Raw genomic sequence first — 72,089 nt, 5'->3', positions numbered from 1 at the left:
AGGCAGGTAAGTATGCCCTCTCCTCTCTACCTATTCTTATACTTGAAGTAAGCCAATAAAGTCTCTTGTCCTCAGGGATGCCTGAACCCTGCCCAGTGGTTACTTTCATTTATTTTATAATCCCTTCCAATTCCTTCCAAATGTATTTCAAGTATAAAAGTATTTCCATTTATAGACTTTTCCAATGTGCATGTCTTAAAGATGGATTTTCATAATGCAGTCATTCAATTATATTCACCTTAAGCTTCATGTCATTGCTCAGGCCATTACTGGGTAGTGATTGTTAATATAAATCCACTTTGGAAGTAGATACAAATACAAATTATAGAATGTCCAAGTGCAATTTGATTTTGAAGGTGATTTTTTTTTTACTTTTATAAATAATGAAGGATGCTGAAGATGGCTCAGCATATTCAATTAGATATGTAAATTCCCAAAGGTTATAGTTTTCAAAGGCTGATTCTGTCTGTTGTCTGCTGGCAGTTGAAGGTAACTGGAATATTTCAAAATGTTTTATTCTATTTTTTTCTTTCCTGTTTCTGCCCTCTTTCCCACCCTCCTTTATTGTACCCACCTTGCAATCAATTCCACAACCCATGAAATTCCATGTTAAACAGAGTGCCAGGTTCTAGGATTATTTTCTGTTCCTAAGGAGCTTAGTTCAGGGAGAAGGAACATAAGAGAGTATCCATAGAATAAGATATGATAAATGACAGATAACAGTGCAGGATGCCACAATACAGAAGAGGGTACTAAAACACATGAAAAATCAGGTAGGATTCCTGTAGGGACTCATGTGAGCCAAGAGGAGCATCAAATCTGCCCTGCATAAAGTCTACATATTTTGATGGGGGCATTTTCCCACACATTCCATCTTGCTATGACCTCAGATGTTTGTAGCTTCACAATATGTATCCTGAAGCTCGTATGATTTAAATAAAACCAAGTATAAGGGAAACCAACTATCATTCTCCCATTTTCTCCCTCTCCCCACCTCCTTCTCTTTCTCTCCTCTCTTCAAAATTATAAAATTTGTCCTGAGAATCCCTTAAGTGTCACCCTGCATTTCTCTTTCCACACCTCAAATATCTACTTAACATGCTCCATGGCCCCCTAACCAGAACAAATTAGGAATAGTGCAGGTCAAATAATTCTTATTTGTGTGTAAATAACTGATTAAAAATATATCAGTCATTAATCTTTGTTCTAAATTTTTGAAGAATGCCATTGAGAGTTTTATTGGGATTGCATTAAATCTATAAGTTATTTTGGGTAGGATGGCCATTTTGACAATGTTGATTCTTCTAATCCATGAGCAGGATCTGTCTTCCCATTTATTTTTCTTTTCCTTTTTTTTGGATTCTTTTTTAAATATTTTATTTTATGTAATTCTTACATCATTTTTCATTTTTGCACAATGTATGCATTTTCATTTTGGTTATTTTCATTTTGGAGGACTGTGGGTATTTGGGTGGTGGAAAAACTATGATGACTGCACCTGAGGGGAGAAATCCTATATTGTGAAAATATAAATAGGATCTTATTAAAAATATATAAATATTTATAAAAGAAAAAATAGAGTTAAAAAATACAGTCATATGGGTTATTTTCATGGGTGCATAGAATCCTTGGACAGGAAAAAAAACTTGTTTATGTATATGATTGGTATACCAAAGATTTGGAGAATTCAAGAGAATGATACCATGCTGAGGCCCCAAATCCTCTACATAGGTATCAGTAGACCTCCCCAAAGATCTTAAAGTATTAAAGTTGATTTGATGAAAGCCCAAGTCTAGAACAATTGGCAGCAAAAGCAATTTTTAGTGTATTGGGGTGGGTAAAGTTTATGACCCAAAGTTGGGGTTTATTTGAATTGTAAGGAGAGGCTATTGTGTGGGGTGGTAAGGAATACTTCACCCCTAGAAGAGAAAGTACAGTTAAATAATGTCTGAAAGAGTCTCAGCAACTAAACCTTACTTTCTAACAGTATTTATTCTGTGTATTCATCACTTTTATTTACAACTTTTCTGCTTCTTTTCAACACAGTGTAAGCTATTATTTGATTATAGACAGTAACAATAGTTTTGCTTACTTCCTTTTCTTCTTCATTATTAGGATAATTTGAATTAAAAACAAAAAGCAAAACATGAATGTAGGAATGAGTACTCCGAAGCAAAGTTTTATTCTCAGTTTTGGAATTGAATTGAGATTAACTTTCAAAGTCCTCTTCCCATGATTTTTTTTCTTCTCATTTTAATAGAAATAATTAGCCATCCCATTTCAGAAAGTGAAAAAATAAATATTTCCTCAGTTATTAAAAGAAAAAAGTGAGTTTGAAAACTGAAAGTAATGGAGCTAGTGTTCCCAGAAATGATGCCTGTCCCTGGGAATTAAAAGAAAGTAAAGATTACTTTGTATTATGTGTTTTAGAAATAAAAGACAAAATGGTGGTTTTAGGAGATAAGATAAGCTTTTAACTTTAAAAAAAGCAGACGCATTTTTGCTGCCATACAACCCAGCAATTCCACTCCTAATTATCTACCCCAAAATTAAAAAACAAGGGTCTCCCTGGTGGCGCACCAGTTGAGCGCTGGGTTGTGAAGCTGCCCGCAGCCTCTGCAGCGCCAGTTTGATCCCCTACTGCTCCCCGGCCACCGGAGGAGGGTACCACATGGCACGCAGACCTCTCCTGCCACCCACTGCTCCCCTCAGAAGTGTACTTCGGTCCTCTGCCTGCTCTGCTCCCTGCTCTGGCTCTGGTGAATTCGCTCACCCTCCCGCGCTTCTGACTGTACCCAGTGCTTGTATAAATAAATAAAATAAGTAAATAAATAAATACATAAATCTTTAAGAAAAAAATTAAAAAACAAAACAAAACACTAATTTGAAATGAATCCTGCACTCCTATGGTCATAGAAGCACTATTACAATAGCCATTATATATAAACAACCTAAGTGGCCACAAACAGATGAATGGATGAAGAAGATGTAGTATATATTCACAACGGAATACTAATCAACAATTGAAAAATATAAACAAGCCATTTGTGGCAATATGGATTGACCTGGAAGGGATTATACTAATTAAGTCAGAAGAAGAAAGATAAATACTGGATGGTGTCACTTATATGCAGAATATAGAAAAACCAAATAAAGGATTAGACAAATACAATTTTTAAAATCAACCCTTGAAAGCTAACCATAGATGTTTAGCTCTCAGAGATGTTAGAATGGGGCAATGGAAGGGAGAGAACATTGGGCTATAACGAGTGCTTTGTTGGTGGGAGTGGCACAGTGATTATACCTGAGGAGGAACATCCTATACTGACAAACCACTAGCAGGAATGAAACAATAACACTTAAATAACAACAAATACATTTAAAAATAAAAAATAATAATATTCCAGTTTTTAAAAAAACACTCATTAAAGCTTCAATTTTTATTTAAAAAATGAGCCCCATTATACCAATGGCCTTATGATTTGAAGTTTCACCCTGGTTGCCCCTGGGTTAGGTCATTGATTGGTCCAGTCCTGGAATAGGTGGGGTTAAATCCTACTATTGGGATAGCTCATTCTTTCATGTCATATGAATTAGGTGTTTTCATTACATATGTGTAATTGAAAATTGTTTCCACAGCTTCCGCCTCTGAATCCTGCATACCAGCTGTTCTCTAAGACCATGGAAATGAAATATGACTCTGTGGAGTACTTATCAGCCATTTCTAGCAGCTGCAAATCATCATGAGTGAATCTTGACCCTGGGTGTGGTCAAGGCCAAGGGAGGCCTTGTTTAGGAGTCTTGGAACAAGACAGTCTGTTTCAGGAAGCATGCATGGAAGTGGGGTACTGAATACATCCAGTTTTAGTCATCTCTTTGATGGAAATCCTTAGAGAGTGAAGTCCAATAGAAGATAAGAAGTTTCTCAGAGACTTGCCATTTAAAAAATGTCATAGGTGAGCACATTTTTCCAAAGATGTGCATAAAAATTCCTACGTTCATTATAGAGGAAAGAAGTCTAATAATTCTTCATAACACTGCAATTAAAAAATAATATTTCAGCAATATTTCTTTGTAGACTGCAGTTGACATTTTCCTTGGGATTTCACTGAAGATGTAATTTGCTTTCGGTAGAATGACCATTTTGACAATGTTGATTCTTTTAATATGTGGGCAGTGGATCTTTCCATTTCTTTGTGTCTTCTTCCTTTAACAATGTCTTATCGTTTTCCTTGTGTTGATCCTTCACCTGTTTGATTTATTCCAAGCTACTTTTTTTTTTTTTTTTTGGTGAGACTGTGAGTGGAGTGAATTTTCTAATTTTCTTCTAGCTCATTGTTAGGCTATAGGAAGACAACTAATTTTTGCGTGTTGATTTTGTATCCTGCCACTTTACTGAACTTGTTTATTGTTTTAAGTAGTTTATCTGTGGATTTCTTAGAATTCTCTCTATATAATATCATATCATCTTCATATAATGGTAGTTTTACTTCTTTCTCTGTTTGGATTATTTTCATTTCTGTCTCTTGCCTAATTTCCCTGGTAAGTATTTCCAAATGCCTCAAAATAGATGAATTGATCAAAATGTTGTGATATATTTATACAATGGAATATTACTCAGTGATCAAAAAGGAAGACAAACTCATGCCATTTATGGCAAAATGGATGGAACTTGAAGGATTTATGCTAGCCAAATAAGTCAGAAGGAAAAAGATAAATATTGGATAATCTCACTTCTATATGAAACATAGAAAAACAAAACAAAAGGTTAAGAAAAAGTCAAAACTAGCAAGCTGACCATAGATCTCAGGCATACAGCAAAGATTGGTGAGGAAGAGGGATCAAAATTGGAAGAAAGAACACAAAGGAATATGGTGTTGGTTCACAGGTGACATGGTGGCGAGAGACTACAATGATGTAAAAAAAAAAATTTAATAAAAAAGTTTAAAAAATAAATAACATTTTGCAAAATCACCCTGAATTTTTCCTCTGTCAATTTGAATATTGTAAAACTCAGCCACCAGTACCTCCCAGCAAAGCAGTGCCCCAGGCCTTCAGGGCTGTTCTTCATATCAGTGACTCTCAGCAACCTCCTGGTAAGCACCCATGATTTCAGGCCCAGTCACCAGTTCCTCAGGAGTAGACAGAAGTCCAAGGTGGGGACTTTCAGGAACTACCTATTCAATGTGGCCCCAAGTCACAGCAGGAAGTGCATCTCAATCAGCACTCAGTCACAAGAAACTTCACAAAAGACTGGTATCCTGGCTTGGGCCTCACAGCGCCCTGCTCTGTATCAGGAACCCCCAGTAAGCACCCCTGACTCCAGGACCAACCACCAGTTACTCAGGAGCAGAGAAAAGCCTGAGTCAAAGCTTTGTAAGACCTAGCGTGGTAGCATTGGGTCCCAGCTGCTGAAATATATCCTATTCAGTGCTCAGATGCATAGGATCCCTACCATATCGGGGTAGTCAGTAATCCTCTGCCCTCCTGGTCACCATAAATAGGCTCTGAGACACCTCTTTGGGGTGAGGCAAGGTTCCAGCAACTCAGTGTCTTGACCCAATATCTGCCCAGCATCCCAGCCACCAGAATACAACCCAGAAATGTTTAGGGAAAGTTCTAGCAGGACCCCAGACCCTACAAGATGCCAGTAACTATGTTCCTTATCAAGTAAACACCCAAAACAATGGAGGAGAAGGACATATATACAACAAAAGCCTCAACTACAGCAGAACAAGCCCAAAGCAAACATTAGAGAGAAGGAAAATAAAAATGGGCAGCAAGAACATGGGGGAACCATATACTACAGAAAGAAAATCAAACTACAGAACCCAACAACACTGACAATGCAAGAATTCTTCCTGTCAGATGAAGAATTAAAAATTGCCATGATTAAGAAATTCAAACAAATCTTGAACAACACAAAAAAAATAAAAAATTAAGAAATACATGAGCAAATGCATAAAAGGAAAAGGAAGCTTTAAGAATCATAATCAATGAACAGAAGATCAAGATCGAAACTTTAAATAAGAAAATAAAGGAACTGCAAGACATAAAAAGATCAATGGATTATGTAAAATATCTGGAAAAAGCCCTTTGAAATAGAATAAATAATATGGAAAAATGAATCAGTATTCTCAAAAATACAGATACAAAAAGAACCAAAAAAGAAAAGGGAAGAGGGCCTCCACGGTGGCGCAGCGTTTGAGCGCTGGGCTGCAAAGCAGCCCACAGCCTCTACAGCACTGGATCAATCCCTGGCCTCTGGGCGAGGGTCCCACATGGCATGCAGACCTCTCCTGCCGCCCGCCGCCCGCCGCCCGCTGCTCCCCTCAGCAGTGTATTTCGTCAGTCTGCCTGCTTTACTCTCTGCTCTGGCTCTGGTGAATTCTCTCACCCTCCCACGCTTCTGACTGTACCTAGTGCTTGTATAAATAAATAAATAGATTTAAAAAAAAAAGAAAGAAAAGGGAAGAGATAAAAAGGAAAAACAAACACTTCAAGAATTATCTGATACCATGAAGAAAGGAAATGAAAGAGTCGTAGGAATCCCAGATGAAGAGGGGAAGAAGGGAACACAAAAGCTATTCAAGAAAATAATTGTAGAAAACTCCCCAAACTTGAAAAAGGAAATGAAAATATACATACAAGAAGCTAAAATGATGCCAAATTTTCCTAATGAAAGGAAAGATACAGCAAAATATGTAGTGGTAAGTTTACCAAGAGTCCAAGACAAAAAATAATGAAGTTGATGAGGGGGGAAAAAACAGATAACTTATGAAGGAAAACCAATTAGGCTAACTTGAGACTTCTTTGAAGAAACTCTAAGGACAAGAAGAGAATGAAATAGCATATTTAAAAACCTCTAAGACATAAAAAAAAAAATACCAACCAAGAATACTCTATCCTCCTTCAGCAAGAAGGGAGAGAAAAGGAACTTTTCAGACAAACAAAATTTGGGGGAATTTGCTAGTATGAAATCCCACTGCAAAAAAATATTACAAGAAGTCTTAGGATCTAAATCAATAGAGGAATGAACATGAGAACTAAGCAAGGAATAAATAAAACCCCAAAATGATGAACAATGTGTCAGTAACATTATCAAAAATCCACATATCAATAATCACCCTAAATGTTAATGTACTAAACTCACGAATAAAAAGACATGGAGTAACATGTTGCATTTGTAAACAGAATCCAGCTTTCTGCTGCCTCCAGGAAATACACCCAAGTTCCAAAGTTAAACATAGATTACAGGTAAAGGGCTGGAAAACAATTCTACAAGCAAATGACACCCAAAAGAAGGAAGGAAGTAATAACATACTTATATCAGATAAAATTGACTTCCAGCTAAAAGAGATAACAAGAGATATAGATGTATACTATATAATATTCAAGGGGACAATACAACAGAAAAACGTAACACTCTTCAACATATACTCACCAAATGAGGGAGAACCAAAATATATCAGACAATTACTATCATCTCTGAAAACTGACATTGGAAAAAATACATATATACCAAGAGATTTCAACACCCCACTCACCAATGGACAGATCAATGAGACAGAAAATAAACAAGAATTCAACAGCCCTAAGAAAGATCTAAACCACATGGGCTTAACAGACGTCTATAGAACATTGCAAACACAAAAACTGAATAAACAGTTCTCAAGTACACACAGATCATTTTACAGTATCAAACACTTAGTGGGTCATAAGACAATGATCAACAAATACATGAAGACTGAAATCATGCCAAGTATAGTAAAGGCATCAAACTAGAAATCTAGCTTGCGAGAAGAAATCAAAGAGCTCCCCCAATGCATGGAGACTCGGCAACATGCTACTGAAAGACTATTGGGTTAATGAGGAAATCAAAGAAAAACTTTAAAATTACCTCAACTATTATTAGGACACAACTTCCAGAATGTATGGGACACAGCAAAAGTACTACTGACCTCTCAATAGTATATAGCAATGTAGGCACACATCAAGAAACAAGAACAAACCAAAAGTAACAACCTAATTTTCTTTGTGTTGATATGGTGAATTATGTTACCTGATTTTTAGATGTTGAAACCATTCTTATATTCCTGAATAATCCCACTTGGGGAAAGAATAAAAATTATACCAGAAATAGAAATAAAATAGAGTCCAAAAGATCAATGAAACCAAAAGCTGGTTCTTTGAAAACATAAACAAAATGGAAAACCATGTAGCCAAGTTCACAAAGAAAAAAGAGGGAGAGAACTCAAATAAATAGAATCATAAACGAGAGAGGAGAAATTATAACAGATATAGCAGAAATCCAGGGGATAATTAGATATTACTATGAACATTTATATGCAAAAAGTTCAACAGTCTAGATGAGGTGGACAGATTCTTACAAGTATGCAATCACCCATGCTGAACAAAGAAATGGAAAACTCAAACCAATTGCAAGCACTAAAATGTAAACAGTAATCAAAATCCTCCACAAAACAAAAGCACAGGTTCAGATTGTTTCACCAACAAGTTCTACCAAATGTTCAAAGATGAACTAATGCCTATCCTATAAAAACTCTTTCAAAAAATCCAGAAAGAAGGAATATTTCCAAATATTGGTAATATTCGTGTTAGAAAAATCATGATATATTTTCTATGTAAAAATGTATCATGACTTTTTTGACAACCTAATATATTACACAATTACACTAATACCAAAAACAAAGACAACACAAAGAAAAAAAAAACTATAAAACAATCTTACTAGTGAACACAGATGCAAAAATCCTCAATAAAATCTTAGCAAACTGAATCCAACAATGTATCAAAAGTATTATACACCACAACCAAGAGGGATTATTCAGGGACATAAGAATGGTTTCAACATCCAAAAATCAAGTAACATAATTCACCACATCAACACAAAGCAAAATAAAAACCATATGGTTATATCAATACATGCTTAGAAAGTATTTGATTAAGTTCAACATCCATTTAAGATGAAGGCCCTCAGAAAACTTAGGATAAAAGGTACATATCTTAACATAATAAAAGCCATGACAAACTCACAGCAAACATCTTTTTTTTTTTTTTTAAAGATTTATCTATTTATTTATACAAGCACTGGGTACAGTCAGAAGCGCGGGAGGGTGAGAGAATTCACCAGAGCCAGAGCGGGGAGCAGAGCAGGCAGAAGGACCGAAGTACACTGCTGAGGGGAGCAGCGGGCGGCAGGAGAGGTCTGCGCACCATGTGGGACCCTCCTCTGGTGGCCGGGGAGCAGCCGGGAACAAACCGGCGCCTCAGAGGCTTCGGGCAGCTTCCCAACCCAGCGCTCAACCGCTGCGACACCGGGGAGGCCCATCAAACATCATTCTCTTTTTGTTTGTTTGTTTGTTTGTTTGTTTTTTAATTTTTATTTATTTTTTTTAATTTTTATAAATTTTATTTTTATATTCCCCATACAATTGCAACCCCCTTATTTTGACCCCAATCCCTCCCCGCCCCGCCCCTCACCCCTCATAGAGTGTCTCTGGTTCATAGTTCTTGTTTTTGATTTTCACTTTCTTATAGTTATCCATTTTCCTGGTCCCTTATTTAAGTTTTCTAGATTCCTGCTATGAGTGAGACCATCCGGTATTTTTCTTTTTCTTTCTGGCTTATTTCGCTGAGCATGATTCCTTCCAGCACCATCCATGTTGCTGCAAATTGCATGTGTTTATCTTTTTTGAATGCTGAGTAATATTCCATGGTGTATATGTACCCCATCTTCTTGATCCAGTCATCCATTTTTGGGCATTTGGGTTGTTTCCAAAGCTTAGCTATTGTAAATAGTGCTGCTATAAACATAGGGGTGCAGGTGCTCTTTGGAGTTGATGTCAAACATCATTCTTAATGGTGAAAAACTGAAAGCCTTCCCATCAAGATCTGGAACAAGGCAAGGGTGTCCATTCTCACCACTGCTTTTCAAAATAATAGTGTAAGTCCTAGCTAGTCAAGAGAAAGACATAAAATGATCCAAAATTGGGAAAGAAGAAGAAAAACTATCATTATTTGCAGATGAAGTGATAATAGAGAGAGGGAATCCTAAAAAATCCAGAGAAAATTTATATTAAAACAGTAAACTAGTTTAATAAAGTAACAGGTAACAAAAATCAATGCACAAAAATCAATAGCCTTCCTATATATAGATAATCAGTCTGAAGAGGAAGAAATTAACATAAGCATCCCATTTACAATTGTACCTACAAAAATTAAATATGTGGGAATAAGCCTAACAAAGAAGATGAAAGAAATGTACAAGGAAAATTACCAAACTCTGTTAGACGTAATAGAAGAAGACACAAAGACATGGACCATAAGAATTAACATTATCTAAATGGCCATCCTACCAAAAGAAATGGACAGATTCAGTGCAATTCCAATGAAACTCTATTTTTTTTTTGTTTCTGTTTTTAACTTGTTTTTTTCTTCTCTTTATTTTTTTAATTTAAATTTTATTTTTATATTCCCCATACAATTACAACCCCCTTATTTTGACCCAATCCCTCCTTTGCCTGCCTCCCACACCCCATAGAGTGTATCTGGTTCATAGTTGTTTGTTGATTTTGATATTTTCTTTCTTATAGTTATTCTTTTTCCTGGTCCCTTATTTAAGTTTTCTAGACTCCTGCTATGAGTGAGACCATCCAGTATTTTTCTTTTTCTTTCTGGCTTATTTCGCTGACCATGATCCCTTCCAGCTCCATCCATGTTGCTGCAAATTGCATGTGTTTATCTTTTTTGAATGCTGAGTAATATTCCATGGTGTATATGTACCACATCTTCTTGATCCAGTCATCTATTTTTGGGCATTTGTGTTGTTTCCAAAGCTTAGCTACTGTAAATAGTGCTGCTATAAACATAGGGATGCAGGTGCTCTTTGGAATTTTCTTTCCCCCCTTTAGCCAGCAGAACTTTTGCTTTTTGGCATTTTTTTGATTCCATGTGAATTTCAACAATATTCCTTCTATTTCTTTGAAGAATGCCATTAAGAGTTTCACTGGGATTTACCCAAAGGACACAGAAACATCAATTCCAATGAAACTCTTAATGGCATTCTTCAAAGATATAGAAGGAATGTTGTTGAAATTCAAATGGAATCAAAAAAATGCCAAAAAGCAAAAGTTCTGCTGGCTAAAGGGGGAAAGAATGCAGATATTATACTCTCAGACTTCAAATAATACTAGAAAGCCATAATAATAAAAACAGCATGATATTTGAACAAAAACCAGACACAGAACAATGGGATCAAACTGCAAGCCTAGAAATAAAGCCACACATAAATGGTCAAGTAATTACCACAAAGGAACAAGGACTCTACACTGGAAAAAGGAATGCCTTTTCAATAACTGGTTTTGGGAAAACTAGACTAATATCTCACACCATACACAAAAATAACTCAAAATAGAAAAAAGACTTGAATGTAAGACCTAACAACATAAAACATATAGATGAAAACGTAGGCCAAATACTCCATGATAAATTTAAGAAACATCTTTGAGGATTCATCTCCAAAAGCAAGGAAAACAAAAGAGAAGATAAATAGCTGGGAATACATCAAACTAAAAGTTTCTGTAGAGCAAAAGAGACAGTAATCAAAATGAAGAGACACCCTACTGAATGGGAGAAAATATCTGACACCACATAACTGGTAAGGGACTAACATCAAAGATCTACAAAGAGCTTACACAACTCAACAAATACAAAGCAACAGAGTCAAAAAATGGGCAGAACTAAAATGACACTTCTCCAAAGAAGAAATGCAAATGATCAACAGCCATATAAAAAATATTCAATGTCACTAGTTATCAGGGAAATGCAAATCATAACCACAATGAGATAGCACCTCTCCCTAGTCAGAATGGCCAACATTAAAAAAAACCTAAACAGGGCCTCCCTGGTGACACAAGGGGTTAAGACATAACCTATGAAGCTATGCACAGCCACTGCAGTATGAGTTCGATTCCCATCCAAGGAGCAACCCACATGGCACAGCAGACCTTTCCTGTCTCACCCGCTGCTCCCCTCAGCAGTGTATTTCAGTCAATCTGTCTGTTCTGTTCCGATCTCTGTCTCTGGTGAATCCTCTCACCTCCTGTACCTCTGGCCTGTACTCCCATTCTTGTATGCATAAATAAATAAATCTTTAAATAAATAAATAAATAAACCTAACCAACCAATACTGGAGAGGATGTGGAGATAAAGGAACCCTCTGGCATTGCTGGTGGGGATGTGCACTGTTCTAGCTACTGTGGAAATCTGTGTGGAGTTTCCTCAAAACAGTAAAACTGGAGCTACCATATGGTACTCCACCCGTAGGAATCCACTCAAAGGACACAAAAACACTATTTCAGAAGGAAACCTGCACTACTATGTTTATCGCAGCACAATTTTACAATAGGCAAGATATAGAGACAGCCCAAATGTCTCAAAAGCGATGAATAGATCAAAAATCCGTGGTATATATACACAATGGAATATTACTTAGTGATCATAAACGATAAACTCATTTGCAGCCACATAGATGGAGCTGCAAGGGATTATGCTAAGCAAAATAGGTCAGAAGGGAAATATTACTTATATGTGGAATATAGAAAAAAACATACAAAAGGTCAAGTAAAAGAAAAAACTTGCAATCTGGCCATAGATCTGAGACATATTGCAAGGGAGGAGTCAAAACAAGGGAGGAAAGAGTACAAGGGAATATGGTGATGGATCACCAATAACATGGTGTGGAAGAACTTTGGGGACCACACCTGTGGGGAAAATTCAAATACAGTCCAAAAATTAAGATGATAAGTAAATAAATTTAGAGGGAAAAAAATTCCCAAGTATATTTGTACTTATATTAATTGTAAATGGAACAATATAAAGGGTACAAATATAAATGGAACAAATGGATCAAAATATTGAGTATTACTAGGAAACACAAATCACAAGAGTACACAGATATTAAAAGTAAAACAAAGGAAAAGGTATACAGAAACTAGCTAAAGAAAGATGGTACACCTACACTAATTTTACACAATGTAGGTTTAATAAAATATACAAAGTAGTAAGAAACCTTAAAATATATATTAAATACAAAGCAATTCTAAATGTGTTGGCAAATAATAAAACAGCATCAAAATATCTGAAGCAAAAATTAAGAGAACTAAAAGGAAATGTCAAAAATGTAGTAAAAATTGATATTTTAAACACATTTCTTCAGTAACTGATTGAATAAGCAAACATAAAATCAGTAGTTTATAGAAAATCTTACTAATTGATTTGACTTAGTTCATTTGGCATTCTATCGAGCATTATAGTCCCAAACTGCAAAATACACATTCTTTTCAAGTACACATTGAACAATAACTAAAACAAACCATTCACCAGGCTTAGGGTACTTATTTCACACACAGCAAATTCTCTCATCACAAAAAAAAAAATTGAGCTAGAAATTAAAAATGGAAAGAAAAACTGAAAAATCCCCAAACATTTCACAATTAAGCAATATACTTCTTTATATCCCATGGATCAAAGAAGAAATAAAAATGAAAAGTAGAAAATATATCAAACTAAATAAAAATAAAATATAATTGATCAAAACTTGCAAGATATTGCTAACAGTTTTAAAGGAAAATAGATCATCCTGAAAGATTAAAAAGATAAGGAACTAAAAAGATATCAGATTGAAAACAATGATTTAACATTTCTCTCAATATGATAGAAAAAAATTAAATTCAAAGAATTTGCAGAATTGGTCATAGGGTAGAGACCCAGGGAAGAGTTGATGTTGCAGCTTCAATTGAGAGGCAGCCTGGAGAAATAATTCTAGTTTCATTAAGGGATCTCTGTTTTTCTCTGAAGATTTTCATTTGATTGGGTTAGTGCTACCATGTTATCATAGATGATCTGCATTACTCAGAGCCTACTTATTTTTTTTAAAGATTTATTTTCATTTATACAAGAACTGGGGTACAGTCCAGATGCACGGGAGGGTAAGAGAACTGACCACAGACAGAGCAGGGAACAGAACAGGCAGAATGATGAAATACACTGCCGAAGGGAGCAGTGGGCAAGACAGGAGAGGTCTGCTCACCATGTGGATTGCTGTGAGGCCAGCGGAGATCCAATGGGCACTGCAGAGGTTGCGGACAGCTTCAGAGCGCTGCGCTCAACCACCTGCGCCACCAGAGAGGCCCCTCAGAGCCTACTAATTTTAATGGTAGTCACATCTAAAAAAAAAAAAAAACTTTATAGCAACATCTAGACTGTTAATTGACAATAAAAGTGTACCATGGAAGGCCAAGATGACACATAAAATTAATCACTATTTGTTATGTTATAGGAGGCCCTAGTCCGTGTGATAAAAGCAAGGAAAATAAAAAGATATAATAGTATATGAGGCAATATAAAACAATCCATAAACTACTGGAAGTAATAAGAAAAATTTATTAAGATCAGTGGATAATTTTTCAAAATACAAAATGAATACTTTTCCTACATACTAGCAATAAGCAAATAGCTAATGAAATGCCAATTGGCATCAGAAATCAATCATTTAGGAATAAATGTAACAAAACATACTGAAAAAAATCAAAATTACTAAGAAAAACTAAAGATGTAAATTTATAGAAATACTGTCAATTTTTGTTATCCACCGTAGTTATGTTCTATGAAGTCTTCCCAAACACTCAATTCACAGGTACTGACAATTGCTCCTAGGGGACATATAAGATCAGGTTCTTGCTAAATCTTGATCACACTTTTGCCAACCATTCAATACGTCATCTTGTTTTATGTGTGTTTTCCTTTAAAGACAACTTATTTAATATGTATTGTTCATTTATCATGTCAGAGGCCTGAGTTTTCTGACCACTGGAGAGAACCAAGAAAGAAGAGGCCTTGAGGAACCATAAAAATGTATTGGAAACACTCAAGATAATGATAAAGAAAATCCCAAGACAGAATCTGGATAAATATAGCCATCAGCCCATCTATACTGTAGCAGGCCAGATGCAGCAAGACAAGAAAATTAGTAACTCCAAGAAAAGAAGACTTTGAAGGAAAGGAAAAGTAACTATTGTATTTTACATAGCTCAGTAGTCCATTATAGTTATCAATTCATAATAATGGGAGCACTAATTATTGATTCAACAAAAATTATGACACAATTGTTGGGTGAATAAAAGCATATGAGTTATATGCATGTGGAGCTTCAGGGCAAGAACTAACCTAATCCTCACCTTCTAAAGTAAGAAGCTAATAATAGGAAGCAAAACAGAAAATTAAGCAAGTGGAAATCTGCATTTGTATTTAGAGATATAAATGTATATATGAGAAAAATAGGGAAGAAGTTAAAAGCTGTTTCCTGTTGAGAGAAATCATTAGTCACAGTAAAGAGAGTGAATGTATTCCTGGTTTTCATAGCAGTTTTATAGAACTATTTTACTCCTTCATTATAAATATATACAATCTTGATAACAATAAAAACCAAACTAAAAAAAAAAAAGAACTTAAATTGGTATCCCCAGTATCTGAAATAATCTGAACTCAAACCCAACTGTATTGACATAGCTTGAAATCTCTTTAAAGTTTCACCTTAAAATTCAATACTTGGGCCTTTTCTGGTGGCACAGCACTTGAGCGCTGGGCTGCAAAGCTGCCTGCAGCCAGTTCAATCCCAGACCGCAGGCAAGGGTCCCACATGGTGCACAGACCTCTCCTGCCATGCCCGCTGCTCCCCCTAGCAGTGTATTTCGTCATTCTGCCTGTTCTGTTACCCGTTCTGGCTCTGGTGAATTCTCTTACCCTCCTGCGCTTCTGACTGTACCCAGTGCTCATATAAAATAAATAAGTAAATAAATCTTAAAAAAAAAATTTCACTTGTCTTATTGCTCTGGCTAGGACTTCCAGTATTATATTGAAAAGCAGTGGTGAGAGTGGACATCCTTGTCTTGTTCCAGATCTTAATGGAAATGCTTTCAGCTTTTCACCATTGAGAATGATACTGGTTGTTGGCTTGTCATAGATGGCCTTTATGATGTTGAGGTATGTTCCTTGTATCTCAAGAATTTCAAGGGCTTTTATCATGAATGGGTGTTGCACTTTGTCGAAAGCTTTCTCAGCATCTATTGATATTATCATATGGTTTTTATATTTCTTTTTGTTGATGTGTTGGATAACGTTGATTGATTTTCAGATGTTCAACCATCCTTGTGTCCCTGGCATGAATCCTACCTGGTCGTGGTGAATTATCTTATGGATACATTGTTGGATTCTGATAGATAAAATTTTATTGAGGATTTTTGCATCAGTGTTCATTAGGGAGATTGGCATGTAGTTTTCCTTTTTTGTGTCGTCCTTATTCGGTTTTGGTATTAGTGTAATGTTGGCTTCATAGAACGTGTTTGGTATTGTCCCTTCCTTCTCAATTTTTTGGAAGAGTTTGTGAAGGATAGGCACTAATTCGTCTCTGAATCTTTGGTAGAATTCATTTGTAAATCCATCAGGTCCTGGGCACAAAAATCTGCAAAGAGCTAATGATACTCAGCAACAACAAAGAAAATAATCCAGTCAAAAAATGGGCAGAAGAGCTAAAAAGAAACTTCTCTGAAGAGGAAATGCAAATGGCCAACAGACATATGAAAAAATGCTCAACATCACTTGTAATCAGGGAAATGCAAATCAAAACTACCATGAGATACCATCTCACACCAGTGAGAATGGCACATATTAAAAAAACTAGCAACAGCAAATGCTGGCGAGGGTGTGGAGAAAAAGGAACTCTCCTGCACTGTCGGTGGGAGTGCAAAATGGTCCAACCACTATGGAGAGCTGTGTGGAAATTTCTGGACCTACTAAACATAGAGCTTCCATATGATCCAGCAATTCCACTCCTAGGTATTTACCCAAAGGACACAGAAACATCAATTCCAAAGAACACCTGCACCCCTATGTTTATAGCAGCACTATTTACAATAGCTAAGCTTTGGAAACAGCCCAAATGCCCAAAAATAGATGACTGGATCAAGAAGATGTGGTACATATATACCATGGAATAATACTCAGCATTCAAAAAAGATAAACACATGCAATTTGCAGCAACATGGATGGCGCTGGAAGGGATCATGCTCAGCGAAATAAGCCAAAAAGAAAAAGAAAAATACCGGATGGTCTCACTCATAGCAGGAATCTAGAAAACTTAAATAAGGGACCAGGAAAATGAATAACTATAAGAAAGTGAAAATCAAAATCAACAAACAACTATGAACCAGAGACACTTTTTGGGGGGTAGGGGGTGGGAGGGGAGGGATTGGGGTCAGAATGGGGGGTTTGCAATTGTATGGGGGAGTATAAAAATAAAATTTATTATTTAAAAAAAAAATTCAGTACTATGTTTCATTTTACTCTCTGATATTTGTATGTTGACAGAGCTTTTCTTTGTGTCCCAAACTTCATACACCTCAGACTACAAAACAAACAAACAACCTTTTGGTTTTTGGTTTTGTTTTGTTTTATGAGATTTCCCCCCAATTATGCCAAAAATTACATAACATACAATTTATCATCTTAACCATTTTTTAGCGAACAGTTCTATGGCATTAAGTACTTTCACATTGTTGTGCAACATCTCTGAAACCATGCCAATGCTGGGGGATGTCATAGCTCATTTGTCCTCACCCTTTTGCTTACAACTGTAAGACACTACTCAGGTTTAGGGTGCAAAATAACGAAGGGTTTACTAACAGAGGGTAAAATGGGGAAAAAGAAATAGTTTCTATGGCCACATATGGCTGGGTCTCCTATCCCAGAAAATGTCTGCAGTGCCCAGTGGTTCAAATCAAAAACTGCTCATGCAAGATGGTGTTGTCCCTTCAATGAGAGCCTGGAGTTGTTGGCACACCAATAAGCTGTAGACTAGGTTCCAACTCAGGGTGGAAGTAGGAGATGATCACAGGTGGTACTGCTGAGGTGGCCCCAAAGCAGCCAGTGACAGCAATCCAAAGTCCAGGCTATATAACACCAGACAGCAGACAAGACAGTGCTGGAGGCAACAGCACCAAGAGGCAGTGCTAGAGAGTCAGAAGCAGAGGATAGCTCTTAGAGAAGGCCAGACACAGGTCAGCAGTGCTGGTCACAGTTCAGCATGTCAGTTAGCACTGGTCAGCAGGTAGTGCTGTCAGAGCAGCAGGCACTAGTGTTACAGTTCTTAAAGATGCTGGGCATAAGCTATTGACAGAGAGCTCTTAGAGAGCTGGTGCCAGGGGACCAGGCACCAGATACAACTTTTCAGAGTCACTGGGAACAGGCCAACTGTACTAGCCAGGAGGTGATGTCAGAGGTAAGACCAGAGATCTCAAAGATCTCAAAGGTCTGCAAAGGTCACAAAGGCCTAGGAGGTCACAGAGGTTTTAGTCTGTGTCAGTCTCTAAGGTCTGGGGGATCTGCAAATTTCTGTGAACGTCTGAGTCTGGCTGAAGATGGAATTGGTCTGAAGCTCTCTGAAACCTTGACTTATATCCCCTTCAGGGTATCCACTTTTAAAGCTGATTGGTCCATGTACAGTTCCAGCTTTTTCCAAGATTTGATTGGTTCTGGTCAAGTTCAAATCTGATTGGTCCATTTACAATTCCTGAGTGATCTCAAAACCTTGAATGGCACTGGTTGGAGCTTGAACCTGATTGATCTATCAGGAGCTTAAATCTGATTGGTTCATTTACAATTCTGGCAAGGTTTTCAAAAGTGAAACCACACTAGCATGTCCAAACTTTATTTACACTGATATGGGTCAATCCAGTATCAGTGGTGGGCCCTGCAGCGGAGCCAGGTATGCAGCAAACCCAGCTGCTGAGGTGGGTTTCAATGGGCTGGATGTTCACCCAAGCAGCCAGACCACAGACTGTTTTTGGAGCTCCAGGGGCTGACCTGTGGACTATTTGCTGAGCTCAGATTACAGACACATCATGGTCTCTCTTCCCATGGCTCGCGCTGATGCTGGCCCTTAAGCCTGGCTGCCAAGGCAGACCTCAGCAGAATCAATCACCCCCCTTGCTTTGCGGGACTTCTGTTACATCACAATTATCCATTTCCAGAACTCTACCTTCCCAAACTGAAATTCTGTACTCATTGTGCAATGGCTCCTGATCCCCCACTCCCACACTCTAAGCTCCAGTAATCAACATTCTGGCTCTGTGTCTACTAATTTAACTATTCCAAGTATCTCACGTAAGTGGAATCATAGTATGTCTCTGTGACTGTTTTTTTTTTTTTTATCACTTAGCATTCCAAGGCTCTTCCATGTTGTAGGATGTGTCAGAATTACGTTCCTTTTTAAGACTGAATTAATATTCCATTGCATAGATATACCATATTTTGTTTATCCATTCACCTGCTCATGAACACTTGAGTTGTTTCCAACGTTTAGCTATGTGGATGCTACTGCTATGAACATGGGTGTTTCTCTTTCAGACCACACCCTTCAGATTTATATTCAGATTTTTGCACAATGTCATATATCTATTTCTGAGATTTTTCTCATCTCATATTTAAACAGAAATTATTCATCCCCTTTTTCTTGGCTACTCATATATTCAACAAACATTTACTATATGTATACTATTCTAAGCATGATGGATTCAGCAGTGTGTAAAGATGAAGAGGTCTTTCTCTCACTGACTTACATTCTAATAGGTGAAAGGGATGGCCAAGGAAAGGAAACATACAGAAGGACAAGAAAATGTCCACCACTTAAAGATTGAAAGAAACGTAACAGGCACTCATGTCCTTCTGTTCTGTGAGTCTCTGAGAACCCTGGACTCTCCTGTTCCAAAATCCATCAGGAAGCAGCAGCACATCAAGACACAATTGTCTTCTGCTGCAAAACCCACCAAAACTCCTACTCTAGCCACAGGAAGAGACAATACTCTCCTTTTGCTGCTCCTCTGTGATAAGAAAAGCCTTCCGAAGTCCTCTTTACAAGACCAGAGAAACAGGTGCTCTGAAGGAGCTAAGAGTTAAAAGCAGGGAAACAACCCAGTGTCTGGGAACAGAAAGGTTCCCTGCCAGACAGCTGGCCTCAAGCCATGCAGGAAAAGCCAGTCCCCTCTTTACTGGAGAGCATCAGACACCACTGCACTGTGAATTCAGTGCAGTGCAAATTGAAATAGCCATGTGAGGGCCACCAATATAAGTCTGACTCAGGATATGCTCCTGCATCCAAACCAGTGGAGCTCATCCCCCACACAACACAGAGGCCATGGGCAAGCTTCCCTCTTTCCTGGCAAGTTTCTTAGGGCTTGAAAACAAACAAGTAAACAAAAGAAGGCAGTAGCATAGCACCCATTGTCTCCTTAAGATTATTGCCATTTAGAACAACCAAAATTGGGGTGGGGGCAGAGGAAGGGGAGACTGTTTTAATGAAATAGTTCACAAACTTGAGTCATATAAGTCAGGAACCTCTGTGTTGGGCATGTTGGTTTGTCCCATCATGCTGTCTTCATCACTCACAACTTACACAGTTCTGAAATTCCCAGTCATGCCTTGTTGACCATCTTAGCCCTACCCTTCACTCCATGCTGGCTCCACTGTTACATTACTTACAAATGTTAAGAAAATCCTGATAAACTAGATTCCACATACAAATCATTATGCTAGCTTATATTTAAAATCATTTTGTGTGCATCCAACTCAACAATAACCATCTGTAATAGACTGGAGACTCTATTCCTATTTTCTCCATAACACATTTCATTTTTTTAAAAATTTATTTATTTATGCATACAAGAACTGGGGTGCAGGCCAGAGATGTGGGGGGTGAGAGGATTCACCAGAGATAAAGCAGGGAACACACTGATGAAATACACTGCTGAGGGGAGCAGCGGAAGAGTCAGGAGAGGTCTACTGCACCATATGGGTTGCTCCCTGGCCAGCTGGTGATTGAACTCATGCTGCAGAGGTTGAGGATTGCTTCATAGTGCGGTGTTTAACCCCTTGCACCACCAGGGAGGCCCCCATAACACATTTTAAACTAAGATCAAGTTATTTAATAGAGTTGGCTAAAATAAAATGAGTGGGTCAAGTGAATACAAAAAGTCTCCTAAATCTCATAGGCTTTTTTCTACCTCCTTCTAATGTGAGAAACATGAGACACGCACATGTTGACCTAATTCAGCATTTTATCCTCAATGCCTTGCATAGTGCCTAGAATGTAGTTGACATTCCATGAGTATTTCCACAAGGAAAAGGAGTGGTGGGGAAGGGAAAGGAAGGAAAAGAAAGGGAAGGAAAAGGAAAGGGAGGGGAGGTGAGGGGAAGGGAAATGGAAGGGAGGGGAGGGGAGGGAAAGAAAGCAAGGAAGGGGGATATTTATTTATAGGATGAATCCATTGTAATTTTCCTTTACAAGTATCTGGATTTTCCCCCCCTCCTTATCTTCTGACAGGTGCATTTTATTAAGCTTAAAACTGTCATTAATTGACATTTAATTGCTACTCTCTTTCCCCTCCCCTATTAGCAACCATAGAAGTGATCTGGTTTTAAAGGAGCTTGAAGCACTGTACTAGCCAGAGAAAATATCTGGAAGCAACTAGAATGTCCATCACTTGCATCTCATCAGTTATGGTCTTTAATGCATGTGTGATCTCAACTCTAACAAGGTGCCTGGTGGGCTATGCAAGGTTATTCTAGTCTAAGCTTTGATGTCCTTTGTTGATAAGATCTTTAGTTTGCTTGCTATCTGAAACTTTTTATAAAAATGCGGTTCAGTTAGATCTCTGAAAACTGAAAAGCTCTTTTTATAACATGAATGGCATCTGAATAAACCAGGCTCTTGTGTGAGGTGATCAGCATGTATACATGTGTACATGTGTAATAGGTAAATTACAGTAAAGTTTGAACAAGTTCTCAGAAGATCAAGCCACCTGGCTTTTCAGAGACCATTTTCAGGTCTTTCCACTTTTTAATCACAATTTCTTTTTTTATAAAGAACTTTTTTTTTTAAGTATTTATTTATTTTTATACAAGAACTGGGGTACAGGCTAGAGGCAGGGGAGGGTGAGAGGACTCACCAAAGACAGAGCGGTGAACAGAAAAGGCAGACTAAAGAACTACACTGCTGAGGGGAGCAGCGGGCAAGACAGGAGAGGTCTGCTTCGCCATGTGGGATTCTCTCCCGCCAGCCGGGATCAAACCTGCGCTGCAGAGGCTGCGGACAGCCCCACAATGTGGCACTTAACCGCCTGGGCCACCAGGGAGGCCCTTTAATCACAAAATTTTTCTTCTTATTCTCTACTTTTTGATTGTTCTGCCTCTGGTACGATCTAATATAGAAAACAGAGATTCCTCCTGTTACTAAGGGACATTACCCTGGGTTGACAGAAATATGTAATCAATAATTTTTAATAGTCAGCACCAGCCCACATCTTCTATTTTGTAACCAGTTGTAGCCTGATTAGAATGCATGTAGATTTGCATGCATTCTAATATTAGCATTTTGTCTGAAAATCTATACTTAGAACTGTTTTCTCTGACATGGATAAACTTATAGAGAAATCGTGAGATGAAATCATGACAGAAAGCAATTTTCTTCTGATGCTAAAACATCAGCAGTGTACCATTACTATTTCATTTTATTGACTTCATAAAAGAACTGAAATGGGATTTAATGATAAAAAATGAGATGATTAAAAACTCTGCTTCTGCTCTATTATATTGATCTTAATATTTAATAGGAAATGAGACTTGCTTTGTTTTCTGTAACAAACAGTGTGTCAAACCCAGAATAGATATACTCTGAAAAGTAGAATGAAGGATAAACCATAGACAGACTGGAGAAAACACCAATAACGTTGTTAAAAGTGAGAAGAAAATTTGAGAAAGCAGAAAACTATTTGTAGATGGCATGAAAAAATGATTCAGAAAAACAATAAATGTCTTTCTTCCCTCCTAATTGTTGCAATTCCCTGTAGCTGTCCTTCTTTAGCCAAATGGCTCTTCATCTAAAGAAAAAGGTCAACAAAAAGACTGACCATCCCCCATGGCTTTGGCATTAACCGCCATGACAGCTGAACAGACAATCTAGTGGCAAGATGCCCAGAGAAGTCCAGCAGAATCTCCAGGCACTAGCATGTGCATGAACACCTGAAGGGCCAGTGCTCTTCACTCATGTGGCACATCACACCCTCACAATGTCACCTCCTACCAAGCTCAAGGCTGGTAAACTCTAAGAGTAACTCAGGCACAGATATTCTCAAAAAAAAATCTCCTTAGGCAATTTGATTGTGAAGTCAGAGTTAAAGAGTACTGAAGTGGGATAATCATTTATGGACCATTGGCCATTTACTGACACATACAGCCTCAATGTTCTCAACTGTGAAATGGAATAATAGTAGCAATTATCTTTCTGCATTACTGTAGCAATTACATGGAATAATTACATATGTAATTATGCATAATTATGTACATAGTGACTAGCAAGTGTAAAAGCTGGCGAATCATTACCTGCGATTGTTAAAGTTGACACCACCCCTTGCTGAATGAATTTGTAGGGGATAGGAAAATAGGCACTCTCAGGTGGTGACAATGTAACAATGTAATGGCACAAAATCTCTTTGTATTTGACAGCCAGTCCTAAAAATCAAACCCTGGAAGTCCTTGATTAGTGTGAACAGCATGGGGCATGACCCTCCCTAGCAGGACATGTTCAACCACATGTGTGCTCCTAGTATGTCTCAACTAGGTTCCAGGAAGATCCACATAGATGTCATTAGAATCTTCAGGACAGGCCTTGCTCCTTAGTCATACTGTGCATACTCAACTCGAATAAAGAGAAAATATACTGATAAATGCCAGTCCCACACTTCACTAAAAACAAAGGACTCTGGTTGTTGAGTGTTTGACTTCTTAATGCTCATCTTGCACCCAGGGAAGAGTGGAGGACAGCACTAGCTTTAGATGGGCATTCTTTAGGCATCTATTGGGTCTTATGTGCTCTCAGCATCGTTTGGGCCCCACAGGGCAGCTTCTCTTCCATGTTGTGCTGTGGCTAATTAGGCTCTGCTGCACTGGGCCCCACCCGGGCGGGGACCAGGGGCCGCATACGGAGCTTGACATGAACTGGTCCCCAATTAACATGCAGAGTTTTGGCTTTGGTAGACACAGGAGCAGAATGTACTCTGCTATGTGGAAATCCAGAAAAATTTCAAGGGTCTGCTTTTTACATTGATAATTTTTCATTAGTTATGGTTTCCTAAAAATGAACTCTAAATATGACATTTTCCAGAAAGCACATCTTCACTTTTCTAATATATACTCATTAGTTTGGTCAATAGGTCTTCACAACCATGTGTTTGCTTTAAAATTCTTAAAGGCTTTCTTGAGGTATATTTGATATACAAAGAACTGAACATATTTGATGTGGTGATGTTTACTTCTGTGGGCCATGACTGCAGTATTGAGATATTCACCTAGAGAAGCAGAGGCAGGAGAGAGAAGGGGAGAGAGAAGCCCATGATGAAGACTTGCCAGGGGCTTGGAGGCCTGCAGACCTCCTGGCTCCCCGGCACCCTGCCCCCCAGAACCCCTGCCTGCCATGTTCCTGGTTGCTGAACTACATATAAAAGCTCAATAAAAGTCTGAGAAAGCCACTGAGGGTTCCAGACTCTCCTTTACCCGTCTGCTCCAATCATAGAAAACCTGCTCTGTGGCCTTCCTGCCCCTACAACTGGGCCCCACTGGATGGATGGAAAATGGAGATACCAGAGAGACTTGTGTCACTCCAACCATACAGGATCAATGTTACCTCCTCACATATTGGTACAAGTGCCACATTATATTTCTTTTTTTTTAAGATTTATTTATTTTTATTCAAAAGCTGGGGTACAGGCCAGAGGCGCGGGAGGGAGAGAAGATTCACCAGAGACAGAGTGGGGAACAGAAAAGGCGGACTGAATGAAACACACTGCTGAGGGGAGCAGCAGGCAAGGCAGGAGAGGTCTGCTGCACCATGTGGGTAGCTCCCTGGCCAGTCAGGAATAACCGGAACTGCAGAGGCTGCGGACAGCTTCACAGTGCTGCGCTCAACCCGCTGCGCCACTGGGGAGGCCCCTATATTTCTTTTTTATTGAAGTATAATTGATGTATAGTACAGATTCAGCTATAAAACAATGATTTGATATTTGTATAACTGAAATGACTACCACAGTAAATCTAGTTACCATCTGTCACCATACATAATCACACATATTTTTCTGTTGTCTACGGACCACCCAGCCCATGTATTCTGTTATAGCAGCCTGGACAGATTATGAAACTCTCTAACCCCTGGCTGGGTGGACTGATGGCCACTCAATTTGGTTTTTAAGTTAGGCTGGGTACTGTGAAGTATAGGAAAGCATGTCCAGCTGCCTGTGCTACCATTTTGGCAGAGAAATGTTAAACATTTTCATGGAAAATAATACACATTGGTAAGAATGTCACTACTACAAATATTTCCTACATTAGAGCAAAAATAGAAATACACACTTCATGGAAAACAGGATTTGCTATTGCACTTCGCTGGCAGGTAAAGAATAGCAAGAAAGTAATATTATAGAGTTGTTTGTTACTCATTTGTGATGGAAAATATCATTTGTCATCCTTTTCAGCATTCTGCTTTGTTTTTTTTAGTGACAATAATATTTATGGACTTTTAATTTTCTTTTCTTGTCTTTAAAATGTTGATTGTAAATAATCCCCCCATCAGGTTTTCACTATCTTTCTATGAGGGATCAACTTTGTGCATAAAAGAGAAGTAAAATAAACAGAAACCACACCTCTAGGAATGTGATAGTGACACATACAAGGGAATTATTAGATAGAATGAGCCAGCAGGAGACCACGGAATTATTTGGATACCTATTGTAGGTGAATCAAGATCTACAAATCAATGAAATTGTCCAAACAGCTGAGAAAATTAACTTGCGAAGTGAATTTAACAAGGGCATGGAAACTCCTGACATCATTTTTTACATTTATTTTCAGGTAAGGACTTTGCAGATATGGCCTCTCTTATGAGAGAATGCCACATGCCCCAAGACAGAGATAGTACAGCAATATTTCTTGGCCTTAATTTCTTTTTTTAAAAATATTTATTTATTTATACATACAAGAACTGCAGTATTAACCAGAGGTGTGGGGAGTGAGACAATTCACTAGAGATAGAATGAGGAGCAGAATAGGTGGATCTAATGAAAGACATTGCTGAGGGGCGCAGTGGGTGAGACGGGAGGTCTACTGTGCCATGGGGTTAGCTTCTGGCCAGGGATTGAACTTGTGCTGCTATGACTGGCATAGATGATAGTGCTGTGTCTTTAACCTCTGCACCACCAGAGAGGCCCAATTGGCCATAATTTCTTTTTTTTTTTTTAAAGATTTGTTTATTTTTATACAAGAACCAGGATACAGGCCAGATGTGTGGGAGGGTGAGAGGATTCACCAGAGACAGAATGAGGAACAGAACAGGCAAACTGACGAAATACACTGCTAAGAGGAGCAGCGGGTGAGACAGGAGAGGTCTGCCTCTCCATGTGGTACTCTCCCCGGCCGGCCAGGATCAGAGGCCGTGAACAGCCTCACAGTGCGGCGCTCAACCGCCTGCGCCACCAGGGAGGCCCTGGCCTTAATTTCTTAAAACAAAAAAATGATTATTTAAAATTCATGGACAAGGGAACTCTGATGTTATTCGGTGTAATGTTATTTTAAAATAAATAACATGCCCTGAAAATGAACTTTGTATTTTCTAATTTCTGACTTTTAGAGGTGAAAATAAAGAAAATGAAACTGGGAAAATGCACTTGCTATTGCCCCAACATCACATTTTCCCGTGAGTAAGCTGAAATATCATGATATTGTGTCTTTGACATTGTCCTCCTGCAAAGTATAGTATAAATGCAGCTTTCAAAGTTGAGCTAAGAATTCCAATAGAAAAGCCTGATCTTAAAGACAGAGGAATCCAAATAGTGGAACATTAACTTTTAATTAGCTTGAGATTGATTTGTTTATTAGGCATATGGCTATGAATGTCAATTTCTGAGTTATAAAACTTAATGACAAACTTAAAGCTAAAATAATGTAATATTTTTGTAACACTTAATAGTTTTCAAAGGACATTTTAACATATATGACTTTGACCAGATAGTCAAATTACCATGATCCACACTTTATTAAGGAGGAAACTGAAGGTCAAAAATATAATATCTTTTTTCTTTAATTTTAAAATTATGTTTATTGAGACAATGTTGATTTGCAACACTGTGTATGTTTCAGTGATATAGATTCACACCTCTGAAAATGTATGTTCTCATTCTGTGTTCCCAACCCAAACGTCAATAATCTTCCACTATAGTTCCATTGAGTACCCTTCTCACTTTGCTCCAAATGCCCCCAACCCCTTCTGGTAACCTCAGTTTTATAGTCAGATTTCATGGTTTGTTTTGGTCTGTGCCTTTGTATTGTTTTTCCACATACCAGTGAAACTGCCCAGTATTTGTCTTTCTCCCACTGTCTGCTTAACACAGTCCCCTCCAATTACAACCATGTTGTCTCAAAAGGCAAGATTTCATTTTTTCTTAACACCTAAGAGTATTATATTGTGTATGTACCACCTCTTCTTTATCCCCTCTTCTGTCATTGGGTCCTTGGTTGTTTCCATAGCTTGGTTATTGAAAATATTGCTGCGGGGCCTCCCTGGTGATGCAAGGGGTTAAGAGACAGCACTATGAAGCAATCTGCAGCCTCTGCAACATGAGTTTGATCCCCACCCAGGGAGATGACCCACATGGTGCAGCAGACCTCTCCTGTTTCATCCGCAGCTCCCCTCAGTGTGTTTCAGTCAGTCTGCCTGTTCTCTTCCCACTCTGTCGCTGGTGAATCCTCTTACCCCCCTGAATCTCTGGCCTGCACCCCAGCTCTTGTATGAAAAAATAATTAAATCTTTAAAAAAAAAAAGAGGTGGGTTATGGATGAATTAGGGTCTTGCCACTAAAAGGCAAATAGAAATTATGAGTCTGAATACAAAGAAATATAGAAGGTACTCTTTGGATTTGACGCAGTAAACTGTGCAGTATCTGATGGCACTTGGCTCAGCACTATTATCAGATGAAGGATGACAAACTTACTGATAACTCATAGGTCCTATACCAGTCTATATTCTCTACTTGACTTTTTAACTGTTAGGGCTGTGGTATTACATGGAGAGTTAATGATCCGTAAAATACCTGACTGGCCTCCCTGGTGGTACAGGGGTTGAAGTCTCAGCACTATCAAGCTACCACACTATCGCCAGCCGCTGTGGCATGAGTTTGATCCCCAGCCAGAGAACTAACCCTCATGGGACAGCAGACCACTCTTGTCTCACTGGCTACTCCCCTCAGCAGTGTTTTTCAGTAGATCAGCCTGTTCTGCTCTGTCTCTAGTGAATCCTCTCAACCCCCGCAGCTCTGTGGCTTACACCCCAGTTCTATGTATAAATAAAAGAAAAAAATAAAACCTTTAAAAAAATTAAAAATAAAAAAAACCTGACTAGAGGAAATTTTGAATAAAAGGTTGAAGTCCCCTTTGAGTCTCTGGCTTGAGGGACTATTGTGGCTACTGGGGGAAATGATAATCCTTTAATTGTACCCTAAGAGGGCCAGCAAATATAGCTCAGCCAGGGACTGTAGTGTCCCAGACATCTGGAGTTATCATAGCCAGAATGGGAATCAATGAGTTTTTGGGTTTCTGCACTATATTTATCACCTATAGTGGCAGCTAAGAGAGCCAATAGTAGTTGTAGAGATTTGGCTAATTGGAGACTAAAGTTTGGTCATGATGCCCTGGGGCATGAAGGCAAGACCAAAAGTGAATGTGTAAATGTGTGACCTTGTAGTGAGCAGTGTAGTAGCACTTTGAAGTGTCCTGGTTTAGGGTGGCCATCAATACCAGTTAGGAGGATAGCTGACTGTTAGGTTGGTCCAGAGAATTGGAATGGAATAAGGCAGAGTAGGTGGCTCCCATATCCACAAAGTGATTTCTCTGTCACTTTTAGGGTCACCTAAGGGATTGTAAATAGGGGGACCCATCTACATCTGAGACCCTTCAGAAAAAAGTTCTTCTCTTCCGGTGCCACGTACTTCATAGTCAATGGCCACAGTGGTTTGGTCTGGCCCCCTCCCTCTCTGGAAAGTGGGACAGTTCTTCCAATTCCCTGTGTGATTGCACAGAGGAAGAAGCTGTGGAGACATCTTCTGACATTCACAGTGGAAGTGTTCCATTTTCTGGCAGTGGAAACAGGCTAGGGACCCTTTTGGAGACTTGGGTCCCAAATGTCCTGGGAGTACATAGGGTCTCAGGTGAGTCTGAAATGGCAGGACACTGGCAATGGCAGATGCCATATATTGGGCCCTTTTCTCATCTTTCTCCCATTCCCTCTTTTTATGTTGGACATGACTGATCTATTCCCTATTATTGTAGACCTTGAAGGCCTTGTTCAAAAGTGACAATAAAGGGGTCTGAGGCCCTTGCTCTAGCCAGATCTTGTGCCTGATGTCAGGGCAAGCCTGATAATGAAGTGGACTGCTAGGTTGGCTTGTCCTTCAACAGTCTCTGGGTCCAGATTAGTCTACTTTCTCTTGGCCTCAGTGATTCTCGCTTGGAATAAAACAGGATTTTCATTAGGCTCTTGAGTAACCTCCCTCAGTTTATCATAATTGACTGACTTAGCAATGGCCTTCTGCATGCCCTGAAAGAATCAAAAAATCATATAGTCCCTGCTACTATGATCTGGTTTTCAGAGTTGATAATTTCACTCAAAGTCAGTGCCAGGTCTGTGATCATGAACATTACAAGCATGCAACTCGTCTGCATATGTTTGAGCCTGTGTCCAAATCCTTGTCCTTTTTTTACTGTACAGAAAGTGGTCAGAATAATATACTCATATATATATGCTATTTCCACTGCCAGCAACCATGACACTTCCATATATAAATATATAAAATCTTGCCAGGTTAAATAAAGGGTTAGAGTAAGTCCTCTAAATTCTTTAATAACATGGATGGAGTCCCATGAGTAACTCCCTATTTTTTTTTCAAGGATTTATTTACTTATTTATAGAAGAACTGGAGTACAGGCCAGATGTGCGGGAGGGTAAGAGGATTCACCAGAGACAGAGCAGGGAACAGAACAGGCAGACTGACAAAATACACTGCTGAGGGGACCAGCGGGCAAGACAGGAGAGGTCTGCCTGGCCATGTGGGTCCCTCACCGGCCAGCCGGTATCAAACCGGCACTGCAGTGGCTGTGGACAGCTTCACAGCGCTGCGCTCAACCACCTACGCCACCAGGGGAGGCCCAGTAAGCTCCCTATCTTGTCCTCAAGCTGGGTAAGGTCAGACATGGGAAAGGGCATGTGGATTCTGATGGTGCCCAATTCACCATTTGAAACCTCTCACATGGCAAAGATTTTAGATTCATCCCTTTGGGAGTGTTCCTGAGTGGAGTTATAGAGTGTGCCACACTGAGTGTGTGCAGGGAAAAGAGGGTCATAAGGAGGTCGGGTTTTAGGCTAAGAAGGAGAGAGTTCAGGGGGTTGTGACAGTGGTTCCAAAGAGGGAGCTTCTGCTGGGGAAGAAAAGTATGGTGGGCTGACTAGATGTGGTGCCCACAAGTTCAGAGGAACCCCCAAGAAGAGGGATCATCTAGAATGTCAAGTCCGGGTGTAGGACCTGAAAACTTTGTCAAGCACATCTGGCAAGATTTGTGGAGGTCTGTATCTTGACTATAGGCCATAGAAGTCTGAACATGAGGCACCTCTTACTATTTGCCTCACTATGGCAAAAGGCATCTAGTTGGGGAACAGTATTATAGCTAAGGATGCCATTTATAGGCCAGATTTCTTGGTCCTCTAGTTTGTAATGAGGACAGGCAATATTACAGAGAAAGAGTAGGTGTTTTTTCTTTGAAGTGTGGGGATCAATAGACTGTTCGATGATCTCTGCAGCAACAAAAGGAAAGTACCCACAATGAATGGTGCAAAGATGAATCAGGGAAATCCCCACCACTAGATCTGAGGGCCTGAGTGGCAGAAGCCACTGAATGGACAACCTCACAGTCTGGGATCATCTCTCCTGGAAGTTAGGAGTCTGGAAACTGTCACTAGCCAGGATATCTGCCCAATAAGGACCACCTGCATGTGACCTGTCAACTGGCCATATAAGAGTCAGACCTGAGTCACTCACTAGATTGTTGAGCAGAGTTTCAAGAGCTGGGGATTGCTGAGTGGATGTTCGGGAATTTGGGCTTGTAGTGCAGAACAAGTAGACTCGATCACTGGCCACAAAGGAAAAAGTAAAGAGGAAAGTGAAACTGCCTAACATCCTGATTATAGCAGACTTCCTAGCTTATAGGGACCTAACAAGGACACTTGGGGGTGCCTGAGTCTGACCCCATTAGTTGTCCATGATCCAAAGAGCCCACCAGGCAGGAATTTCAAAGGAGGAAAAGGCTATTTTCCACCAATTGGGCCATAGTGATTTTTGAGGGCAACTGAAGACTTTTAAGCAATGTCATTGTGAATGACCTCATGCATTTAATTGCTTCAAGGTTTCCCGTAGCCTACCAGAGAACAAGAAATTGACAAAGGAATAAGAGGCTCCCATACAGGCAAACTCAGAGTGTTGGCCAGAGGTTAAGGGTGGAAAAATTCACCAGACAGAGTAGAAAACAGGAAAGGCAGATTTATTGAAATACATTGCTGAGAGAAGCAGTAGGCCTAACAGGAGAGATTGTTGGTGCTGAAAGAGGTCTCAAGGCCCCTTTTATACTCTTGTAACCAGTGATTGGCTGGAATATTTAGGCCTTGGGCATGTACTGACATGACCTGGATTATTGGCATAATGGTCTGGTTCCCATGGCAGTCCCAGCATTCAAGACCTCCAAACTTGCTTGTTGGATAAGGAGAGTGGGGGCTTAGTTTTAAATCTTATTAAATAGTACCCTAACACTGAGGATGCCCAAGATTCAGTCTGACATTTAACATTCTAATGTGTAATTTTTAAAATTCTAAAACATCAGGCCTCCCCTGGTGGCTCAGAGGTTGAGCACTGGGCTGCGAGGCTGCCCCACAGACTCTGCAGCGACGGTTGGATCCCCGGCCCCTGGTGAGGGTCCCACATGGCACACAGACCTCTCCTGCCACACATGTTGCTCCCCTCAACAATGTATTTCATCAGTCTGCCTGTTCTGCTCCCAGCTCTGGCTCTGGTGAATTCTCTTACCCATCATGCTTCTGACTGTATCCAGTGCTTGCATAAATAAATAAATATATCTTTAAAAAAAATTTTCTCAAAAAACACCTCCCACCTCTGTCCTCTCTATTACCCTGACTTCTTGGGGCTTTCAAGTCTCTGTGATATGAGGTGTAGGTAGATTTGGCCATAAGGAGCCTCAATATTCAGAGACCTACTGTAAGGAAAATTAGTAAATCAGGCTATTTAATGCCTTTCACACAACAGAGTCCATACTTTTAAATGTTGTTTTCCATCATTCAGACATCTAGCAAACAAAGGTTGGGCCTGTGTTGGCAACAATATATCACGGTTGCATGGCTATGGGCACTTAACAGTGTACAGGGGGCTAGGCAGAGGAGTTACTGCTCTATCTCAGTGTTGGTGTCTTTCTCTTGCTCTCACTGCCTGCCTATGTATACTGTTCCCTGTCTTATCATTAAAGGACTGCAAAACCTCCCAAGGGCTCCAAATTCTCTTTTCCTCTGCTAGAACTGACAATGAACTTGCCCAGCCTGGGATGGTTGCACAATACCTACTGAAGTCAGTTATTTACATTTGTCAGTCTCTGTTATGGCTCTTTGGTACCAGGACTCAGACAGACTATACCACCCTACACTATTTTGTTCCATTGCCTGCAATTCTAAATTCTCAATGCCCTCTTCTCTTACAATGGACACCAGCCCATGGCACCACTACCCCTTATTTAAATATAACCTGCACACACACCCCCGCCGCGCCTTGCAGGTATTTGATAACAACTCCAATATCTGTATAACACAGGGAAACCTACAATCAGAGACTGAGCTACAACCATTAAAAAGATTTCGATTTCCCACATTTAGCATTAGAATGCATATGAACTTGGCTTTCTAGTCCATTTATTTTTATAGACAATGATTTTCTAAATGTGTCACCATCAGGGTGAGTCCTATTATTGTCCTTGTCCTATACAAAGAGACACTGGAGTTCAAAGAAATGGCCTAATTTGACTAGCTACCAAAGCCAGGTATGGGGACAAACCTCAAGTACAAGTCATTCCAAAGTCCCTGCTTTTTGCTGGGAACTGCAGTTAAGCAGAGCTGAATTTCACAAAGCCTGACGTATAGGTATAGAAAGTCATCTGGGCAGTACAGATGCATTCTTTTTTAAAAGAGTGGGTTTGTCTAGGACTTTAGACAAATAATCTTGAAGTTTAAAAATAAAAGCCTTTTAGAAGAGATAGAGAGAATTGAATTGAATAAAATGTAACTATATTTAAGGATATTTATAAGGACATTTTGTTTCTTTACTAGGTAACATACTTATCCCAGTGCTATCACCAGCTGACCTAACATAGCAATGAGATCCCCATTTTTTTTTTTTTCTAATTACTAGAGTTGACTATGTGAAGCTTATCTCTGGGGGAAGCTTCTCCAAGCTGCTCATTAACCTTCTTGTACACCATGCAACATTCCTGTCCAGCACATCCTCACAAAGGTGTGAAAACTGACCCTCTCTATGCAAAATACCTGGAGAACAGATACGAGGCAAATACTGTTGATCCTCTGAGGAACCGCAAGTGAAGGAAATATTTAGAAATGTACAAAATCAAAATTCCTTCCTGGTACACCTGAGAGTCAGTCCAATTTCTTCACTGAAGCCTTTTTTGACAGTTTTGCATCTGATTTGGATGGCTCCATTACATCAGTTCCCCTTACATAGTCTAGACTTCAGTGACATCAGGTTTGTTGCTATTCCCTGAAAAAGTAGTGATACAGGGCAGCGAGGGGCACTAAACTGATCAAGGACAATGCCCAAATAGTTTAGCGGTTACGTCTTAGCTCTTTTACCCCCACGCACAATTACAAGACTGCTTAGGCTTAGGGAACAACAACAAAGGAATTTGTTTAATAAACCAGGAATAAACAAAGAGTTACTGAGGCCAATAAAGGCACTTACTTTAACCAAAGCCGAGCTGTCGGGGCAGGAAGGGCACAGTGCAGGTTTTCTGATCCGGCAGACGGGTAAAGAAGGAGTCCTGGAGCCCTCAGTGGGTTTCTCAGGTTTTTATTGAGCTGTTACATGTACAGCAGCAATCAGGTACACGGCAGGCAGGGGTGCGGGGGCCAGGAGGCCGGCAGGACTCCAGGCCCCAGGCAAATCTTCACACTGGGTTTCTCTGGCTTCTTTCTCCCCTTCTCTCTCCTGCCTCTCTCCTGCTGCTTCTTCTCTCGGAGACTATCTCAATACTCCTCCCATGGCCCACAGAGTAAACAAGATACTTTGCAACAATGTAACAACTGCAGGTGCCCCATCAGGCAGGGCAATCCTGGTGGTGGGAGGGCAGAAGAGCCTGAAAATCATTTACCCTGCAGTAGTAGCCCAATATCATTTAGTCTTGCACAAAGACGGATAAAATGGTGTCTTCCTGCAACTGAGGATACACAGCTCCTCTCCCAAACAATAGGCCACCGGTCTAAGATGGTGTCTTCCTGCCACTGTGGGCATGTGGCAGCCAAACTATAGGCCAGGATCCGATTCATAAATATAGCAAAATATACTACAAGAGACTCTCCTTGAGCTGCCAAAATGCTCCTCACAACACCAAGACAGGCAACACTCGAGACAACAGCTATAGTGGCTGAACGCCCACACTTACACATTTTAGCAAGACGCCTGGCTCTGGATCTCCAGTCCTCTCCAGGCCATACTTCAACAAGACACCTTGCTCTCTGGGTCTCCTGTCTTCTTTGCCAGGCCTACCAAAATTAACCCAAAACGACTGCTCAGAGGTGGCCTTGTGCGATGGCCTCCAGCCTTGTGGCCCATGCCCATAGAGCACAGCTCTGCAAAGTCCACGCAAAACTGCCCGGGCCAGGCCCCAACCATTGCATCGCCACACTGCCACCACACCACCCTGTGCTGCTGGTTGGGGCTCTCTTGGCTCGTTTTGCAGTCACCCTTATATAACTTGTCAGTTGCTCCACTCCACTTTTTAACATTTTTCTGGGGCTATCAATTTTTACCAGCAGTCCCCCTGCAGGGGGCACCACCAGTTACAGTAGTACCATGTCCTTTACACTCCTCTGTCAGGACTGGTTTTCCCACTTCATCACCTTTATTTTTCCAAGTTCTAATTGAAGTTTTGTTAGGGGGAAAGAATGTCCTGAGCAAACTTCATACAGGCTTTGTGGACTCTACCCCCACTCCATTAAAACACTGGAAAATACAAGTCCCATGATCCCCAAAGGGAAAATTGTGAGGACCTGAGGGCAGAGATAAGCAGCCATTTTCTCAGTTGGTGAATATAACCAGCCATGTGAGCGCTCTCTCTCTCTCTCTCTCTCTCTCTCTCTCTCTCTCTCTCTCTCTCTCTCTCTCTCTCTCTCTCGGCCTGGCAGCGCTTGGTCTTGGCAGGTCATTTGGGTCTCCAGATCAGCAGAAGGGTAGGACACATTTAAGAATTTATCTCTCTGTTGTTCTCCCTGAGTTGTTCATTTCCTCATTTCCCCTTCCCTTATAAATAATCCTTTTGTTAACCGTTTGTGTGTGCCTGCAGTTTAAGTCCCCTTTAAGCATGCGGGTGAGGACCCACAGTCAGGCAACCAGTTTTATATCGGGGGTCCCCCAGTAACAGTTTCAGTATCTCCCAGAAGTGTAAACTTAAAACAATTGATCTGAAGTTTCCTGATCAGCACTAGTGAGGTAATCTGCATGATAAGACACAACCCCAGCCCCACCTTCCCAAAAGTGGCTTTGCCTCAAGTGCTCTCTTCTTTTACTGATAAACCTCCTTCTGATTATGAAACCTTTCTATTTTGTGAAGCCCTTGCAGTGCCTTTCTACTTGCTAAATGGAATGCTTCCCGACTCGTAAATCATTTACTAAAGTCAGGTCTCTGAATTTGTGGATTTTGTTTCTAAAAGTTTTGGGCAGAAAGGCATCCACAATGAACTTCCAGCAGCATTTGTGGAAGACAAGAAACACAGGTGTGGCACTCACCAAATTTTGTTGAATTATCTGTATGTCTTGCCATTTCCCAGGACCCTATGTAAATTCCTTATTGTTCAAATTCAGCTCTTTGCTTCAAGTTTCTTTTACTGACATAACTAGGTTGTACTGCTCACCACTCAGGAAGCCAGAGTATGAACCATGATGCTGTTTCAATAAAGGAAGCTGTTTATTAGAGAGTGGTGCTACGTCCAGCAAACAGTAATTAGTATTAAAAAAAAAAAATCTGTCTCTCCAGGTAGCAAGTGAAGGAAGATTGTACAGTAAAGAAAGGAATGTGGGGATGCATAGGGTTAGTGTGGGCAATATTTCTTCATTCTAGGCCTGGGATTTCAGGCAAGGACAGTCAATTACAAGATTATTGATGACATTTCTGGAATAGTTGCTCTTCTCAGCATGATCAATTTAAAATGACCCATGTGTGTTCATCAGGCACAGATGTTATTAGAATCCTGAGAAGGAACATAAATGTTCCTTTCAGCATCAATCATCCCATTGCCATGACCCAAAGGAGTGTGGTATAGTGGCTACTAAGGCAGTAGTCATGTCATTGCCCTTGGTTCAGGCCAGCCAAATTACCAGTCTAATTGACTTTCCTTTGATAGTTTGGTGGGTCCACTTGAAAATAGCCAAATGTTCTCTCCAAAACCCAAGGTCTTTAGCTCTTGAGTTAATCCTTGTAAACATATTATAAAATTATCTGAGATACCCTAAACCCCCATCTCGCAGGAAAGAGAGCAAAGCCATCTCAATAGTCTTCATCTTTTTTCTTATTGCAGAAATATACTGCCTAAAGTTAAAGCTTGTTTTTTCACAACCACTGATGAGCAGGAAGCCAGATTAAGAAAATTATAATGGATACCTAGCCTTTGCATCTCTGCAGTACATTCTTTAGGAAGGAATGAATTAAATCCTGTTTTGCCTTCCACTAGCATCAGCATATGTGGTACTGAATAACTCAGAGCAAGAAGACCCTCCTATCAAGAATAATTATATTTTTAATGTCAATGACTTAATTTCCCTACCAATATAAATTGAATTTAAACTTCTGTTTAGAACAAAACTTTTTAAACTTTTTAAACTTGTTTAAACTTTTGTTTACCCTAGAACACCTCTAGGGTAAAATCTGTATGACAGGTTGCCGAGTTTGAATCTTTACTATGAATAACTAATAAACTCTTTGTCTATCACTGATACATTATTTCAGATTAACACCCACAATTCCATATGAGATTCTTTTTCCCGTTTATAGATTGTAGTCTCCACTTGCTGTGGTCTGCTGACTTACCTCTGCCCCATTTCTGGTCCATAGTCTCCATTATTGGAGTTTACTAGTATAGTCCACATTGGGAACTATTAGAATTACTGACCTGAGTTGGACTGGATTCATGGTAGACCAGACTGGGTTCAAGGTTAACAAAATAGTGAGGATCTGACTGGATCTGTTTTAGTAATATATAGAAAACCAACCCTCGGTTTTTTCATATAATGCATGTTAGGAAATGGTGGTAGCTGTAGTTCTCTGGTTGGAATCAGATCACAGCCTCCAATCACTGAGATCTGCTGGTTCAATCATGTACCTAGTTCCTAAATTGTTGGTTACTGTCAGTGTCCACAATTCCATTTCTTCATATACTATTGGTTTATGTGAATGTGCATGTGAAGATAAAGGAATTTGATTAAAGTGAATCTGGCTTTAAGGAAACCTAGTTAGAAGAAGTGGGATCATATATATATATAAAAATTTGCATGTACCAACTTCTAGTACTATTACTTTAGTTTTAATAATGTTAGCTTTAGAGGTAGCAGATATCTAGTAAAATGGTAATATTTGACTGAAAATAACCTAGAATTAAAGTAACCATTATGGGGAATGTTCCAATTAAACAAGATTTCACTTTTAAATGTTCACTTATGAACATACAGATATGAGTTTACAATGAAACAAGATAGAAGAAGAAAAAAGAGAAGCAAAGTGAAAAAAAAAATGAAGAAACACTTCACGAACTAACCAAAACAATGGAGAAAGGCAATAAAAGAATAATAGGTATCCCAGAAAGTGAAGGGTGACAAAGAGGAATAGAAAATATACTCAAAAAGATAATAGGAGAAAATTTCCAAGGAAAACAATATACATATCTGGATAGCAAAAAGAAAAACAGGATACCTAAACAAAATGAAACCAACCCATGAAATGAAGACATATAGTGGAGAAACTTCCAAGATTACAGGATGAAGAAAGAATACTGAAGTTGGCAAGGGGAAGAAGCATATGACCTTAAAGGGAACACAGATCAGGCTAATAATGGACTTCCCAGAAGATACACTGCACACAATGAAAGAATGGAAAGACATGACTGAAAAACAAATCTATAACTTGCCAACCAAAAATACCATATACTGAAAGTCTCTCCTTTAGCTATGAAGAAGAAATAAATGTGTTCTCAACCAAAGAAAAACTGAAGAAGTTTGCAAAAAGTAGATGCCCCTTCCAAAAAAAATTGAAAGGAGATGTAGCATATAAGCATACAGAGAAATAAATAGGAAGAACTGAAATTAAAAGAGATGTAGGTGTATCACAAAGTAAAGAAAAAAATGTCAGCAACAGAGTTTCATATATTAAATATCAGTCTAAACTTAAATGAACTGAGCTTATCAATTAAAAACATGGAGGTTCTGGTTGTATTAGGAAACAGAATCCACCTTTTTCTGTCTCCAGAGACACACATGAACTCCAAAGACAAACATAGGTGCAAGTTACAGTGTTGGGGAAAAAATCTGCAAGAGAATGGGACCCAAAGAAAGGATGGCACAGTCATACTAATATCAGATAAAATAGATTTCCAGTTAAAAAAGGTAACAAGAGGGCCTGCCTGCCTGGTGGTGCAGGCAGTTGAGCACCACATTGTGAAGCTGTCTGCAGCCTCTGCAGCGCGGGTTCAATCCCCAAAAGTCGGCGAGAATCCCACATGGTGCCACAGACCTCTCCTGTCTCACCCACTGCTCCCCTCAGCAGTGTATTTCATCAGTCTGCCTGTTCTGTTTCCCGCTCTGTCTCTGGTGAATCCTCTCACCACCCTCCCGTTCATCTGGCCTGTACTCCAGTTCTTGTATAAATAAATAAATCTTTAAAAAAAAAAAGAAAAATGTAACAAGAAACAGGGATGAACATTACATCATGACAAAAATTAGGAGGGCATAATAATTATCAACAAATACTCAGCAAATGAAAGACACCAAAATACATTAGGCAACTACTATCAACTCAGAATACAATCACTGGAAAAAAAAATTTGTGGCAGATGACTTCAATACCCCACTCTCACCAGTGGAAAAGCAAAGACACAAAAAATTAATAGGGACAGAATAGTTTTAAACAAAAGAATTAGGCCAAATGGATATAATAGATAACTATAAGTCTCTGCACATCTAAAAAGAGAATACACATTTTTTTCAAGTGCACATGGAACATTATGAAGGATTAACCAAATCCAAGCCACAAGACAAATATCAATAAATTCATAAAGTTTGAAATTATACCAAGTACCTTCTTGAACCACAAAGGTATCAAATTAGAAGTCATGTACAAATAGAAAGTATGGAGACTGGACAACATATTGCTATGAGACAAATGGATCAATGGGAAATAAAAAAAATTAAAAAATACTTTGAGAAAAATGATAATGAGGACACAACATTCCAGAATATATGGAACAAAGCAAAGGCAGTCTTAAGAGGGAAGTATATAGAAATACAGGCCCATATGAAGAAACAAAAAGGCCCAAATAAACAACCTTGTCTCTCATCTTGAGGAACCAGAAAAAGAAGAACAAGAAAGTCCAAAAGTCAGTAAAAGGAAGGAAATAGTAAAAATTGGAGCAGAAATAAATAAAGCATAAGTCAAAAGACAGTCCAAAAGCTCAATAGTTCCTTGGAAAAAATAAAATTAATAAAGCTGTAGGTAATTTCACTAAGAAAAAAGAGAGAAAACTCAAATAGGATCAGAAGTGAAAGAGTAAAAGTTATGAAACTACAGAAATTCAAAAGATAATAAGAGTTTACTATAAACATTTATGCAAACAAGTTCAACAACTTATATGAGATCAATAGATTCTTAGAATTATATAATCACCCAAGACTAAATAGGGAAGAAATAGAAAACCCAAGCAAACAAGGAAATTAAGTGATGAAAACTCTCCAACGAAACAAAAGCTCAGTACAAGATGGCTTCTCAGGAGCATTCTACCAAACTTTCAAAGATGAACTAATACCTATTCTGTTCAAAATCTTTCAAAAAATTGAAAAGAATACTTCCAAACACACTTTAGAAGGCCAACATTGGCTTTACCTAATGGGGGTGGGGCAACTGATAAAATATGTAAGTGACTGCAAAAGCTGTGGCTAATTTCATTTTCAGTCTTTGGAATTCAGTTTTTTCGATGTTCAGCATTTGGGGTCAGTGGATTTTGACCCCCACTGCACCAATCTTCCAGAAGGCTGTTGTGGGTCTCTGAAGGTGGAAGCCTCTAGCAGCCAACCTCAGAGAGGAAAAGTTTGCAAGTACCCGAGCAACTGAAACTGTTCCCAGTTTTGCTGCTGTTATAGCCTGGCAGGGAAGATGAAGACCCGGAGCCAGGCGCTTTGCTGACCTGTGAGTGTGGTCATTTGTCAGGTCATTCAGCCACTGCAGCTGCTGTTTTGGGTGTCACTTGTCTGGTGCTGCACTGGGGCATCCCAGCATCTCCAGAAATGTCTCCTGTTGCATTTTCTGTTGTCTTCGTGATTTGGACCCTGGCCTATAGTCTGGCTTCCATATGCTCCAGGTCAGCAGAGGCAGAAAGATGCCATCTGGGCACACGTCCTATTGTTTAGGAGAGGAGCTCCGTGGGAAGATGCCATCTTAACTGCTTTTATTTAGGACTTAAAAACTGGACACTGCTTTGGGTGAGGTAAACAGCCATTTTTGGACTCAGTAACTCTTTGTTTTTCCCTGGTTTGTTAAATAAATCCTATTGCTGTTGTTCCCTGAGCCTGAGTAGTCTTGCAATTGTGTGCATGGGTGAAGAACTCAGACAGTAACCGCTAAATTATTTGGACAGTATCCTTAACCAGTTTAGTGCCCTTTGCTGCCCTGTATCAATCTTAAGGCGAAAGTTATCAGTTTGTCACCATTATGGATTATATTGGCTATTGGTTTCTAATATATGGTCTTTATTATATTAGAGAATTTTCCTTTTATTCCCGTCTTATTTGGAGTTTTTATCATAAATGATTGCTGAATAATATTAACAGCTTTCCTATATCTATTAATATTATCATATGATTTATATCTTCACTTTAGTTGATAAGGTATATTGATTGATTTACATATATTAAACCATACTTGCACATCTGGAAATAATTCCACTTGATTACAGTATACGATCCATGTAATATATTGTTGAATATAATTTGCTAGTGTTTTGTCAAGGAATTTTTCATTGATGTTCATCAGTGATATTCATTTATAATTTTCCTTTCTGGTGTTGTCTTTATATGGTTTCAATGATAGGGTATTTTTGGCATTATGAAATGTAAGGGAGCATTTTCTATTTTTTGATTTGTTGAAAAAACTTGAGTGAATGGGTATTAGTGCTTCTTTGAAGGTTTGATTAAATTCATTTATAAAAGTCTTTGTCCTAGGGTTTTATTTTTGGAAAAAAAAATTATTGCTGTTAAATTTCCATGCTTGACATTAATTTCTGAACTCTTTGGTTCTTCCTGGGTTAATCTTGGCAAACAATATTGATATAGAATTTTTTTAGTTTTTTCAAGGTTATCAAATTTATTGGCATATAATCCATCATAATAATCTCATATAATTACATGTATTTCTGTATTATTTGGTGGAAATTTCTCTTCTTTAATTTATGATTTTATTTTCTAATGTTTTTGCTCTTCTTGGTCAACCTGGTTAGATGACGTCTATTTATTTAATCTTCCTAAAGAATAAGTTTTTCGTTTATCTTTTGTATTGTCTTTTATCTTTATTTCATTTATTTCCACTCATTTTTATTATTTATTTCCCTCTGCTACCTTTGGTTCTTGTTTTTCCCTCTTACTCAAGTTGTTTTTGTTATAGTATTAGACTGTTTACTTGGGATTTTCTTGGTTCTTAATATGAGCCTCTATTACTTTATCTTCCCTCCTAAGATTGTTTTTGTTAATTGCATTGATTGTGGTAGCTTGTATCATTATTTTTGTTAGTCTCAAGGTATGTTTTTAATTTTTGTTTTAATTTTCTCTTTTATCCAATATCTATTAAGTCTATTATTGTTTAGTCTCCGTGTTTATAATTTTTCGTGTTTTTTTTTTTTTTTATAGCTGATGTCTAACTTTATGAGATTATAGTCAGAGAGAGTACTTGGTATGATTTCAATCTTTGTAGTTTTATCAATAATTGACTTGTGTCCCAATATATGATATATTCTTGAAAATTTTCCATATACATTAGTGAGAAATGTGTATGAAGCAGTTTTGGGCTGAAGTGTTCTGTAGTTATCTAATTAAGCTTATTTGGTGCAGCTCTTCATGTAAGACTACTGTTCCTTACTTATTCTCTGTCTTCTTGGTCTATTCAGAGTTGTAAGTGGAATATTAAAATCCCCTAGCATCATTGTTAATAGTGCCCTATTGCACTGTTAGTAATTGTTTTAATAATCTTGGTGCTCAGTGCATAATTATCTATGAATCTTATTTCTTCTTGTTATATTAGGGCCTTAATCATAATGTCTTTACCTTTTATTAATTAGAAGTCTATTTACCTGGGGCAAGTATAGCTATTCTTGACTTTTTAATTATGGTTTACTTATAGGATTTTCTTTCAGTATTTAACTCTAAATCTGCTTGCCTTTTTTGGTAAGATGAGTCTCTTGTAAATAGCAGAAAGTTGGACTTTATTTTTATATTTATTCTGCCACTCTATACTTCTTGGGGAATTCAGGATATTTACATTTAAGCTGATTATTGAGACATAAGTGTTTTTTGCAAGTTTGTTATTTTTCTGGATTTTTTGTCTTGTGTTTTTATTTTTAAAGTCTCCAATTATGTTTTAATTAAAATTTAATTCTAATTTATGATGTGTAACCTCTGTTGATTTTTGTTTGGAGGTTCTACTGAGGTTACCATATGATAGACTATTTGTGTGACCTCTTATATGAGCTGGTCTCAAACTCATTCTGATGGATCATAATGTTACTATACTCCTCCATGGTATATAATTTAAGTGTTGGTTACCATTATCTTTTTTGTTCTGTTTCTTTAAAATAACCTTTTTAAAAAATTTAACACTTCTTTCATGTGCAACTTGGTGATAATGTTTTTTCAGTTTTTGCTTTTCAGCAAAGCTCTTCCTACTTTCTTGGATATTAATCTTACAGGGTAAAGACTTCCAGGCTAGAAGTCTTTTTCTGTAAGTTCTTTAAATATTTCCTACCACACTGTGCTTGCAGTGTTTTTACTAAAAAGTCTGTTGCCATTATTGTTCTTGGTCATGGTATGTGTCCGTCTATTATCATTTTGTTTGAAAGTATTTGTGCTGGGGCCTCCTTGGTGGCACAGGTGTGAAAGACACAGTGCTATCAAGCTACTGGCAGTCACTGCAGCATGAGTTCTATCCCCAGCCAGGGAGCTAACTGATATGGTGCAGCAGACCTCTCCTGTCTTTCCCGCTGCTCCCCTCAACAGTGTATTTCAGTAGATCCACCTGCTGTGCTCCCCCACTCTGTCTCTGATGAATCCTCTCACCTCCCCCACCTCTAGTCTATACCCCAGTTCTTGTATGCATAAATAAATAAATAAATTTTTTTTTTTTAAAGTATTTGTGCTTCTTGGATCATAACATCCAATTAGTTTCCCATGTTGATGTAGTTCTCAGTAATTATTTCATTTAATATATTTCTTATATCTGTATCATGCAGAACAGACAGGTTGGGACCAACTACTTCCCTAAAAAGAAATTATAAAATATTTACTCATAGGGAGATTTGGAAGTTTTCCAATAAATTTCCAGACTTTCCCATGAAAGATTTTTCCTGAGGTCGGTGGCTTGCTGTAGAGAAGGAGATGATGGAGTTGAAGGAAACATGACTGGAAAAGTAAATATCCCAGATGGCTGAATGGGGTGGGGATCAGCCATACAGTTTCATATGACTGCTTTGTGGCATGGTGAGTTTCCTCAGGAGAATTATTAGAAAGTCACATATGGAGACAGGAAGGCCTGAGACATTGCAAGTTATGTGACAAGCTGGGCAAGGAATAACCTCCTCTGATCACCCTCCAAAAAGTAAAATATCAAAGAGTCAAAGGCTCTCATTGTATATTTTCCCCTTTGGTGATTTGTTAATTCATATTTCTATTCATGCTCCTGCTTTTGTATTCCCATTGATATTTTGCTATGGGCTTTGTTGCTTTTTTTCTTCTTTTCTTATAGAGGAATGCTTTTCAATATTTCTTGTAGGGCGGGTCTGATGGTGATAAAATCCATTAGCTTCTTTTTGTCTGGAAAAGTCTTTATTTCACCTTCATATTTAATTTTGCAGGATAGCGTATTCTTGACTGGCAGTTGTTGTCTTTTAGAATTCTGAACAATTTCATTGCACTCTTCTTGCCTGGATAGTGACTGGGTGAAATTTGACAAAAGTCTAATTGGAGTGACTTTGTAAATTATTTTTTTTCCTGGCTTCCTGTAAAAAATTTTCCTTATCTTTGATATTTATCATTTAACCATGATGTTGGATTATTATGCATTTAGAAATGTGGGTGTTCTGTCTGCTTCCTGTATATCCATGTTTAATTCTTCTTCTTCGGGTTTGGGGAATTCTCACCTATTGTTGGTTTTGTTTTGTTTTGTTTTTTAAATAGGATATCTTCTTCTAGAATACCCAGTTTCCTTATATTTCCTCTTTTAATTAAGTTTGATATTTCTCATAGCATGTCCTCATTTGTCCTAACTCTTTTTTTTTTTTAAAGATTTATTTGTTTGTTTGTTTGTTTGTTTGTACATACAAGCACTGGGTACAGTCAGAAGCGGGGAAGGGTGAGGGAATTCACCAGAGCCAGAGCGGGGAGCAGAGCAGGCAGAAGGACAGAGGTACACTGCTGAGGGGAGCAGTGGGCGGCAGGAGAGGTCTGCGCGCCATGTGGGACCCTCCTCCAGTGGCCGGGGAGCAGCCGGGGATAGAACCGGCGCTGCAGAGGCTGTGGGCAGCTTCGCAACCCAGCGCTCAACCGCAGCGCCACTGGGGAGGCCCTGTCCTAACTCTTATTTCTCTTTTTCTAATTGGGTTATTTGTACATTTGAGTCTTCTCTGTTTCTGAAATTCTTCCTTCTATTGAAAGCATTTTCTGTATTTGTCTTCATCTCACTAAGTGTCTCTTTTTTATATTCTTTTAATATTTTCAATCTCTGGTAGAAAATTTATTTGTTCTTGGATCTTCTTTCTAAGAATTTTTATCTGCCTAATTGCCTTTGTCGGATCATCCAGTATATTTGAAGTTCTCAAATGTAGTCTCCTCGATTTTCCAATGACAAGTGTCCTTGTAAGAGTCACAATGGGGAGGTGGTTACATAAAGACTAAGATACAGATTGGAGTAATGCAGACACAAATTAAGGAACACCAGCAACCTCCCAGGCTGGAAGAGGAGGGAGGATTCTCCTCAAAAGCCTTCAGTGGGAGCAGGAGCCCACTGATAACTTGATTCTAGACTTCTGGTACTCAGAATGATAAGAATGTAAGTTTGTTGTTTCAAGTCATCACGTCTGTACAAATTTCTTAAAGCAGCATAGGAATAATATAGCAGGATTTGAGAAACTTGAGAAGTCAACAATAAAAAAATGTGGAATATTTATATGCTTTCTAAGTGACAGACAACACATTCTGTTCATGTATATTAATTAATTACACCCTTGCAACACCACCACCAGGAAGGAAGGTGCCATCATTATCTCACCCACAGAAATCTGAGGCATAAACTGTCCCCAATTTAGCTTCTCTGGTGCCCAAGCATTTTTGGCTCAGGCTACTGAAAAAATAAGCTTGTCATTTAACATCACTAGTGTTGACTGTAGAAGAATCAGATTTTGGAGGGGCAAAATTAGTTTCATTTTGAACTTAAATGCAGATAATACAATGCAAGGGTTCTATAAATCTGGAGATCCAGTGGGAAGTTCTGGCTTAGACTTGTCTGTGTAAATCACGTACATGAACCAGTGTGAGCTCAACTAAGGCTTCCAGGAGCTAGGGAGCAACTGGGAGGATGGAGCCCTAATGTTCAGTGACTAAGGAGTTAGAAAGGAGTAGTGTGGTGGAAGGAAATCAGAGAGAGTGTGGTCCAACAACCACACGAAAGGGAGTGGCTGTTTTTGTTTTATTGTTTCATAGGATGAGAGAAATACCAACTGGTATATATGCTGGAGAGAAAGACCAGAAAAGGGAGAAAGATGAACATGTAGGAGGGGGAGAAAAGGGCTGTTGGATCATGTCTTTGAGGAGGCTGGATGTTAGGAGCCCGTGGGATTGGGCATGAGCCTCGGAAGGATCGGCAGGGTTACTGAGTCCCCTGCACCAATGGGCAGGCTGACAAGTGGTGGGGGAAGGGATGACAATAAAGTGAGTAATGGCTAATAAGTGGTTGTATCCATAGACTGGAGTTGTTGCTGATGTCCAAACATTGCACAAAATAGATTGTATTCTAATGACAAGGAGTGGTTAACCTGCCATGGGGAAGCATGGCATTGCAAAGAATTTGCAGTTATTAGAAATGATGATATCAAACTATTAATTATGAAAATGAGTAACTAAGGAAAAACAAAACAAATATTTAGTTTATTTTATTTATAAAAATAGAAATTATTGGAGGTGAGAAGGTCAAAGTCAATCATGCTGAGTGGATTCTCCATGCGGATGCCAAAATCCCTGAGGAATGGGATAGGGTTAGGGAAAGGAGGGAAGTAAGGGAGCAGGCCCTACCATTACCAGGAGTGAGGAGGAAGGGTAGCAGATAACAAGGAGGGTGAGGCAACTGGAGTTTGAATTTCAAAAGAACTAGGGATTTGTGAGAAGAAGTGATTGAGAAACAATAATGGGAACAAGGACACGTATCCTACTTCCAGGCCCAGAAATAGAATAAAAATGGTTTTCCTCACATGGACTGGAGGGAAAATAGAGACATTCTGTTTCAATTAGAGCAAAAGATGAAGAGTATGTGCGGGTTGAATATGGAGAAAGGGTTGACATAGTTAGATCTAGACTTCTCTGTAGCATAGCAGAAGGCTTGGATTCCCAAAGGCAAAGACATGAATGGAGTAAAGGCATGTGATGCTAGATGCTTTGGGTGGTCCATTTTCCTACGGGTTTCCAGGGAAATGAGAGTGACATATAGGACTGATTTTGCTCATCTCTTCAGGAAAGGAGGAGGAGGAAATGTTGATTCTGGATGGGATGGGACCATGAGTGGATACCCTTTCCTGCAGGACCTGGTGCTGAGGTGCCCAGGGGTGGTACAATCTTCCCTTTACAGGTGACTGTTGTCCCAAGCAATGGGACTTATTTAATTAACCTCTAGGTTCTGACTGTCTCTGCTGACCAATAGCATGGAGTGCTACCGGGATGGGATAGGATGGAGGTAGTGGTGCAGTATAATGTCTCCCCTGGATCCATGCCCAAGGGAAGACATCCCAGACGGGAAGGTTTTACAGTGAGATGTTGCCTGGGCTATGGCTTTGGGTATCTGCAGGCATTTACTAGGTCGTAGAGTACTGCAAACAAAAGGAAGACACAGCTTCTGGGATGCCAAGGGGGCCATGATTTATAGTAACCACCAGACCACATGTTGTGGGGAGGCTCAGGGCACCAAGTTGTACACCTCATACAAAACCAGGAACAAGAAAACAAGATTTTGTGTGTACGCACATACACACACACACTATTTTTCTCATTGTGATATCATTTCATATCTGAGACCAAAGGGGAAAATGGTTTATCTTTGACCTATAGCTGACAAGGACCTAGTACAAATTAAGAAGATAGTCTATAGATCTCTGCACTGAAAGTTTGTGTCCCCCCAAAGTTTACATGTTGAAATTTTAATCTCTGGACTGATGGTGTTTGGAGATGGGTAATTTGGGATGTAATTAGGTTCAGATGATGTCATGATGGTGGGGTCTTTGTGATGGGATTAATGTCCTTACAAGAGATACCAGAACTTGCTACCTCTCTTTCCACCCAACGAGGACACCTCTGGAGATATTTCCATTGGCAAACCTCGACACTGACTCTGCTTATACCTTGATCTTGAATTTCCAAACTGTGAGAAATTAAGTGTCTATTTACTCCTTAAATCTCCCAGTCTATGGAATTGTCTTATAGCCACCTGAACTAAGACTTTAACTTCATAAACTATAAAATGGTATATACATATTGCTTATTATTGGCTATATGTTTGGGCCATTTCCAGCTTGTAAATAGTATGTTATAAAGATGTCTCTGCAAACAGATTTGGATTATTTCTGGTCATTTCCACAAAGTGTGCAATCCCTTTGTGGTTATGTTTTAGTTCATACTTATTAGCTCTGTTTTCCAAGGTTATCTGAATTGATGCCAAGTTAAAGTTTTATTGACAGATTTGTCTTATTTTTACTATAAAAGCTTTCTAAGAAAATAAAAAGAAAAAGGTTTGTGTTTTTTATTTTAACCTGTATTACAAGTCTGTAGAATAAGAGGGGGATGTTCTGATTTGGATAATTTTTATCTAGAGCTTGATGTTAAAATTTTATTTGATTAATATAAACAATATTTATAATCCTCTTACACTGGTTGGCATTGTGCCTTTCCAGTTATGTCACTCTGGGCACCTCACTTAAACCTCAGTCTCCTCACCTGGAAAAGTGGGAAAAAATACCTACTTTTTGACAATGGTGTTTTGAGGCACTCTTCAAGGAGATATTTTATAAAGTCTTTTACACAGTCATTTGGTCCATAACAAGATTACCATTACTATTTGCTGAGGTTTTAGTTAGGCTATGTTAGATTACCATTTTTTTAAATAAAGCCTAGCTGGTTTTTGTTCTCCTAACAATGAAGTCACTACTTTCATCACAATTCATCTCCCTTTCTCTTTGATTAAATTGCATTTGGGCTACGTACAGACTTTCTCCAAGTATCCTTGGAGTATCCTCCAAGTATCCTTGGGCAATTGATTTAAGGAATCAGTTTCCAAAACTTGAAGTCCCTCCTGAGAACTGACTTGAAAGAAAATCTTCTGCCCACACCCTATACTCTGGGTCCTCTCACAAGTGACATTTACCAAGTTAAAAATAAGTGTATGACCCCAGGTGCTGAGTCTCCAGAACACCAACTATAGGGCAATTCAGGACTCCAAGAGCAGAAGTCCTGACTTTATTGATCAGGGCAATAAAGTCTCCAAATCCACCTAAAATAAGGGTGTTCTTTGCCCTTTATATTTAATACTTACTGATAAACATTTGAAATATATGTTCTTGCAATAATTATATGAATAATCAATAGAGAGGACATTTAAAAATACTTTTATGACTATCAAAACTTTTAAAATTAAATTTTAATTATAAGCATTCTGAATGCCAAAGCGTTTGGATGTTTGTTTGCATTTTGATAATCGTGAGTATCAAATCAGTTGGGTATTTAATGTATTGTCACATTTTAAAAAAATGAAACAATTTTAATTTAAATGTTAGTGTTCACATATGGATGCAAATTACACATTTTGTGATAGTTTAAACTTTTATAAAAAACTTACATGTCAACTTAAAAATGCATGAATTTTGAGGTTAAAGAAATGGAAGGATCACTGTCCCAGGGAAGCAGAGAGAAGGCGGGCACAGGAGCGCAAAGCTGTCCTTTCCTCACTCCTCCATGGTGTGTCCTGGCTGAGGCTTCTATCAACTTCGGGACACCCACAAGAAGGAGGCTAGTAATGGTGTGATTGGAACCAGTCTCCCAGATTGGGGCAGGGAGTGGAACTGTGCCCAGGCCCTGCTCCAAAAATTATATGGGCAGAGCAGGGAGAGTTCTGGATTTTATGTAGAGCATCAAGCAGATCAAAAGGAACTTTTGACAACCTCCTGACATACTAACAACCTCTGTGTAATTATGTGTAGTAAAGCAAGCAACTCTGGATGACAGAGACAAATACCGGACACTTGCATAAAGAAAGATTCGTCAACAAACATGAAAATTATGAAAATTAGTGTATATCTCCATCCAGAGGAACAAGACCCTGTCCCTGTTCAGTCAGGACCTACAACCTTTGCCTTCCCAGGGACTTTTACCACTCTCACTTCCCTTATCTTTTCTTTTTTTAACCATTATACCCAACTTCTTCCTGTGAATGTCTTATCTTTTTCCAACTAGAAACACTTTGAAGTTCTTCCCATTCATTAATAAACCAACCAGATAGTCTTTTTTTTTCTTTTTCTTTTTTTTTTTTAATAGAGGCATGCTTTATTTATTTATTTGTTTGTTTGTTTTGTTTGTTTTTTTGTTTACACATGCACTGGGTACAGTCAGAAGCACGGGAGGGTGAGAGAATTCACCAGAGCCAGAGCGGGGAGCAGAGCAGGCAGAAGGACCAAAGTACACTGCTGAGGGGAGCAGTGGGCAGCAGGAGAGGTCTGCGTGCCATGTGGGACCCTCCTCTGGTGGCCGGGGAGCAGCCGGGGATCGAACCGGCGCCACAGAGGCCGCTGGCAGCTTCGCAACCCAGCGCTCAACCGCTGCGCCACCGCGGAGGCCCCCAGATAGTCTTTTGCCTCCCATTTCCCCACCCATCAACTATCCTGTACCTTCTTTCCTTCTCACTAAGCATCTAGAGAAACCTGGACATGGGACCGTCTTCACCCTCACTGTTCTAAGCAAGCCACTGGCTCGTGGTCCCATTACATTTCTGGAGCAGGAACTGTGATGTCAGTCACCTGGGGCCTCCCACACCACTGCCACTGCAGCTTGTCTGACTTGAATTCCTGCACGGGAGTTTAATGCAAGGTTTGTGATCCCATTGCACTACAAAATGGCCCTCCTCTTAGTTGCCTTCTTATTTTGGGCGACTCACAGCGCCTAAAAAATGTTAGTCCTGTAGTATCAACTAAATGAATACAGATGAATAAATCTATGTGTACCTCTTTATTGAAACTTTTCTTCCCTCGGTTTCCCCAATATTCCCCTCTGGATTTTTTATTTCTGTTTCTTCTCTGGTTCCCTTATTTGATTCTCTCCCATCTGTGTTGAAGTTCTTGTCCTTGGCCTCCTTCCACCTGTGCAGGGAACAACTGGCACAGTGATACCAACAAGCACCTCAAAATCAGACAGAGCCTAGTTCAAATCTCAGCTTCCAAATGCACACGTGTTGAAACTTAGCTGGTTGTTGAACCATCCTGACACTATTTCCTTTTCAGAAATATGAAGGTAAGACCACTTAGTGCAAGGACCGTGCTAAGAAAATAAATTTAAAAAGTAAGTAAAAGTGCTTAATGCAGTGTAAGCAGGTCGTGATATCTCAATACATGGTAATGATGTTGACAGCAATGATAGCAAAAATATCTCTAGATGGACTCAGACACACAACATTCTAGTTACTACCTGTAGTTTGATAGCAACCAAATGTAAAGGTTTAAAGCAGACCCCTGAGCTGAAGGCCTGCATTCCAAGTTTATAAAATGGGGGCCTCCCTGGTGCCACAGAAGATATAGTCTCAATGCTATCAAGCTATCACCAGCCACTGCAACATGAGTTCAATCCCCAGCCAGGGAGGTGACCCACATAGCTCAGCAGACATCTCCTGATTCGGCCCCTGCTCCCCTGAGCAGTGGATTTCAGACATCCTGCCTCTTCTGCTCCTCACTCTGTCTCTGGTGAATCCTCTCACCCCTTGCCTACCTCTAGCCTACACCCCAGTTCTTAGATGCACAAATATATAAATTTTTAAAAAAAAGTTTATAAAATGGAATTCTTGACTTTTCTTCTCATATAATCTACTTCCTGCATTGCCATTCTCAGTAATAATTCACCATTGAATTCTCTCCAATTCATTGCCAGAGTAGGTAGTAAGGAAAAACAAACAAAAAGCAGAAAGCTGATTTATTTCTCTTATTGATGAGGTGATTGAAAATACTTATAAAAGACATATTCTAGACAATTGAAGAAATTTTCCTATGGATCATATATTAGATTATATTTATGATTTTTGTCTATTTCCTTGTTAGTAGTGGTAGTATAGTAGCCATGTAGGTAGTATAGTCTTAGAAGAAGTATTTAGGGATGAAGTATTTCCAGATAGAGTGTCCTGATGTTGCAAAATCTACTTTTGAATGGTTCAGGAAAATAAAGGTGTACACATACATATATACACACATTTATTCTACACATGTGTGTGAATGGCAAGCATGGCAAATGGTAAAAAATTATTGAACATGGGTGATGAATATACGAATTCATAATAGTATACTTTCAACTTTTCTGTACAATTGAATTTTTTTATTTGATAATTTTTTTTAAGATTTATTTATTTATTTATACAAGCACTGGGTACAGTCAGAAGCACGTGAGGGTGAGAGAATTCACCAGTGCCAGAGCGGGAACAGAACAGGCAGACTGACGAAATACACTGCTGAGGGGAGCAGCGGGCACGGCAAGAGAGGTCTGCGTGCCATGTGGGACTCTCGCCGGCGGCTGCGGATAGAACCAGTGCTGCAGAGGCTGCTGGCAACTTTGTAGCCCAGTGCTCAACCGCTGCACCACCGGGGGAGCCCCTATTTGATAATTTATTAATGTAATTTATTTTCTTATATCATTGTTAATTTTGAGACAGTATTTGGCTTCTCCTATCAGGTGTAATCCCGTAGTTCTCCTACCACCATAGCACCAGTGACCCATCTCCACCATCGCATGTGCTCTTTCCTTCCCTGGTTTGATGCCTCTCTCTCCCCCTCCCCTGCTGTTTGCCTCATATCTATGGTCAGCTTGCAAGTTTTGTCTTTTTCCTGACCCTTTGTTTGGCTTCTCTCTATTTAATAATGTTTTATTGCCGTGCAGTTGGTTTACATTATTGTTAGTATTTTGGAAGTGTAAGATCTCCCCATGCAGGTGTAGTTTCCATAGTACATCCACCATGATGGCACCTCTAGTGCCCACATAGTCCTTGTGCTTTCCCCCGACCCTGTTCTCACCCCTTGCCCCACTTCTGGATGTGTCAGTTCTATGATCAGTTTTCAAAGGCTGGTTTTAAATTTTTTCTTTGTCTGAACCTTTGCTTGGTTTCTCAATATTCCACATATAAGTAACATCATCAGGTATTTATCTTTCTCCTTCTGGCTTATTTTGAAATTTTTTGTAATAAAAAGCAGAATAAAATTTTTGGGCAGGAATGCCACTGCTGTGGTTGCAATATGACTCTAGTGGACAGGGATTTGTTTCCTAAGGATCATATTTGCATTTTTGGAAGACACATTACCTCCTCCTGACTGTTCTGAGCCACACTCTAACTTCAGTTCTTTTCCACCTGCTATTCTAGAACCCCACTTGCCCCAGCCTGCACAAGGGCAGTGGTGTGGCACTGCAGCCCACTAACAGGATTTCACTTTGAGTGGCTTAACTGTCATCCTACTTTTGTGTTATATGGATTTTTCTATAATTTAAATTTAATTATTTTCATCTGAATAATTGAGAAAAAAGTTGAGGTCAGATTTGAGGATAAGCCTTTGCATTGTCCTAGAAACTGTGCTCCCTGAGGCCAGTTAAAAATCATTACTTGTTTTGCCACCAAGTCACCTCTCCCTCCCTCCTTACTTCTCTGTATCCCTTTTCTTCCCTCCATTCTCCCTCTCACCTCCTCTTCCTCCTCCTCCTTTCTCCCCCAGAATTTCAGTATTAATGCTCTTCTTCACCCTCACCAGCACCAATGAGGAGGCCTGAGATTCCATTGAGCTCCCCCAAAGAAGGTCACTGCTGTCATGTGCATTCTCTCAGCCCATGGCCCCACATGAGGAGATCTGAACTGACCAGCAGCTGTTCTATCTAGGCTACAGTTTCGAAAGTCTACAGGTATGGGACAGGGTTGGTAGGCAGGAGATCATGAGGAATGGAGGCACCCACCTGGAGTCAGTTGTCTGTGAAAAAATTGCCATTAGGAATAAGGGGCCAACACTGCCAACTGTAAGGTTTTTGATTCCCACTTTAGTTTGGAGAGTCTATGCAGGCCAGACAAACACATTAATGGGACATGCTGACAGCTGTCATCTAGAAGCAGGTGGCATCACGCCAGGATCCAAGCATGTCCTGCTTCACCTGGGTCCAGAGTTATTTTGTTGTTGTTGTCACCATTATGTGTTTTTTTAGTCTGTGTGTTTTGTCATTCATCAAAATAACACCACAGATCACCCAAACCTGGGACTGCTTCATACATCCTTATTTTATCTGAGTTATTCTTGGTGTATTCAGAAATTTCTACACATTATGTCTTAGTCTCCCTGACGTTAGTCTTATAACCTCATGCTTCTCTATATTCCCTGGAGAGCCTGGTGCCAAATTTTCTAGCTTTTATTCATGTGCTATTCAAATCTGAGCTCACTAGAGAGTTCCTTGGGCTTACATGTTTTCTTTGATGTGAACCCTGTCCCTGACCTTTTAGGTACTTCTTTTTTTTAATCATCATGCTAAGAGCACCCAACATGAGATCTACCCTCCTAACACATTTTAAGTGTAAAGTATTATTCACTATAACCATGTACTGTAAAGCAGTTCTCTACATCCTACATAAATGAAACTTTATACACATTGACCAGCAAACCCCCCTACCCACCCATTTCTCCCTTCCACCACTCTACTCTGCTTTCATCAAATTGACCGTTTTGGATTCCTCATATAAATGAGATCATGCAGTGTTTTTCACTTTGTGACTGACTTATTTCATTTAGTATCATGTCCTTCCCATTCTAAATTATTCTGATTCGTGCTCTAACCAGTGGGGCAGGAGTAGGACCTGGCATTCTAACAAAACTTCAGGATAGTCCCTTCATCCATTTCCGTTCTGTTCCTACATTGCGTCATCTGCCATTATTTCTACTTGAACTCAGTTCCATCACCTGAAATTTATGATGTGTATCCCCTGGGATTTAGCAGTGACCTGGACCTGCCTTCCCATGTTCAAACTTTGCTCTCTCTGATAGGCCTTGTCTTAACTCGTTTCTTTAGTGACCAATGGCTTTGAAAGACACTCCATACCTCTTCCAAAAGAAACAACCTTTGACCCATCCCCAACTTCCATCTGGCAATATAGATTCCATCTCTCTCCCCTGTCCTGCCTTAAAAGAAGACAAGAAGGTCCTCCTTGGTGGCACAAGGGGTTAAGCACAGTGCTGTGAAGCTATCCACAGCCTTGGCAGCACAAGTTCGATCCCCAGCCGGTCAGGGAACTCTCCACATGGCGCAGCAAACCTCTCCTATCTCGCCTGCTGCTCCCCTCAGCAGTGTATTTCCGTCAGTCTGCCTGTTCTGTTCTCCACTCTGTCTCTGGTGAGTCCTCTCATCCCCCACCCCCGCACCTCTAGCTTGTACCCCAGTTCTTGTATGCATAAATAAATAAATCTTTAAAAAGGGAAGACAAGAAGGATTCACATTACATATCTCTCAGTGACCTTTGCTAAATGGTACAGGAGGAATGGACACTCCATAAGCATATACATTGTGCTAGGCACACTGCTAAGTGCTTTACCTAGATTATCCTACTTAATCCCAAAATCAGTTTTATAAGAGAAGAATCATCTTTATTTATCTATGGAAGACAAAATTGGGACATAAGAAAATGTTGAAATTTGCCCAAGATCACATGGAAATGAAAACTGCTAACAATTTGGTTCCAAAATTCATGCCCTGTACCAACAGCATCTGTACCATTTTCTCTCACTGACAAGGCATAATGTAACCAAGAGATCAAGACACCAAACTAGATACCAACCCAAACACTTGGAACTTGGTTCTTTGCCCTGAAATTAGCTCCAAACTTTTGCATGTTTGTGCACATATGCATACTTTTTGAAAGAGTTGCTAATATCCAGTAATAATTCTCCATATTGAGGTCATTGAAAAAGAGCTCAGAAAAGAAAGCAATGATGACACTTAAGTCTGATTTCCTTAAGACAATTTTTTTTTTTTTTTTTTGGTGGGGCTCTTGCCAGTGACCCGGGAACCAACCTGCGCTGCAGAGGCTTCAGGTAGCCTCCCAGCCCAGCGCTCAACCGCTGTGCCACCAGGGGAGGCCCAAGACAATGTTTTTAAAGTTTAATGTTCGGGGGTGGGGGGCGGGAGGGGAAGGATTGGGGTCAGAATGGGGCGTTTGCAATTGTATGGGGGAATATAAAAATAAAAATTTAATATTTGAAAAAAAAAAAAAAATAAAGTTTAATGTTCAAGTAACATTGAGGGATGGAGGAAGAGTTATAAAAAATTCCTATGCCCCATATGCTTACTGTCTCCCATTATCAACATCTCCTCTCAGTGGTGCATTTGTTACAATTGACGAACTTAGATTACAGTTCTTTATCACCCTATGTCCATTGTTTACTTTATGATTCACTCTTGGAATTTGTGCATTCTATGGGTTTAGATGCCTGTATGATGGCATTTGTACGTCATTATGATTATCTATTTTATGGTATTATATAGAGTATTTTCATAACCTAAATATCCTTATTCAAACCTTCCCCCACCACCCAAACCATAGTAACCACTGATTTTTTTAGTTTTGCCTTTTCCAGAATGTCATGTAGTTGGAATGATATAATATGTAACCTTTTCAGATTGGCTTCTTTTGCTTAACAATATGCTGTTAATATTCCTCCTTGTCTTTTCATGGCTTAATAATTCATTTTCTTTTATTGGTAAATAATATTTAATTGTCTGGATGTACCAGAGTTTATCAATTCACCTGCCACAGTTTGTTTATGCATGCATCTATCATTCATTTTAGTTACATAGTGTGTTAACTATGAATAAAACTGCCATACACATCTGCGTACAAATTTTTGTATGGAAACAAATTGTCAGTTCCTGTGGGGTAAGTATTAAGGAGAATAATTGCTAAACCATATTGTGAGAGTATATTTGGTTTGGTAAGAAACTGCTAAACTATCTTTCAAAGTGGTTGTACCATATTACATTTTCACCACCAACAAATGAGAATTCCTGTAGCTCCTCCTCCTCAACAAAATTTGGAGTTTGCAGTGTTCCAGATTTTGTTCATCCTAATAGGTGTGTAGTGCAATCTCATTTCTTTAACTTTCATTTCCCTGATGAGCTATGATATAGAGCACCTTTTGATATGCTTATTGTCATCTGTTTATCTTCTTTAGTAGGTGTCTGTTAAGGTCTTAGACTCATTATTAATTAGATTGTTTATATTTTTTGAGTTAAACTTCTTTGTATATCTTAATGGCAGTCCTTTATCAGGTGTGTCCTTTGCTAATATATTCTTATAGCTTGTGAGTGTCTTCTCTTACTCTTGATCTTGTCTTTCGCTGACAGAAGTTTTTCATTTTAGTGAAGTCTCACTTATCAATTATTTCTTCCATGGATTTTGCTTTTGGTGTTTTGTCTAAAAGTAATTGCCATAACTAACAAATGTCATTTGATTCTCTCCTGTGTTCTTTTAAAAGTTGTACAGTTTGCATTTAAGAACTACATCTATGATTCATTTTGAGTTAATTTTTATGAAGAGTCTATAACTAGATTCAATATTTTGCACATTTAGCATCATTTCTTAAAATACTATCTTTCCTTCATTTAATTCTTTGTCAAAAATCTGTGAACTGGGCCTCCCTGGTGGCTCAAGGGGTTAGGACGCAACCTATGAGGCTGTCCACAGCCACTGCAGCATGAGTTTGATTCCCGGCTAGGGAGACACCTACATGGCACAGCAGACCTCTCCTGACTCACCTGCTGCTCCCCTAAGCAGTGTATTTCAGTTCAGTCAATCTGCTTGTACTGTTCCCTTTGTCTGTGGTGAATCCTCTCACCCCCCACACCTCTGGCCTGTGCCCCAGTTTTGTAAGCATAAATAAATAAATATTTTTAAAAAATAAAATAAATAAATAAATAAAATAAAAATAAATCTGTTAACTATATGTATGAATTTACTTCTGAGATCTCTGTTCTGTTCCACTGAATATTATCTGCTTTTTTTGCCAATACCCCACTGTCTTGATTACTGCAGTTTTGGAGTAACAGCTGACATCAGGCAATATCAGTTCTCCAACCTTATTCTTCTTCAACATAGTGTTGAACATGATAGATCTTTCACCTTTCCACATAAACTTTAGGATTTGTTTGTTCATATTCACAGCTAGAATTTTGATTGGGATTTCATTGAATTTATAGAACAAGGTGGGAAGAACTGAAAACATTACTGAGTCTTCCTTCAATCAACATGAAAATTCTGTTTATTTAATTCATCAAAATGTATATTATTCCTCCTTTAGACATTGTACATATTTTTATTGGGTTTATATCTATTTAATTGTGGGGTGCTAATGTTAATAGTATTGTGTTTTTAACATTAAATCCTACTTGTTCATTCTTGGCAAGCAATTGACTTTTGTATATCAAACTTGTATCCTGTAATTACTTCTTTTTTTTTTTTTTTTTAAATAGCTTAGGTTTTATTTATTTATTTTTTTTTTATTAGAGGCATGTTTTTTTATTTTATTTATTTATTTGTTTGTTTGTTTTGTTTATACATGCACTGGGTACAGTCAGAAGCGCGGGAGGGCGAGAGAATTCACCAGAGCCAGAGCGGGGAGCAGAGCAGGCAGACGGACCTAAGTACACTGCTGAGGGGAGCAGCGGGCGGCAGGAGAGGTCTGCGCGCCATGTGGGTCCCTCCTCTGGTGGCCGGGGAGCAGCCGGGGATCGAACCGGCGCCGCAGAGGCTGCGGGCAGCTTCGCAACCCAGCGCTCAACGACTGCGCCACCGGGGAGGCCCTGTAATTACTTCTTTATCCCAGGAGTTTTTTTAGCATATTGTTTACAATTTTTCTCATAAAACATCACATCATATGAGGACAAAGAGTTATTTTTTTTCTCAATCTGTGTATCTTTTCTTATCTGTGTATCTTAAAGTATAAGTTAGAACTTCTAGCACGATGTTATAAAAGAGTGGTAAGAAGGGATATCCTTGATTTTGTAGGAAAGCTTTGAGTGTCCCATTTTAAGTATGATGATAGCTATAGGTTTTTGTAGCTATTCTTCATCAAGTTCAGAAGATTCCCCTGAGGTTTTTTTTTGTTTGTTTGTTTTTTAAAAGATTTATTTATTTATTTATACAAGCACTGGGTACAGTCGAAGCATGGGAGGGTGAGAGAATTCACCAGAGTCAGAGCGGAGAGTAGAACAGGCAGACCGACGAAATACACTGCTGAGGGGAGCAGCGGGCGGCAGGAGAGGTCTGCGCGTCATGTGGGACCCTCGCCAGTGGCCGGGGATCAAACCGGTGCTGCAGAGGCTGCGAGCAGCTTCCAGCGCTCAGTTGCTGAGCCACCGGGAGGCCCTCCCCTGAGAGTTTTTATCATGAGTCGTGAAGTCTGTTTTGTTCTATAAATATTGTTTCTCTTTTTCATGCCAGATTATGTGCTGAAAGTGGCAAGTATAGCAGTCAAAAAATCAGACTCTGTCCTTGCTTTCATAGAACTTTCTTCCCTGTGCATTGGTTAAAGAATTATGAAATTCCCTTCACATACACACCTTCGTATGCTAAACACTTTCTATTTAGAGAGACCACCTCTGGTCACCGCGAGGCAGAAGGACTGTCTTTATGCTAGTTCCATGGGATTCCTAACATGTAGCTCTTTTTTTCACAGTTCTTGTTGATGATGTTTAAGAATCTCTTATCCAGCAGCAACATTACATATTTTTCCCATTGGGTCTCACCTTTGTGACATCGCTATCTTTTTTTTTTTTTTTTTATAGAAGAGCCAGGGTACAGGCCAGATGCACGGAAGGGTGAGAGGATTCACCAGAGACAGAGCAGGGAACAGAACAGGCAGACTGACAAAATACACTGCTGAGGGGAGCAGCGGTTGAGACAGGAGAGGTCTGCTGCACCAGGTGGGCTGCTCCGAGGCCAGCCAGGATTGGACTGGCACCGCAGTGGCTGCGGACAGCTTCACAGAGATTCGTTCAACCGCCTGCACCACCAGGGAGGCCCCTGTGACATCACTATCTTTAATTGTGCAAGGTTTCTTTTCCATGAATTCCTTTTCATTTATTCCCAACCCTGACCCATTAGTACACATTGTTAATTTCCTGGTACCTTATTAATGCAATGGTTACAATATAGTTTCCCAGTAAATAACTTCTCTTCTGTTTGCCTAGGGAACACTTTTACCTGTAATAATCACTCGTTAACATAAGTCTGAGGCTTGATGTCCTTCATAAGCTTGGCTGCAATTAGATTTATTATCTTTATTATCTGCAGTTGGATGGACGCAAGTAAGTAGGGACTGACAACTTCTTCCCTGATTCAATCAATTTACTCCAAGTGCTGTGATGAAAAAATAATTCATTAAATGGGGAAAGTTACTGAGAAGATGACATTTGAGTAAAGATCAGAAACAGTAAGTGTGCCGTCTTCTTGGGGGGATCAGAGAATAAGGAAAAAACAAGAGTAGTGGTGGAACTTGCCTGGCACACTCAAGAATTAACAGTGGGGAGCATGTAGGAGACAAGATCAAATATGTCAAGGTGTTGTGAGATTAAGAAGAAACTTACAAGCCATTATGAAGACTGTTTTCAACTCATTATGAAGGCATGCCATCTGAGAAATTTACTGGAGAGGAGACATGCTATAACTTACATTTTAAAAGGACCATTATAATGCTGGGTAGAGAAAAGACAAGTGTGTAAGTGGAAGAATACACCTTCCTACCTAATATGCCAACACCTTCTGCCATCTTTCCTGCAACAGATCTTTTGAAAGTGGTACCAATGCTGGAGTCCCACCATCAGGTGGTCTCTCCTGTCAATTAATCTGGGGTTTCAGTGTCTGGTTTGTTTCTTTCCAGGATCTTGTAGCTCCTAATGCTGGGAAAACCTGTGCCCAAATAAAGCTGTGAGGAGGTCTGCTAGGGTAAATGATTTTCAGACTTTTTTGCCCTCCGGCCACTAGGATTGCATGCCTGATGGCGGGCACCTGCATTTTGTTATATTGTTATTTTCAGTTTTATTGTTTACTTTTGTGGGCCATGGCTGCAGTATTTATATTTGCCAAAAGAAGCAGAGAAGAGAGGGGCACCAGAGAGCCCAGAAAGAGTAAAGAGTAAGCTTCACCAGGGTCCCTGGGGTGACACTACTCCTGGCCTCCCAGGCCCCCCGGCACCCCTGCCTGCCATGTACCCGGTTGCTGCACTATGTGTAAAAGCTCAATAAAAGCCCCAGAATGCCACCAAGGGCTCCATGTCTCTCCTTTACCCATCTGGAGTTGGATAATAGAGAACAAGCTCTGTGCCCTTCCTGGCACTACAAGGTCCTTAGAGAGGTCAGCTTGGATGGGATAGAGGAAAGAAACTAGTATTTGGACATTTACCTTTTGGGAGCTTAGGCAAGTTCTAGGCATTTGAAATATCTTACTTAGTTTAATTAACACAACAACCTATAAAATAAAAATGATTGGAGATTCAGGGTTAACTGTGGTATAGAAATTACACGCTTTCCCTTCCTGGTCTCACTTATGAGACAACGCATAACAAATTATTAACTAAATTATAAAAGGTTTGGGGCTCCCTTGCAAGATAATTCAGAACAAAAGGAGACTTCAGGGCCTCCCTGGTGGTGCAGGCAGTTGGGCGCAGCGCTGTGGAGCTGTCTGCAGCCTCTGCAGTGAGAGTTCGATCCCAGCCTGCCACGGAGATACCACATGGCGCAGCAGACCTCTCCTGTCTTACCTGCTGTTCTCCTCAACAGTGTATTTCAGTCAGTCTGCCTGTTCTGTTCCCTGTTCTGTCTCTGGTGAATCCTCTCACCCTCCCACACATCTGGCCTGTACCCCAGTTCTTATATGCATAAAAATAAATTAATAAATAAATCTTTAAAAAATTGAGACTTCACAATTCAGTCTCAAGTTGAGATGTAAGAAGCTGACAAAATCAAGATTACCCATTTGGTGATAGGCTAAATTAAGCCCTAAGTCACAAGATAATGGCAGAGTTTACTCCTAAGCATGGAATATGTATTCCAAAAAGTGTCTCACCATTGTTCATTCCCTGCTTAGCAGTCATGAGCCAACGCAAGGGTGAGGAGCAAGACTTCTTTTGCGGGGGTTGGGGGGATTATTTGGGACAGGTGGGAATGAATGAGTGAGGTCTAGTGGAAGGGACATACCTGTCTTGTCTTTAACCACTCTCTATGGGAGATCCACCCTTCTCTTTAAGATATTCACATTTTCATGTGTCTGTGGGAAGAGGAAGAGGATTCTATTGTTCCCACCTCTCCTCCAGATTGCACTGACTGCAGGTGTGTGTCTCACTTACTGGCTGATTCTCATGGGTTTTGAGAGCCAATGACAGGCTGATACATTCCTCCCATCTTGTGGTGTTTTTACCAGAGATGTCAGGTCAAGAGAATGAGAGAATTGGGGATCACAAAGACAGGCATTCTAAACAAAGTCTAGAGAATGGGACATTAGGTCACTGGAGGAACTTGGGTGACACTAATATGAGCTAAATTGTGTTCCCCTCAATTCATGTGCTGAAGTGCCAATCCCCCATATATCAGAATGTGTCTGTATTTGGAAAATGGGACCTGTAAAGAGGTAGTTAAGGTAAAACATTAGTGTGGGCCCTAATCCACTAGCAGATTAAGCTGGTATCCTTATAGTAAGAGATCAGAACACAGATACACAGAGGGATGACCATGGAGGACCCAGGGAGAGTATGTCCATCTACACTTGAAGGAGACATGTCTTAGTAGGGACCAATCCTACTGACATCTTGATCTCAGACTGCTAGTCTCTAAAATTATATGGTATTTTGTTTGGCAACCTTAACAAACTAATACAACCATTTTAACAATGATAATGGGTAATTTTGGTTCCGAGGAAGCATTGTGGCTCACAAGCCCAAAAAGAGATGAAACCACACATCAACATGACTCAGAAATAGGGCTGTGTTTTTAATAGGGTTGTGAATATCTCTTCTACAATTTTGATATTGTGACCTCATATTTACATTTAATTTCATCAATCCAGAATTGATTCTCCTCTGCCTCCTGTGGCAACTCCTCTCTTCATCAAAATGACTCAGTTGGTTCTGATCACTATTGCATGTTAAACATGCTGTGTCATGTCTTCTCTACAACAAATAAACCCACCAACTACTCATCTTTATTCCATGATTTTGTGAGAATCTCTTTATCTGCAACAAATTCTTTCATCTTATCTTGTCACTCATGTTTGGAACTTTTTAAGTTTACCAGAATCTGCCTTCTGAATTTTCAGTTTTGTGCATATCACCAAAATTGCATATAAGCAGTTGTGATGCCACACCTATATTGTGTACCCATAGAAGACATCAATAATGCCCATCACCATTCAGCTGACATAGACAGGAAAACTATTCTCAATATATCTCTACATAGAAACTGCCAATGGATCAGAGCAGTTAAGGAAAGGGAAGATTTCTTCATCTTCTATAATCATTCCATGAGAAAAGAATTGTAACTTACAAATTTTCATCTTTTCCTTTACTAGGCAGAGCAGGTTGTACATGCACAACAAACACATGTACATGCACACCCATGCACACAAAACCCGCACACTTACACACATCTATGCACTTATGCTCACACACATACTGTTGAGCCTTCCCTTCAGCAAGAAGTTAAGTATATTTCCTATTTTTAGATTGCCAATTGAAATTTTACCTTTCTGTGACTGTCTTTGGTAATTCCATAAATGTTGCAATAAAAAATTCCATGCCCTTCTAGTACTTTGGGCCTCAGCTTTGATTCTTATAATGGAATTGCTTCCCTCTATTTGAGTCCCAGCAATAATTAGCAGTATGGACTGCAGTCCCAGACCAAGGGATACCCCAAGACCTCCCTTGTACGGTCTACTTAGTATGAAGGCAAAATCTTTGCCAAAAACGTCATCTTCAAATCAGCTCTTCCTTGAAGAATGCATAGAAAAAAGTTATTTCATGTTGACTGTCTCCTGTATATTTATTGACTGAAACATTTGAGCTGTTGCTTTTCCCACTTATAATTTTAGGTTACAGTTGCCTAGAATGTTTAATCATAGAGCAAAGCTCACATTTAATGAGAAAAATGTCAAGTATATTGTTATCTACCTAAAAACTGTGAAAAATAACTGCCATCTGGAATGTGCCTTCTGCTGATGCCTCTAAGAATTTTTACTATGAAATTAACAGTAGGGAAATATTTAGAAATGGAAACTTGCTTAACTTCCTTTTAGCTTTATGAAACCAGAAAGATGCACGGATCATTCCTTAAAGTCATTTCTGTATACCTTGCCTCAATTCCTGCAATAACCTACCAATTTCTTGACATCCTCTTTCCTCCAAATACATCTTCAACATTCCTGCCAGAGTTATTTTCTAAACCCTACAACTGGCTCCATAAACTACTACTTAAAAACCTTATGTGGTATTTCCTCTCTGCACCATTCCAGCCAGAAAGTTCTGTGACGCAGTTTCATGTTATCCTTCCAGCCCTCCTTATCCTTGCAGTCTAACCAGGCTAAGCGCTATTTACCAGAAGTGACCATGCCTCTCCCTGCTCAATGCTGTCTTTGACAGATCAAGTTTTCTCTCCTCTGCATGGTGATTTGCATGTATCCTGAAATATCTGACTCAAATACCACCTTCTTTAAGCTTCCTACAGACACAATCAGCTGGTCTTCTCTTTGTGAGCATGTAGCATTGTTTGCCTACCCCTCTAGGAAGAATTGCCATAGAATCCTAATACTTTGTTACTAGTGTCTTCCTGATCAACTCTGAGTTCCTCTGTTGCACAGACAGTATTTCATGCGTGGACCTACCAACCCAGCCCCTGCTATGATGGTGCACTGGTGTCCTTTGAATTGACTTTGATCATAGCACATTATCTTGAAAGGGTTAGGAGTGAGTGGGGGCCCTTTCCCAGGAACATACTCTTTTGGCAACAGCAAACCTTGCCATCATGGAGACTATGTTTATTTATAGATTTTTCTCTCTGTATTTTAGCTCGTCCTGCTACCAAAAGAAATAGCAGCCCTGTCAGTCAGAAAGCAATTGATAGTGATAAAAATCCCCGTTAGACATGAGTTCACCGATTCTTAAGTCATTCTTTACCACAAACTTCAGGCTCATTATACAAGGAAAATATGGTATCTCTGAGAAGCCACATACTTAGAAGTTTATAATTTGCCTCCACTGGTGACTAAGGGTTAGAGGTTTTCACTGTTTATTGGAGTGTGGTTTGGGTAGGGACATGACAGTAAACAAGGTTTCCTTTACTCACTGGGGCTTATATGTGGAGACCTGTTCTTGGGAAATACACCCATTACATGTTGGGGGGGGGGGCTGGAGGGAGAAAGACCAAGTCTATCCTCTGAAATAAACTTCCACTTCTGAGCAGGGTCCACTGCTCAGGGCTCCTCACTTAACAATGCTCTCTACTTCTGCCTTTCTCTACCTCTGAATCTGAGTTGAGACTTTCTGTTGCATAAGATAATCTCAGCTTACTTGATTTTCAGTAAGGAAAAAAAGTGAAACTTTTGGTAGGATATTGGGTTATCTCAGAAATCCCAAAAAAATTGACTCAGAGGGGACAAGAACTGGGAAAATGGAGGCAGGAAGTGAAATGTGGGCACTCGTTAGATGAAAGTAATGGTAGGTAATGGAGACAGAAAGTGAAATGCAAGAAGTTTTTCTCTCTCCACCCTCACCCCAGTACCCACTTTGGCCAGTAAGACCAACCCTGAGATTATAAATTCATAGAACTCCATTCAGAGATGGAACAGATCCTCTCCATTCTATTTCTGATTTCCTAGCACAAACATATCCCATAATAGTCTTTGAAAATCTTACTTTAGCCCAGTAGGTAGGTGTGCATGTGAAATACACAGAGCTTATCTCTAGGGGAAAAGTTACGAATGCACAGACAACCCAAGTGATGATGGCTTGCCCCTTCTTTCCTCAAATATTTTGGAGTAAATAATGAACATGGTTGATAAAGAACAATGTCTATTCCCACCTGCTCTCCAGATCCAACCATGGCTGTCTGGTATGGGGTAAACTGTGTCCTCCCTCATCCCCCACCCCAAAAAAGAGATGTGAGAGTTCTAATCCCCAGTACTTTATTTGGAAATAAGGTCTCTTAAGATGAGGTCATTGGGTTGAGGTGTAATATAATATGATTTGCATCCTTATAAAAGGGGAAGTGTGGACACAGAGCAACACATAAAAAGAGAACGCTTTGTGAACATGAAGGCAGACATCGCTAAGGAGTGTCAAAGGGGCCAGCACACCACCAGAAATTCAGGGAGAGGTCTAAAAAATTCTCCCCCATGGCCCTTGGCAAGAACCAACCCTACAAACAACTTGATCCCAGATTTTCAGCCTCCAAAACCTATAGAAACAATAGATTTATGTTGCTTAATTTCCTAGACTGTGATCTTTACGGAAGCCCCAGGAAACTAACACATTGTTCTTCAAGAAAACTGAGCTAGGAAAACTGGGCATGGCAAAAAAGTGATCTTTCTAATACCCTTAACACAAGAATAGAGTAACTGGACCCCTACCACACAAAGGCTATAACTTAGCTTTAACAGAGATGGATCATCCCTGATTTGAAGATTTTTTCCTCCTAACAGAATGCAATAGATGAGTTTAAGAGATTTTAAAAGTCCAATAATATATACCAAAGTCATAAGAATAAAGAATTTCAAAAGCAAAGAAATATTTTTGTTTTAAGGGAATATTTTTTTCATTTGGCCACTTCTATTATCATTCTTTTTAATCTTTTCCTCTTACTCTCATTTATGGTTTTTTTCACATTAGACATATTTATTTCTTTTTTGGAAAAATAATTGATTGGAACCTTATTGGAATTCTTTCTTAGTACAGAAACCAATTTAAAATCCCCTAAGATCAGAACTTGTCACGGACATTTTGGGTTAAAAGAGAAAATGGTCTGTCCCCAATCACCAGAGGTTATGTTACGTAAAACCATAATCAGTGGTCACATGTGGTTATGTAACTTTCAGTTACTTAAAAATAAGTAACAAATGTGTACATATGTTTCCATATCTTTTAGGGGAGACAGTCAAAATTGGAGGGAAGAGCACAGGGAACTATGGTAATTGGTCACAGTTGCTATGGTGGCAGGAGAGCTATGGAGACTACACCTGAGGGGAGAAATCAAATATTGTATGAAAATGATCTACAATGTCAGAAAATAAATTAATTTTAAAATAGTAAGTATTAAATCTCTCAGTCACACTGGTCAAATGTAGTAATTGGATAGTGGCTAACTTATTGGAAAGCAAAGTTACAGAACATTTTCATCATTTCAGAAAGGTTTGTTATACAACAGTGCTCAAGAGAAGCTCAAGACACGACATACAAAAACCTGACACCTGAATCACGACAAGCTTCTATTTCTGATTCTCCAATTTCCTGACCTTTGGCATCTGAACTCTTTATGATTTTACCCTTTCCCTATGAAAAGCAAGAAAAAGCCAGCTAACTTACACAATGGACTTGACTGGTAAAATAAAGATATATATGATCCATTTAGTGCAATAAATATTTAAAGAACACTTACTTGAGTCGGCCAAGATAAGACTGTATACCAAAAACAGGTACTCCTTTGGTGGCCCAGGGTTTAAGTCTCAGCACATACCTGAGTTTGATCCCTGGCCAGGGAGCTAACCCACATATGACGCAGCACACCTTTCCTGTCTCATCCACTGCTCCCCTCAGCAGTGTATTTCAGTAAAATCTGCCTGCTCTTCTCCCCACTCTGTCTCTGGTGAATACTCTCAAGTCCCACAACTTCTGGCCTACACCCCAGTTCATCTACACAAAGATAAAAATTAAAGAAACCACTGTATACCCAAAACAAACATGTCCTTTCAACCTCACAAAACTTCTAATCAAATAGTTTTCAAGGGCCTCCCCTGGTGCGCAGCGGTTGAGCACTGGGCTGCGAGGCTGCCCGCAGCCTCTGCTGAGCCAGTTTGTTCCCTGACCGCCGGCCAGGGTCCCACCAAAAAAAAAAAAAAAAAAAAAAAAAGTTTTCAAATAATTGTAATATTGGCAATAACTAAAATATAAAATAAAATGCAATAATGACACAAAGAAGGAATAATTAAAGGTCAGTATAGAGAGTTTCAGAAAAATTCCACATAGAAACTATTTTCTAGAGATGGTAACATTTTGCAGACCAGGTGAACTCCAACCCAGTATCAAGAAGCAGAACATCTACAGGCATCAGTGCAGCCTCCACAAGCTCTTTGAAGGTGGACCCACCATAGCACACTCTCCCACAGACATCAATGGCCCTGGTAAGATCCATAAAGGGGCCTGATGATGGACTCCCCATAAAAGACTTTCTACAGATATCAGTGCAGCCTCCATAAGCTCCATAAAGGTGGACCAAACATAGCAGACCACCCACAGACACCCGTGCAGCCTCAGTGAGCTCCGGAAAGGGACATGAGGGCAGAACAGCCATAGAGTCCCATGCAGATGTCGATTTTGCCATAGTGAGCTCTGGGAAGGAGCTGAGGAAGATCTGACATGGCTGACCCCACTGCAGACAGGACCTCTGTCTCACCTACATAATACTTAATAAGAACTAGTTACAAATTAGTTCTCCCTGACATACAGCATAATTTACCGGAAAAGTAGAAATAAATATTTACCAAAAAATAATGGGTAGACGAAAAGACACAACAAATGGTAGCCTAAGCACCCAGAGGAACACTACACCAGAGAGAGAACAAATCTCCAGAACACACACACAAAGATATAGCAGATCGTTACACCCTATCAGATATAGAATTCAAAATAGCCATGACAAAAGAATTCAAAGACATGGAAGAAAACAAAGACAATAAAACTAAGTTATACACACAGGAGAACTGGAAACCTGTATCCACACAAAAACTTGCACACTAATTTTCACAGCAACATTATTCATAATAGCCAAAACTGGAAAAATCTCAAATGTTTATCAACTGTTACGTAGATAACAATTGCCCTATGTCTGTGAAATGGGATTTGGCCAAAAATGAATGAAGTATTAATACATGGTACAATATAGATGAATCTCAGAAACAGCGTGACACATGAAAGGAGCCAGACAACATGCAAGATTTCATTTATATAAGATGTCCACAGAGGTAGAAAGTACATAAGAAATTGCTATGGGCTGGGAGGAAGGGGCAATGCGGAGTGCTGCTAATAGTTACAGGGGTTCTTTTCAGGATGTTGAAAATGTTACAGAGGTAGACAGTGGTGAGGATTAAACAACTTTGTGAATATACTAAGAAAACACTGAATTATATACTCTAACATGGTGAATCTTATGCTATATAAATTATATCTCAATAGAGCTAATTTAATAAAGCATAAAGGTCAGGAAGAGAGAAGTGAAAGTATATTATTATAAGGTTATTAGACCAAACATGTATTATGTTATAGTTTATTTGTTGGTTATAATTTTACGCTCTATAATAATCAGGTCTCTTCATCAATTACTTCCAGTGTTTCTCTTCTCCAGGGATATGTTAGGATTGTCCCTCTCTGGAGGTACTTCAAGTACTACTTGTACTTGGAGTTACAAGTAGCCATATGACACTTGGTGAATGAAATGTAAAATAAATGACATGTCCCTTTTTTTGAAAGGTGTAAGATATAGCACATGACTGGCCACATCTTTTCACAGCTCTAGTGACTAGAAGCATGAGTTGAGATGAACCTAGGCCAGTGGGAATCCTGAATGTTTAAGTTCAGCAAAGCCCCTACCATGCCAAGAGTGGGGCATGAGAAGAATTAACTTGTATTAAATGATCAAGATTTGGAATTCTTTGTCAGTACATAATTATTTAATCAGACAAAAATATTTTTGTCTAGATAAATATAAATATTTTTATCTAGCTTGATCATCTTCATAATTATCATATTATCATATTTTTATCTAGCTTGATCATCTTCATAATTATCATTTTTAAAAAGCACATTTTAGAGTTAAATTTTAACTTAAAAAACACTTTTTGGGGCCTCCTTAGTGGTGCAACGTGTTGAGTGCAGCGCTGTGAAGCTGTCTGCAGCCTCTGCAGCATGTGTTTGATTCCCTGCTGGCCAGGGAGATTCCCACATGGCATGGCAGACCTCTCCTGTCTCATCCACTCCTCTCCTCAGCAGTGCTTTTGGTCCATCTGCCTGTTCTGCTCCTGGCTCTGTCTCTGGTGAATCCTCTAACCCTCCCACACCTCTGGCCTGTACCTCAGCTCTTGTACCAAAAATAGATGACTGGATCAAGAAGATGTGGTACATATACACAATGGAATATTACTCAGCAATCAAAAAAGATAAATACATGCAGTTTGCAGCAACATGGATGGAGCTAGAAGGGATCATGCCCCGTGAAATAAGTCAGAAAGCAGGGGGCGGAGCAACATGGCGGCGAGGAGACGCTGCGAGTAAGATCTCCCATTAAAAAAAGTGAATAGGGAGGAAAAGCGGCAGGTCCCAGTGAGAACTGGGACACGGAAGATAAACGGGTGACTCCAGCGAACTGCCCGAAGAAGAAACTGGCCATAAAAGAGGACTAGAAGGGAGGGAAGCGCAGAACCCTGCTCCCCTCCCCCGCCCACAGAGCCGGCACTCTCCGACCGGCAGAGAGGAGGAAACAACAAACCAAAACGGCCCACAAGAACAAACGACGCAGCAAGCGGGACTGTGAGTGGAAAGGAACTATTGCAGCCACCACACCCCGTGAACGGGAGCTGAGGCGAACCCTGCAGGATCCGCCGCGGAGGTGAGGGAACGGCTCCGGGCGCCATTAGAGAAGAACAAAGACCCCGGGAGACGCGCACACAGCCCAGGCTGCCGGTAAGCCTGCGCGGGAAAGCGGCGCGCTCGGGGAGCTTGAAAAGCAAGTGCAGACCTGGATCACGGCTGCCCAGGTCCCCGCGCCTGCGACCTAGGCTTGCGGGGAGACGACCTAGGCTTGCAGGGAGACGCGCGGAGGTCCTCACTGAGGTGAAGGTCCCTCCCTGAGTGAGCAGGAACCAGGCGCCCAGGCACGGGAGTTGTGCAAAAGGCGCCATTCCCGCGCCACTGAACTGGGCTACAGCCCGCATCCTGGAACTGAGGGCTTTGAACTGAGACCCAGGGCACGAAAATTCGGGGCGTGGTTTCTCCACGACGGTGGGGCACAAGGCAGACACAGCACCCCAAAGCTGTTGAGGTGTACCCTACCATTCCCGCTCTGTTCTCTGTCCCACGGGGTGGGGGAGGCAAAAAACAGCCCCCCAAGGACAATAGGAGAGATCTCTGGCGCCACCTAGCGACCAGGAAAAAAAAAAGTCACTAACACCCTATAAAACAGGACATTTCTTAAGACTGCTTGAAAAGGGCAGAAGGTTTCTGGAGGACCCAGTGGCCAGCCGGGAAGTTATTCCACCCCAGGCCCCTTCCGACCAGCAGTCTGAGCCCA

General features: G+C 39.6%; 1 long non-coding RNA gene across 1 annotated transcript; it reads left to right on the top strand.

Moving 5' to 3' along the window:
- Positions 1-19,122: 19,122 nt before the first annotated feature.
- On the top strand, positions 19,123-68,163 carry LOC129145903 (uncharacterized). Its single transcript, XR_008552068.1, has 4 exons — positions 19,123-19,242; positions 26,810-26,875; positions 67,677-67,836; positions 67,936-68,163. It is a non-coding gene; the product is annotated as an uncharacterized LOC129145903 (long non-coding RNA).
- Positions 68,164-72,089: the final 3,926 nt, after the last annotated feature.

Source organism: Talpa occidentalis, unplaced genomic scaffold (assembly GCF_014898055.3).
Source record: "Talpa occidentalis isolate TD23 unplaced genomic scaffold, MPIMG_talOcc4v2.1 talOcc4.10, whole genome shotgun sequence".
Taxonomy (NCBI): Eukaryota; Metazoa; Chordata; class Mammalia; order Eulipotyphla; family Talpidae; genus Talpa; species Talpa occidentalis.
This window is presented reverse-complemented; position numbering and strand designations above follow the sequence as displayed.